The sequence below is a fragment of the Danio rerio genome, chromosome 16 (genome assembly GCF_049306965.1).
Source record: "Danio rerio strain Tuebingen ecotype United States chromosome 16, GRCz12tu, whole genome shotgun sequence".
In the NCBI taxonomy this organism is placed as follows: domain Eukaryota; kingdom Metazoa; phylum Chordata; class Actinopteri; order Cypriniformes; family Danionidae; genus Danio; species Danio rerio.
Window position 1 is genome coordinate 4,500,561 of NC_133191.1, and position 64,440 is coordinate 4,565,000.

General features: G+C 36.0%; 1 protein-coding gene and 2 long non-coding RNA genes across 8 annotated transcripts in view; 2 read left to right on the top strand and 1 right to left on the bottom strand.

Annotated features, from left to right (window-relative positions):
• Nucleotides 1-3,210, top strand: part of LOC141378143 (uncharacterized) — a 3,652-nt gene extending 442 nt beyond the window's left edge. The window contains exons 2-3 of one of the 2 annotated variants that reach the window (XR_012391911.1): nucleotides 489-603; nucleotides 728-2,818. This is a non-coding gene — a long non-coding RNA (uncharacterized lncRNA). Of the gene's footprint in view, nucleotides 1-488; nucleotides 604-727 lie in introns of both variants that reach the window. The other variant, XR_012391912.1, reaches the window with a different exon arrangement.
• Nucleotides 3,211-6,165: 2,955 nt separating this feature from the next.
• vegfaa (vascular endothelial growth factor Aa) lies at nucleotides 6,166-36,560 on the bottom strand. Of its 5 annotated transcripts, XM_068213886.2 has the most exons (9): nucleotides 35,849-36,560; nucleotides 33,438-33,480; nucleotides 28,032-28,076; nucleotides 27,752-27,948; nucleotides 25,103-25,179; nucleotides 23,141-23,173; nucleotides 14,722-14,813; nucleotides 11,939-12,070; nucleotides 7,554-7,690 (listed from the first exon to the last, which is right to left on the bottom strand). In XM_068213886.2, the coding sequence occupies exons 4-8, from the start codon at nucleotides 27,935-27,937 to the stop codon at nucleotides 11,955-11,957; spliced, it is 504 nt and encodes a 167-aa protein (XP_068069987.1). In that variant the 5' UTR covers nucleotides 27,938-27,948; nucleotides 28,032-28,076; nucleotides 33,438-33,480; nucleotides 35,849-36,560; the 3' UTR covers nucleotides 7,554-7,690; nucleotides 11,939-11,954.
• Nucleotides 34,963-56,611, top strand: LOC141378142 (uncharacterized). The gene is made up of 4 exons (XR_012391910.1): nucleotides 34,963-35,227; nucleotides 49,698-49,797; nucleotides 53,969-54,253; nucleotides 54,395-56,611. It is a non-coding gene; the product is annotated as an uncharacterized lncRNA (long non-coding RNA).
• Nucleotides 56,612-64,440: the final 7,829 nt, after the last annotated feature.

A 64,440-nucleotide genomic window follows, 5' to 3' on the forward strand; every position in this document is an offset into this window, starting at 1 on the left:
CTTTTATCTTTGCCATGATGACAGCACATAATATTTGACTATATACTTTTAAGACACTCGTATTCAGCTTAAAGTGACATTTAAAGACTTAACTTGCATAATTAGGCAAGTAATGGTAATTAGGCAAATGGTATGTGATGATATAATATCAATGTATAATGATAGTGTGTTCTGTAGACTATCGAATACAAATATTGCTTAGGGGGGCTAATAATATTGACCTTAAAATGTTTTTTTTATTATTATAAACTTCTTTTATTCTCGCCAAAATAAAGGCCCAATCCCAGTTCTATTCCTTAGCCCAGTCAAATGTAAATGGAAACCTCTTCAGAAAAAAGATAACTATCCAATCAGAAAACAAAACAGAGTGACCAGGTGTAAACAGGCCCTAAGGGGTTCCATGCAGGATAAAAGGACAAGTGATGACAGTGAAAGATGAGCAAGTGCAGCGTTTGACAGTTCCTGTCATCTTCTTCCCTTGACTGCAGGAATGTCCAAACTCGTTACTGAAGGGCCACTTTCCTGGAGAATGTAGCTCCGACTCCAATTAACACACCTGGAGCATCTAGTCAAGGTCTTACTGGTTATAATTAAAGCTTTCAGGTAGTGTTTTCAAAAGTATTACGGTACTGAAATTTTTAAAAGTCTATTTCCCATTAGCATTTGATCGCTATTTAGTATGCTCTTAAACATGGCTGATTTGCGATTGTGTTCCTGTGCTCAACAGAAGTGACTGTGATTGGTCGTGAAGGTCATCAGTTCACCACTTTTCACCGCTATTCACCACTTGCAAACACAGATACATGGACACTGGAGTGTTTGAAAGTCACGACTGTTTGGATCGACTGAACTACATGGCTTTGAAACACTTCATGTCCCTGTATCTAATTGTACATTCCAAATAGGACATATTGCACTCCGAAGGGCACTTCAAAGTGAACACATTCCTGGCTGCCATATTGAAGTGTCATTCCAAACTGAAGGACTCAAAACCGGCCTGGTCCTTTGAAAAGAAAAGTTGTTTCGTGTCATACACTGTACTCAATTCAGAAGGACTCATGTACAATTAGGTACATAAATATTATTTATTTTAAATATTACACAGTTCAAACATTTTTGGCACTGTACACCAACACAATGGATTTGAAATGAGGCAAACAAGATGTGCTTTAACTGCAGACTGTCAGCTTTAGGGTATGTACATCTAAATCAGGTAAATGTTGTAGGAATTGCAACAGTTTGCATATGTGCATCCCACTTGTTAAGGGTCCAAAAGTAACAGGTGGAGGAGTTCAAGTATCTTGGGGTTTTGTTCATGGGTGAGGGAACGTGAGATTGACAAACGGATTGGTGCAGCGGCAGCAGTAATGCGGTTGACGTATTGCTCCGTTGTGGTAAAGCAGGAGTTGAGTCGAAAGGCAAAGCTCTCGATTTACCAATCAATCTACGTTTCTACTCTCACCTATGGTCATGAGCTTTGGGTCACGACCGAAAGGTCAAGATCTCGGATACAAGTGGCTGAAAGGAGTTTCCTTTCAGGGTGGCAGGGCACACCCTTATGGATAGGGTGCGGAGCTCTGTAACACGGGAGGATCTTGGAGTAGAGCCGCTGCTCCTCCACATCAAGAGAAGTCAGCTGAGGTGGCTTGGGAATGGGAGGTGTTTCAGGCATGTCCCACCGGGAGGAGGCCTCTGGAAAGACCCAGGACTTGTTGGAGGGACTATGTCTCTCAGCTAGCCTGGAAACAACTCAGGATCCCCACCGGAGAAGCTGGAGGAAGTGTCTGGAGAGAGAGGGAAGTCTTGGGTTCTCTCCAAAAACTGCTGCGACTAGCCCCCGGAAAAGTGGATGAAAATGAATGAATAAACAAAAATTAAGTTGCCCACAAAAAATCTCTAGAATTTTGTTGTCTTCACTCAATTTAAATAGATAGTTTGAGCAAGCAGCAAAACATGTTTTGAGTAATATAGCCATTTCACATATTTAAATAGGCGGCACGGTGGCGCAGTAGGTAGTGCTGTTGCCTCACAGCAAGAAGGTCGCTGGTTCGAGCCTCGGCTGGGTCAGTTGGCGTTTCTGTGTCTACTGTCCAAAGTGTATAAGTGTGAATGTGTGTATGGATGTTTCCCAAAGATGGGTAGCAACTAGAAGGGCATCGGCTGCATAAAATGTGCTGGATAAGTTGGCGGTTCATTCCGCTGTGGCGACCCCGGATTAATAAAGGGACTAAGCCGACAAGAAAATGAATGAATGAATATATTAAAATGTTTTTTTTTAAAGCCAAGCTTCAATCATGAAACTTACATTTTGAAAAAAAAAGATTTCTGTTGCCAACACAAAGCTTTCCCAGAACTCCGAATGTAGGACACAAGCTGTCCTGTATGGACTATATTTTTATGGTGTTTTGTTGTCCTTTCACTGCAATAAATCATGATACACTTTCTCTATGTGGTAAACAGAAGCTTTGACATTCTGCCAAACTAAAAAATAATGCATTTGTTTTGAACAAATCATTTATAAGTGAAACAACAGAGAATTTCTAGATAGAAAGCTCTCTAAGGATGAGCAGATTGGTTTGAATGCTCGTTTTAGATTGCCGTTAATTCATTTTATTTATGCAGCAAAAGCAAAGGTTGAGGAAATGAAGTACTGTTGATAATCTGCACAGATTTCGAATAAATCACATGGTGTAAGAGGTGCTGTAATCTTTATCAGCAACCTTCATGAGGGTGTTTCATAAGTAAATGGTTCCTGTAAGTATTGTTATCTAATAGACCCAAATGGAATCTGTGCATGCAAATATATACAGTTAAATCTAAATTATTGGCCCTCCTCTGATTTTTTTCTTTTCTTTTTAAAATATTTTCCAGATGATGTTTAACAGATTCAAGAATTTTTCACAGTATTTCCTCTAATATTTTTATTCTAGAGAAAATTTTGTTTGTTTTATTTTGGCTAGAATAAAAGCAGTTTTATTTTCTTTCAAACCCATTTAAGTTCAATATTATTTGGACCCCTTAAGCTATATTTTTTTCTGATTTTTGTCTACAGAACATCATTATACAATAACTTGCCTAAGTACCCTAACTTGCTTCATTATCCTAGTTAAGCCTTTAAATGTCACTTAAGGCTGAATTCTAGAATTTTGTGTTCTGTTATGTTTAGAAATGTGTTGAAAAAAAAAAAACTACTTTCCGTTAAATAAACTTAAAAAAAAAAAAAAAAAAAAAAAAAAAAATATATATATATATATATATATATATATATATATATATATATATATATATATATATATATATACACAAGGGGCTGATAATTCTGACTTCAACAGCATTCATTCAGTTTCTATATTTATTTCAGTAATATTATTAACATTCAAATGTTTATATAATTCATTAACAATAAAGTTTCCAAGGTAATATTTTATGTCTCTCAATATATATATATATATATATATATATATATATATATATATATATATATATATATATATATATATATATATATATATATATATATATATATTAAATGAGAGACTTGCTTTGTTTACCAAATTTGCATTGTAAACATTATTTTTAATTTATTAAAACATTATTATTATTTATTTTTGTTTTTGCTAGTATACTCCCAAAATCCACATAAACAAATCTTGCTACAATCCAACTTGCTCTTTAAGATCTCAAAACTTCTGGTAGCAAAGTCTACTAAAGGAGGCCGAGCCTTCTCATTTATGGCTCCTAAACTCTGGAATAGCCTTTCTGATAATGTCCGAGGCTCAGACGCGAGGCGGGTGTGTGGGCCTCCTGTAGGACACCTTCCTCCTGTCTTAATGAACCAGACATTTTGTCACAGGCTTTATGTTTGTTTCTATGTTGGTTATATAGCTGCTATTTTAATTTATAGCACTTCATTTTCGCATTGACCTTTAATATCTCCTGTTCAAATATGAACAGCAGCTACGCTAATTATTTTCATTTCCATTTCGACCTGGGGATGCCCATAACAAGGCCTCTAGAGACTGTGCAGCGGCATTGATGGGATCCAAGACCTGTAAAAAGATGATGTAAACCATCGAGGACTTTAAGGACAACACATACACTTAATAGATAAATATACTTCTTTAAAGATGTACACATAGACATCACCTATATGCTGAAAAATTAAGGTTAATTGTGTATATAATAACTTATATTTGATTGCAACTTTAACTTAATTTGTTTGTAATGCAATGTGCACCTTTAGTTGAACAAAAATTATTGTAAAAAGCGCCTTACATATAATCTTGAATTGAAAATTTAATACAAGCTTGGAATATATATACTGTATTATTCCAATATAAAGGAAGACACTGTGCTTTTTAGTTGTTTTTGGAGCTCGACATCATAAATAACTACCCATACTGTATGGGAAAGAGAAGCTAATTTTCAAAGAAGAACGAAAATAACAGTGTTAGAATGACATGGGAGTGTTAATGATGGTAATTCTCCACAGAGCTGTGACAGGGGGGGGAAATCAATTAAGCTGGGAGCAAAAAGTCACGTTTTTATGCAATCCCCATGTATTTTTCATCCTACGTCCTAAGCGAAAAGGTTTTGTTTATAGACTGTAAAACCCGACAGTCAACTATATCAAATAAAGTGAGTGTAGTTAACTCAAAATTGACTGAAAGTTAAATCTACTCGTTTGAAAAGAGTTTTGAACTCGGTGTTGAAGGTAATGAGTAGGCCCACACGGAATCTGCACACGCAGAAATCCGCAGATTTTCCACAGAATTCCACAGATTTTTATCCCATTATTAATTCAGTTTATTTACTTGAGTAAATGTGTAAATCTGAATTTATTCAGTTTTTATTCAGTAATTTATTACTTTTTATTTAATATATTAAGGTTTTAGTTATGATACTCCGCTGGATACTCCCAAAATAATTCAGCAGAAATTCACAGATTTTTATCCCATTATTAATTCAGTTTATTTACTTGAGTAAATGTGTAAATCTGAATTTATTCAGTTTTTATTCAGTAATTTATTACTTTTTATTTAATATATTAAGGTTTTAGTTATGATACTCCGCTGGATACTCCCAAAATAATTCAGCAGAAATTCACAGATTTTTACCAAAATTCTCAGCAGAAATAGCAAAAAACATCCGCAGATTCCATCTGGCCCTGGTAATGAGTTAATTTAACACCTCATTACTTAAATTGAGTCATATTAGTTTTTAAATCAAATGGTTTGTAGCGATCAGTCTCCTCAAACGGTTTGAGTTTGACTTACTGGGTTTCACAGTACTCAGTTGGTTTGAGTTCTCTTCATTTATTGGGTTTAAATTGCTTCGTTTACTTGAATGGATTAAGTTCACAGTACTTAAATGGTTTCAAGAGTTTACACTTAGATATTGCTTGATAATAATAGCAGGTTTGGCATGCTGTTCCAGGAGAGAACCCTGAGCTCAGAGATAATTGAGCCCAGGGCTCCGGCCTGGTCAATGAGCATGTAAGGTGGTACGAGATCAGGAAGTTCTTGAGAGCTCCCCCTTTTAAAGGAGAAAAAGGAGGAGATGGGGTGGATGGGGGGATTCTTCTAAAAACGAAGATGAGGGGGTAAAGTTAAGGCCTGTGCACACTGGGACACTTTTTACTCACGTTTTTTGTCAACGTTTAACACCTCGTGGCTAAATAAATGACGCCAATGTGATCAAACCAACGTGCAAAACGGCAGGCGCAAAAGCGTCATTATTAAAGAAACGTCTCATGCTCGTTTGTTTTGATGCGCCACATTTAAACCTTCTCTACCAATCAAATTGGCACTTTTGATCGGTGTGTACAAGCCTTTAGTTGGGCTATTTATAGTGGGTTTGGAATGATCCGATTGGTTTACTAATGATTACAGATGAGAGACCAGTTGCGATCAGTCATGTTACCTGTTTTCTAGAAATTCGTTTGTGAAACTTCACTTGTTGCAAACGGTTTCCCTTAAATGGTTTGACTTTCTAGGAGTTATGCAGTGTAGATCTGGCTTGTCTATGTTTATAAATCATGCATTGTATTTAAAGTGTCTTTATTTGTGCGTGAAATGTTAATTCAATTGTATTCCTTTGTAAAAGTGCCATCATTTAAACTCAGCATGCTCCTCGAACAAAAAAAACCCATCACACTCGCCAAACTGAAATCCATTTCTGCTTTAATACAAAACAATATTATTTAAAAATAAATATGCGGAATAATAATAAACTAAAAACACACACAAAAAAAGATGTTAACAGCACCATTAAATATATTACTCTGAAAACGTGGCACACAAAGAGAATGTTTGTTTGTCATCCCAACACTTCTCCACCGAGCTGATCGCCGATATAAACAAACTAAAAAAGGCGCTTTTCAGGAATGTTTTTGTCTCTCGTTTGTCTGTCTAGAAAAAGCCGTCCACAGTTTTTCAGATTCATGAAACAATAACACGATATAAATAGATCAAATTAAATAGACAGAATACTGCTCTAACAATTTAAATTAGGTGCAGCGAACTACACAAAGGGATATTAGAAATGTATATACAGATATCGTGTGGTAATAAACAGTTCCTAAAGTTGTGTGCAATATTCTCTTTCTTTGGAAAAAAAAATATATTTATGAATACCGCGTACTAACAGAACGACTTCGTTCCTTCACACATTACAAAATACTATAGTCAATTCTATAGTGTCGCTTTTGGAATACACTATAGTAAAGTACTTGATATTATAATATACACTGTGAAAAAGGCTGGGTTCCACACAATTTCTTCATGTTGTCCCAACACAAATCGATTAAGTCAACTTAACTTACAAATTTAAGTGGATCAAAGATAAAACAATTAAGTTGTGCCCAAAATAACTTAAGAATTGTGTTGGTTCAACTCAATTTTAAATAAGTAGTTTGAACAAGCAGCAAAAAAAAAACGTCAGTATAATACACTTTACCACAGTATGGTTCAAAAACACTACTTACTATAGTATTTTTAATGTGGAATGTCAAAAGTCACTGATTTGTGTGTGTGTTTTGTCATATATACATACACGTAATATCCCTTTAGTATTATCACACCAAGTCCTATTGGATGTTAGTCAGTACAGGTGTCTTTTCGACTACGAATTCACCCTAGCAAGTGACATCACAGAAAAAGATAGTTCCGCATTCGTGTTCCGCTCCTGGACCCACTGTTCCGAAGATTCCGGAAAAGAATCTTTAATGTGTCACTTCCTGTCCTTTGATTGACAGTCTGCTACTGTTCGTAAAGAAAGGTCCGGAGGTTGTCGGCTCTCAGTGAAGGCTGAGTCTTTAATTATGCATCCCTCGCTGTGTTTCGTCCAATCACAGGCCTCAGACGTAGTGACACTGCAATATATCCCATTCACACGCGAAAGCAGCGTCTTCGTTGACTTATTTGTAGGTGATAGCAGCGACACACATTGTCATTTAATATATATATTTATATATATAATATTCTTTATATTAATATCTTAAAAATATACAATGGGATGATATCTCCTGCACTTAGTGTTTCGTTCAGGATAGTGTTTGCAGTTCATCCAAGGAATGTTCTTCCTTAGGTTTTGAAAGTGCTGTGCCGTTTAAAAAGTTTTTATTTAAGTTCCTTCCTTCATGCAGAGTTCTGCCCGGCGTTCGCTCGATCATCATCTTGGCTTTTCACATCTGAAAGAGAACAATTGGATTGGTTAGAAATCTGACATGTTGGTATATATTAAGGAGATATTCCTAGAAGGGATACAGCTGCAGTCGGAAGTTATTATTTATGTTAATAATAATCTACCCCTACCCTCAATGTAATGTAAAAATATGAATTACTGATGTACAGTGTGACACAAATTATGCTTTACTTACTGATGTAAGTATCCACCGCTGTATCTCTTTAAGATTTAACACACTTAAGGAAATCCTAGGCATTTATTGATGTGACTCCACCCACTTGACTCCTTGAAGCCAATCAGAGTTAAGGCTGTTTACTCACTCTACTATTTCCCAATGGAATGTTTTTACATTATTAGGGTGTAGAGGTGAGTAGAATTTAATGAGTTATTTCATAAATAATATGAAAACTCTGTATAATTACTGTTTGTGCATTATTTTGGTGGTTGGGTTTGGGTTTAGGGTTGGGGTGGACTTTAATAAAATACAATTAATGGGTAATTTAATAAATAATATAAATAATTCCCATTAGTTTCCGACCACAGCTGTATCTCTTCTAGACTTTGCACAGTTAAGGACATGTTATGCATTTATTGATATGTGACTCCACCCACTTGACTCCTTGTAGCCAATCAGACTTCTTGTAGCCTGTTTAATCACTCTGTGATTTCCGAATGAAATGTTTTACATTATTTAAGGCCTAGAGATCGGGTAGGGATTAATAAAATACAATTTAATGAGTGAGTTATTGAATAATACGAATAATACTCTCTATAATTACTGTTTTTGCATTAATTTGATGGTTGGGTTTAGGGTAGCCTTTAATAAAATACAATTAATGGGTAATTTAATAAATAATATAAATAATTCTCATTAATTTCCGATCGCAGCTGTATCCCTTCTAGACTTTGCACAGTTAAGGAAATCCATTAATTAATATGTGACTCCACCCACTCGACTCCCTTTATAATAATTTAGTCTGCATCTACAGTTATACATGAAATTAATTCTATTCTTTTTGAAATATGGTTAAAGTGAACTTATGGTAAACTAAAATACACGTAAAGGTTTTAATAGTAATATATTTTAGTATACCATAAGTTAACTTTACCCAAATTTCAAAAAGAATAGAAGTAATTTCCTATATAACTGTAAATACAGATTAAATTATTAGCCTTAAAAATATTAAATTCTTTTCATTTACTTAGTTTACATTTTCAAGAGCTAGGAGATTTGTTAAACATAGCCCTTCTTTAAGACATAAAAACGAGTTATACGAAATACTTAAATAAAATTATCATGGTAAAAATGTCCTCTTTAAAATAAATTTAAATGTCATAAGGTGGCTAATACATTTCTTTTCAACTGTAAAACTAGAATAAAGTTGATTTCATTTTGACAGCGATAATGCGCTTGGCAATATTACACGCTGCATAAGGGTTGTTGCTAGAAAGGATACAGCTGCGGCCGTAAGTTAATGAGAATTATTCATATTACTTATTAATTGTATTTTATTTGACATATAAGTCACAGTTTAGTCAATTTAAAGGTCATATTGAAGAACACCTTTGAAAGGAGTTATAGTTTGGGTGGAATCACCGGACAACCAAAAGATGCTTGCATTTCCACTGAATATGACAGTAACACATATAGAGTAACAGTGTTGGGGAAAGTTACTTTTTTAAAAAGTAGTGCATTACAAAATTGAGTTACTCCCCAAAAAAGTAACTAGTTACGTTACTTACTCTTTATGGCAAGTAATGTGTTACGCTACTTTTGAGTTACTTTTTATTACCTGGCTATTTTTTCCTTTCTTTTTTTAATAGAGGAGCTCTGCAATTAACAACACACTGTATAACCCACGTCTACGTTTACCTTTAAAAAACATATAATAAATAATATATTAGGACAATGTTATCTGAGAACATCCTTAACCCAGAGCTATACATGTCATATATACAGATTATTGTAAGTTTAATGCAATGTGTGTACTACTTTTGTGCTATCTGTCTTACGTAAAATCACTGTCCATTAAGACTCTAATCCCCTTTTCTTCGATGCGTTCAAAATGTTGAACACATTCTCTCATTGACGGCGTGATTCATCGTGCCTAATGTATTTTTATTAATTTATTCTAATTAATTTAATTTAAAAAATGTAGCTCGGGTTACATTTTCAAAAAAGTAACTCAAATATTATGACATTTCTTAATAGTAGTTACTTTACTCGTTACTTGGAAAAGTATGATTATTATGTAACTTGTGTTACTTGTAATGCGTTACGCCCAACACTGTAAAGTCTGTTAACACATAAGATCACACACACACACTGGTAGGACATTTGATGAGAAGCAAACCGCATGGACACACTGATATTCACATTTTACTTCAACACTAAAATCCAAAAAATGCTGTGATTTCCGCACTTTGTCAGCAAATTACGGTCTGAACACAAAACAATGAGCAATAAATGATAAGATGATGATCCACTTCACAAACACACACATATGCACTTTCCCTGCTTACTGGAAAACACCAAATCATAGTTCTTGTTGACAAAATACCTCATTAACGTCACGTAAACAGTTCATTATGATATCAAATCCACAATGTTGACACTACACAGCATGTAGTGACGTCTGTTAGTGCAAGGCAGGGATGCGCTAGATTTAGTTGTGTCGTACATTATACCAAACAAACACAAACACACACATACTGTACACACAAAGTCAACCTGAACATGCAGATACATCATTCTGGATACATCCGAAAATGCTCATTTTGTTGAAGTCAAATTTATTAGCCCTATTTTAAGCAACTATTTCTCAAACGATGTTAAACAGATTCAGGAATTTTTCACAGTATTTCCTAAAATGTTTTTATTTCTGGAGAAAGTCTCATTTGGTTTATTTCGGCTAGAATAAAAGCTGTTTTCATTTTTTAAAAGCCATTTTAAGGTCAATATTATTAGCCCCCATAAGCAATATTGTTTTTCGACTGACTGCCGAACAAGCTATTATTATTTCCGATAAACAGAAATAGAGGAAATAAGAGAGAGGGGGGGGGGGGGTAATAATTCAGGGGGGCTTATAATTCTATGTAAACTATGTGCATAATAATAAAAATTAAGTTAAGTGAACTTAATAGTTCTAAGTTGAAACAGAAATACTTTATATTTTTGGAAGAAAAATCAACTTGTCACTTTTAAGGCAATGGGTTTACTTCGATTTTTTGGGGGTAATTGCTTTTTAAAGTGTAGTTGAAACTTGATTAACTTATTAAAATAAGTTCTAGCATCTTGTTATATATATTTTTAAAGTAACAGTCTTATTTCAAACCAGAAAGCAGAAAGTAAGATTATTTATTTGAGTGTCATTTAATTTAATTTTATATTTTATATATATATATACACACACACACATACATATATATATATATATATATATATATATATATATATATATATATATATATATACACACACACACATACATATATATATATATATATATATATATATATATATATATATATATATATATATATATATATATATATATATATATAAATTAATTAATTTTTAATGGTCATGCTTTCTGATTTAAGATATTTGGAGAATATCTATGAATATCTAGAAACATTAAGTAAGACAAAAAAAAACGTTAAGAAAGAAAAACATTGTATTACATCATAGTGTTTAGCTTAAAGTGCAATTTAAAGGCCTTATTATGATAATTAGGTTAATTGTAAAAGTTAATTAGACAAGTCATTGAAAAGTGGTTTGTTCTGTAGCCAATCAGAGAAAAAATTGGAAAAAAGGGAATAAAGGTGGCTAATAATATTATTTTTAATAATATATTATTATTTAATAACCTTAAAAAATGGTTTTAAAAATATGAAGGAAATAAGACTTTCTCCACACAAAAAAAACATTATAAAAATATTGTATAAAAAATGTCCTTGCTCTCTTAAACATCAATATTTTAAAAATTATTTAAAGTTGATATATAATATAACATACCACAATATCAATCAGGAAGAGCATCTTCAAGTAAATGATGCATGCACGACAAAATGCAGCTAAATGCAGACAGAAGGCAAACATTTCTCCATGTATCCAGACCAATGCAGACGCAGCCTATAAGATAATGCAACAAGCGCTGGAATCATGCACGTTTCAGCAAGGAGAAAGGGTTTTCAGAAGAGACCGGAAGACAAGATGCGTGTTGCACATGGTGGCAGTTCATAAACAAACCTGCAAGTTCTTTCGTTTAACTCAAGTTGTCTGGACTTGCATTGCATTTGTGTGAATTTGCAGGAGCATTTACAGGTGAGGGGGTCCTGCACATACAAGCGCTTCCTTCTCTCTGAGCAAGGCTCACAGTGGCTGCAAGAGAAGCAGAAGGAGAGACAGAGAGACAACTAAGCACTAGTGATCTGGGAAGAGCGCTGGACACACACATACACACACACTGCAATAAAAAAAGCATTTCTTACTTAAACTAATTCTAGTCCAAATATCAAAAATTCTCACATTAAAAAAGCATTTTCTGTACTAGTATTAATAACGTCAGAATTAAGTGTGTTTTTTCTGTAAAACACGCTAAATAATCTTGTTTGATTATTTTGCTTACCCTATTGGCAGATTATTTAGCTTGCTTTAATAAAAAACTCTATTTATTTTGATAGATTATCTCTGAAAACAAAACAGTATTTTTACTTGTTCAGAAAATGCTTTATAATTTAATACTTTTTTGATATTTGGACTAGAAACGGGGCAAAAACTCTTAAGTAAGAAAAGCAGTTTCCGCAGTGCACGGCCACACACACTCATGCACCTCACCATCACACACAACCTCACCGCATCAAACGCTACAGATTTAGCTTTTTGTCAGATTTAGCATGAATGGCGGAAGGAAAGCTGGGCTTGTGTGTGATGCGAGCGAAGCATGAACCCGTTCGTCCGTCAAACATTCAGAAATGAGAAATGATGATTAGTGGCAACAGTGAAATCAGAAACACAGACAACACAGACTGCTTTTACAAACACACACGCAGACAGATTCACATATACACCATGGAAAGCATGAAGCAAGAGCAGTGTTTGCAAAAATGGCTTGTTCGACCACAGGTGACACAGTTTAGCAGCACAGTTTTAATAATAATACAAATATATAAACAAAATCTAAAAACCAGTTGCATTTAAAATGATTCGTTGACTTTTAAAAGTCAGTAAAAACGTTGAGTCTGAAAGTGATCGGTTGACTGATTTTTTAAAAGTAAAACCGATGCTTTTAAAGCGATTAGTTGATCGTACATTAAAAAGTGAGTAAACCTGTTGCTTTTAAAGCAAATAGTTGATTTTAAAAGTGAGTAAACTTGTTGCTTTGAAAGGGATTAGTTGATCATACTTTAAAAAAGTGAGTAAACTCATTGCTTTTAAAGGGATTAGTTGATCATACTTTAAAAACGATTGTAAAACCGATGCTTTTAAAGTGATTAGTTGACTACTTTTAAAATGTGAGTAAACGTGTTGCTTTTAAAGTTAATAGTTGACTAAACTTTAAAAACAGCGAGTAAACTTGCTGCTTTAAAGCGATTAATTGATTATACTTTAAAAACGTGAATAAAATCAATGCTTTTAAACTGATTAGTTGGTCAAACTTAAAAAATGTGAGTAAAAACGATGCTTTTAAAGCGATTAGTTGACTATACTTTAAAAACAGTGAGTAAAACCGATGCTTTTAAAGCGATAAGTTGATTATACTTTGAAAAAGTGAGTAAACTTGTTGCTTTTAAAGCGATTAGTTGATCAAACTTTAAAAACGTGAGTAAAAACAATGCTTTTATAGCGATTAGTTGACTATACTTTAAAAAACAGTGCGAAAAAACAATGCTTTTAATGTAGTCAACTAATCGCTTTAAAATCATTGGTTTTACTTACTGTTTTTTAAAGCGAATAGTGGATCATACTTTAAAAAAAGTGAGTAAAACTGAAGCTTTTAAGTCAATAATTGACTTTAGTTTAAAAAGTAAAACCGATGCTTGAAAAGCTGACTTTACTTTAAAAAAGTGAGTAAAACCGATGCTTTTAAAGCGATTAATTGAGTTTATTATTTTTTTAAATAGTAAAACCTGTGGTTTTAAAGTGATTAATTGACTGTACTTTAAAAGAGCTGAGTAAAAGACGATGCTTTTAAAGCTATTAGTTGATCAAACTTTAAAAACGTGAGTAAAAACAATGCTTTTAAAGCGATTAGTTGACTATACTTTAAAAAACAGTGCCTAAAACCAATGCTTTTAATGTAGTCAACTAATCGCTTTAAAAGCATTGGTTTTACTCACTGTTTTTAAAAGCGATTAGTGGATCATACTTTAAAAAAGTGAGTAAAACCGATGGTTTTAAAGTGATTAATTGACTTTAATTTAAAATAGCTGAGTAAAAAACAATGCTTTTAAAAGCGATTAGTTGATTATACTTTTAAAAAGTGAGTAAACTTGTTGCTTTTAAAGTGATTAGTTGACTATAAAATTAAGTAAAACCATTGCTTTAAAAAAAAAAACATTTTATTTTAAAGCATACACCATTTTTTGTTATTTTATGCTAATGAGAAAATCCCATTTAAATTTGGAAGAAATGCCATCAGTAATTCACAAAATAAGACAGAATTATGTAGTAAAGTAATTAAATAAACTGATTAAAATGACTTTCCCCATGATGATTAATATGTATTAACGAACTCAAAGGAAATCATTATTTTGACTGAAGCTCTTCAAACAAAGTCCCATGTGTACAGTAGAGCAGCTGTTGTCAGAAACGCTACAGTAATGCAGGTGTGCAGAGCCTCATCCCAGCTGTACATTAGTTAATGACAGAGACAGTCATGCAGCCACTGTTTATTCACCTTTGGTTGCTTTCCTCTTTGCGGGCCGTGGGCCAACAGTGTGAATATGAGTCAAAATAAATGCAGACTGAGTGAGATTACAAAGAGCAAACAAGCTGGCCATAAATAAAGCCAATGACTGAGAGTAAAGTACTGCTTGAGCGCAGGTGAGCCGAGGCGCTGAGACCGCCTGAATCTCCCTCTCTCGCTCTGTTTGGGTTTTTAACCCTCCTCACTCTGGGCTTTCTGCAAAACAGGAGAATAACGCAGGAATAGGACATCTAAGAGAAGCAGCGCCACGATCTCAAAAGCACTAAGTTGTTACAAAAAAAAATAATGCAAATTTATTTTTGTTTGTCGCTTCCGCCTAATGTTTAAATACTTAGTAAAAAGTTTTATACATATCACAAATTGTTAATATTTGTGTTCTATAAAGGTCTGATCACATTTCTTCTACATTTGAAAGTAAATATTGTCCTTTTTTTCTAAAAAAAAAAAGTTAATTGGTCACACAATAATGCATTTTTAATTAGCTGAGAATGGTGATTGAAAATCTGGGATATTTGACTAAACATAGATTTTTTTATTATTCTCTTTTGTTCACTTAAATGAGGCAAAAACAAATAAAAAACAACACTGACATCATTTTATTTTAAATTTGAAGAAATGCCTTCAGTACTTCACAAAACAAAACAAAGTTTTATTCAAACACATAAGTATTGTAAATCCAGATAAACAGAGAATTTCCAAGCGCACTCTTAATTTTTCCATACTTGTATGTTTGTATATTTTAAATACATACTATTTAGTAATATTAAATAATGCTAGACTAAATAAAGTGAGCTTTTTCGAGCATAAAACACTAAAAATGTGACCAAGAACCACAATAGCAATCATAAGTTTTGAATTTTGGAAAATGGCATTTAAGCACCACCATAAATAAGTTTTGCATTGACAAATTTGTTGGCTGAGACATAAATATTTAAAAATCTGTAATCGGAGTGTTAAAAAATATTGTAAATATTGGGAAAATCTTAACCCAGGCTCACTTGATTAATGTGCCCAGGGCTAGATCTTTGAGAACTGAGAAATATGTACCTGGGCTACGTCTTGCAGTTTTTTCAGTAGTCCACTAGCCTTGTAAAGGTTGACAATCTCAAATAAGTTCCTGGGGCACATTTTCTAATATGTGCCATTTTTCGTAAATTCACCAGAGGCAGGTTTCTGTTACCGTCCTTCACCAGACTACAACCGCTTGTCTCCGCATCCAAAGTCCAACACTAAGTAGCGAGCTACAAAGCTAATCAGTCACACCAGAAAATGTCAATAAGGAGGTAAGCAGTAATTTGTACTACTCTGTAACATTCATCTTACACTCAAAATTCTTCACATACACACATACTTCTTGGTTCTCAAAAATGTAGCCCTGGGCACATATTCCCAATGAGACTGTTGGAAAATCTTCTTTAAAGTTGTCCAAATGTTCTTAGCGATACATAAAACCAATATAAAGTTAAGTCTTCACATGTTTACGGTAGGAAATTTACTAAATATCTTCATGGAGCATCATCTTTACTTAATATTCCAATGACTTTTTGGCATAAAAGTATAAATATTTTGACCCATACAATGTATTTTGGCTATTGTATGTATTTTAGCACAAAATTGATTTGTGTTGGGTCAACATGAAGAAACTGAGTAAACATGTCGGTTTTAGCAAATTTAAGTGGACTGAACCAAAAACAATTAAGTTGTCCCAAAAAAAAAAATTGAAGAATGTGTTGTGTCAGCTCTTTAAAAATAAGCAGCAAAGAAAATATGTCCATAAGGATGTAACCAGTTATCTGTACCACCTCGTAGCATTCATTTTACACACAAAATACATCCATATATGTGTCCACAAGCACATACTTCTCGGTTCTCAAAACTGTAGCCCTGGGCACATATTCCCAATGAGACTGTTGGAAAATCTTCTTCAAAGTTGTCCAAATGTTCTTAGCAATACGAAAAACCAATGTGAAGTTAAGTCTTCACATGTTTAGGGTAGGAAATTTACTAAATATCTTCATGGAGCATCATCTTTACTTAATATTCCAATGACTTTTTGGCATAAAAGTAAAAATATTTTGACCCATACAATGTATTTTGGCTATTGTATGTATTTTAGCACAACATTGATTTGTGTTGGGTCGACATGAAGGAACTGAGTAAACATGTTGGTTTTAGCAAATTTAAGTGGACTGAACCAAAAACAATTAAGTTGTCCCAAAAAAAAACAAAATTTAAGAATGTGTTTTGTCAGCTCTTTTAAAATAAGCAAAATGAGCAAACAACAAAGATTTTGTAGTCCTGGATCACCAAAAATGTAAATATACTATAAAAGCCACCATTTTGAATCCATATAGCTAATATTTATATATACACAAATCGTTAGTATACATATTCATTATTGAGTTTTGCTGAGGTATCTTTGTACCTGTGGATCCTGAAACTGCACTGACTTTAGTGTTGCTTGTTGAAATGTTGCTATTGTGACAACCTTAATGAGCAGTAATTAAATCGAGGAGCAGCGCGTCATGAACAGGCCTCATGAGGAAACACACAGACTCTACAGTCCAGATAAGCAGCTAAAGGGATTGAGTGTGTATATATGTGTGTGTTTGAGGAGCTTAGAGGTGAGGATCGAAGTACAAGCAGCTGAACTTGAGCTTGTGAATCAGCGAACGCTTGCCTACGTGCGGAGAGAGACGCCGCTAAAACCCATGAGGATTTCTCTGAGCCTTTCTGACCCGACTCATCACCTGAACACACACACACACACACACAGCTGCTGCCGGACCCTCCTGAACATAATTCAAGTCTAATTACCATATTTACACAGGAAATATGTATTGCAAAACGGTAAAGTTACTTTTAAAATTAATATTTGACAACATTAAGCCTGTATTCATTTTATAAACAAATAAAAATGTAATAATTACGCATTACTTTTCTTAAAAAGTAACTAACACATTTAGTTACTTAAAATATAAAAGTGACTTGTAATATATTAGCGTTAAAAATTCCTAATCTTACAAATACACATAAAACATACTTTTGTGTTACCTGCCTTAAAAAGTAACTAGTTAGAAATTTAATTACTTTAAAAAAGATGCAATATTGTAATTTAACTCTTTCAAAAGCAACAACGCTGGAAATAGCTAGTCTTATTTTAAGGTGGTACCCTAAAACACAAGATATATATATATATATATTGTCATGATTGCCAGTGATGTATGTTGGGATATGTATGTGGAATGAACCACTAACTACTCCAGCATTAGTTTTATGCAAGAGATGCCCTTCCAGTCGCAACCTAGTTCTGGGAAACACCAATACACACTCATTCACACTCACACACTATGGACAAATCTGCTTACCCAATTCACCTGTACCGCATGTGTTTGGACTGTGGGGGAAAGCGGAGCACCCAGAGAAAACCCACACAAACATGGGGAGAACATGCAAACTCCACATAGAAATGCCAACTGGCCTTGCTGTGACTCAAACCAGAGACCTTTTGGTCCCACTTTATATTAAGTGTCCTTAACTACTATGTACTTACATCAAAAAATAAATACAATGTACTTACTGTGTTCATAAAGTATTTGAGAGCACTTGTGGTGCTCTTGAGTTGGGATAGAGGTTGGGTTAGGGACAGGTTTGGGGGTGTGGGTAGGTTTAAGGGTGGGTTAAGGTGTAAGGGATGGTCAACAGTGTATTTACAAGTGTAATTACAGAAGTTAATTACAGATGTAATTACATACAGGTATTTAATCAAGCATAAGTGCACAGTAAATACATGTTTTTACACAATAAGTACATTGTAACAAACTATTAATTCCTGTGTAAGTACATATTAGTTAAGGCCACTTAATATAAAGTGGGACCGACCTTTTTGCTGTAAAGTGACTGAACCACCATGTGTTCATTTATTTCAACTATTTATACAGGTTAAATTGGTACAAATTGCACTTTAAGGAACACAGACACATAGTTATTGAACCAAACTGAATCAACACTCGACTGACCTCATTCATATTTTAAAAAGCAACTTTATGACTGATTTAAATGTTAAAATACTTGAATATCTTAGTTAATAACACAAAGCCCCTTTCATAAAGCTTAAATTGAATAATGCACATTGCTGTAAAGCACTTTAAAGTCACTTTTTAGTGTGCATATGTGAATTACGGAAAAAACGCACACACATATTAGCATTATATAACCCCATGACATTCACATGTGGCGTCAGATACATTAGCGGTCAATGTATAATCGCACACAAAGCTTAAGACACAATGGAAGTAAAGAAGGTTTGTGAAGCAGCTCTCGGTAACCAACAATAACCTCTGTCCCGGGATCACCTACTGTTTAAAAGGCTAAAAATAAAAGTGGGTTAACGGCACTTGTTACTATGATTAGTACGGGGGAAGCATTAAGGGTCAGTGTTGAGCAAGTGTGAGCATCGGCGGGTGGTCTTCACTTCACAGCTGCCAGAAAAACCCAAACAAATCCCATAAAACCGCCGGTTATTGGCAGGTCAGAGCATCAGTCCACTGAAATGTCACGTCTGATGAGCTCCACACACTACTGCCTCTATGGTAATGATGGCCCTGAAGCGATATTATTTGACATATTACATATATCTACATATTGCTGGCAACATGTTATCCTATTAAGGTAATTATTAAAAAGTATTTTGAAATGAATGTTCAAAGGCACGTCACAGTGGCGCAGTGGGTAGCACGATCGCCTCACAGCAAGAAGGTCGCTGGTTCATACATTATTTTAAAGTTCTCTCTCTGAGTTATAATAAATGGTGACCATTTACAATAACGTTCCATTCATTCATTTTCCTTCAGCTTAGTCCTTTTATTCATCAGGGGTGGCCACAGCGGAATGAACCGCCAACTCTTCCAGCATGTTTTACACAGCGGATGCCTTTTCAGCTGCAACCCAGTACTGGGAAACACCCATAAACACTCATTCACACACATCACGGCCGTTTTAGTTTATTCAGTTCACCTATAGCGCATGTCTTCGGACTTGTGGGGGAAACCGGAGCACCCGGAGGAAACCCACGCCAACACGGTAAGGACATGCAAACTCCACATAGAAATGCCAACTGACCCAGCCGGGACTCAAATGATACAAACAGTATATTCCAGAAGAACTTTAACGGTCCATATCAGTCTTTCATTTAATAGATCTAGCATGATGACTAACGTTTTGATTGCATGTTCGGCAGATTGTCCTCTAAGAGTCTTGTCTTTTTATAGCAGTTGCATGTCTATTTCTGGCAGACGTCTAAACGATATCTCTGAAAGGAAGAGCAGGTTTAGTTTTTGGGTGTTGTGTGGTGAGTAAGTCGCGGTGAGTTTGTGCCTGAGGAGCAGGAGGGATTGGGATGTTGTAACACTGAGTGGATGTTGATTTCACTGTTTGGGTGTGAGAACAGTCAAGCATTTCATTTCGCTTTGTTGTGGTCAAACGGGAGCTGAAGGCGTGTCGAGGTGTGCTCTGGGAGTCACGATGACTTTGATGGACAGTATAACTGAATACATTTGCATCGAAATTCAACATGATAGCATGCTTTTGAATGAACTTCATTTGTGGCATTCAATATGCGCTCACGGTTCACTCTGTTACGTTATTATTTGTTTTACTGAGCATTAATAATTTATTTTTATACTTTTATAATGCCTGGAGCTTTTTATACTTTGTGGCGATAGTAATCCAGTGGAGATAAAGGTGATGGACTGTTACTTGAGCGTGGTTTGGAAATTATATTGAGTTACATTACATTTTTATCACTCTGATTTTCATTTTAATAATGCTGCTGTGTGCTGAGTCATTATTTTATTACTAAAATCAGTGGCAAGAAGGGGTGAAAAGAAAGTAAACCCAGAGTCCTGGGTTACTTTAACATGGTTCTGGTTTTGTTTTAATAATGTTGTTGTCATTTTATTATAGCATTCTTCTTTTTATTGAAGTTTTAAAGAAGAATTTGAAATCAAAATAAGTTGGTTGCTGTTGGTTTTAACAAATTTAAGTTTACTGAACATAAAACAATTCAGTTGTCCCCCCCCCCCCCCCCCAAAAAAAATCTCAAAATATGTTGTTTCAGCTCATTTTAAATAAGTAGTCTAAACAAAACTAAACTGAATTTGCTGACAAATTGTTCACTTTCTTGTTGCCTTTTTAATGAATCGTTGACGAATTTAATACATTTTTGATGCATTTGATGATATTCTGCTGATACTTCCTCAAGGATGTATTTCTTTTTATTTTATTACTAAAGTCAGTGGCAAGAAGGGGTGGACTTCCTGGAGCTTTAGAGTTGGAATTAAATCCAAAGCCTAGAGTCCTGCATTACTTTAGCATTGTTTAGACATAATTTTTAATGACATTTCATTTTTAATACTGAATAATACTGAATTTTAATACCGCATTTATCATTTTAATAATGTTGTTGTTGTCATATTTATTATTATTATTATATCATTTTTGAAACTTTAAGGAAGAATTTGAAATCAAAATAGGTTAAAGGTGTTTATATTTCAGTGTTTTTTAAATAACTGCAAATTTTAAATGTGAATATTTTGTCAAGATGTGATATTCTTCAAGTGATCTCTTAGATTTTTTTAGTAGCTGTAAATCATATTTTGAAAACATTAATATAAAAGAACAAACATTCAAAGTAAATTGAGTAAACTTGTTGGTTTTAACAAATTTAAGTGGATTGAACATAAAACAATTAAGTTGTCCCCCAAAAAAACTCAAAAATTGTGCTGTTTCAGCTCATTTTAATTAAGTAGTTTGAGCAACGTTTAAGTATATCGTTGAGAAAATCTTAACAAAATGTTGGCCTTAACCAAACCAAACTGAATTTGCTGGCAAATTCTTCACTTTCTTTTTTTTTTCCTTCTTTTTTTTTCCTACAATTTTCTTAATTTTTAGAAACTTTAAAGAAGAATTTGAAATTAAAATAAGTTTAAGTAGTTTATATTTTAATGTCTTTCAAATAACTAAGTTTTAAATGGGACTTGTTGGTTTTAACAAATTTAAGTGTATTGAACATGAAACAATTAAGCTGTCCCCCCAAAAAAGGCTCAAAAAAATGTTGTTTCGTGTGCGTGCTCATTTTTAAATAAGTAGTTTGAGCAAACAACAAATGTCAAATTTTTAGTGTATCATTGAGAAAATCTTTGTCTTAACCAAAAAATTTTGGTCTTAACCAAACCAAACTGAATTTGCTGGCAAATTCTTCATTTTCTTTTTTTCTTCTTCTTTTTTTCTTACAATTTTCTTAATTTTTAGAAACTTTAAAGAAGAATTTGAAATTAAAATAAGTTTAAGTGGTTTATATTTTAATGTAGTTCAAATAACTGTACGTTTTAAATGGGAATATTTTGTCAATATTGATGCAATATTCTTCAAGTGATTCTTTTCAGTAGCTGTAAACAATATTTTGAAAACATTATTATTAAAGAGCAAACATTCAAAGTAAATTGAGTAAACTTTAAGGGTATTGAACATGAAACAATTAAGTTGTCCCCCCCAAAAAAGGCTAAAAAAAAGTTTATTTTTAAATAAGTAGTTTGAGCAAACAACAAATGTCAAATTTTTTAGTGTATCATTGAGAAAATCTTAACAAAATTTTGATCTTAACCAAACCAAACTGAGTTTGCAGGCAAATTGTTCACTTTTTTGTTGCGTTTTTGATGAATCCTTAATTAATTTGAGGAATTTTTGATACTTCCACAAGTATGTATTTCTCTTAGCCATTACTTTATTACTAAAGTCAATAGCAAGAAGGGGTAGACTGCCTGGAACTTTAGAGTTGGAATGAAATATAAGTGAATATAAAGTAAACCCCGAGTCCTGTGTGTTTACAAAGTGAACTGCACAGACGCTGTGGACATCTGAGTTCATTTAGAGTGTTTTCATACGAGGCAAAACCGCCTTATAAGTACTAATAGAATAATAAGCAAATGGAATGCGCCATTTATGACAATGCAAGCAGCGTGAGTCTGGAAATGATGAATAAATGCACGCTTGGATTTCTCACCCACATCACCTCAGCTGTCTCACACATTCTCTCCACTCACATACAGACTGCTGAGGCTGAGTCATTTACATTAGATAAACACCAACTCACTGACGAGGCAAGTCATTTTCGTCTAGCTCCTACAGGAATCCACTGCTTATGCTTGGATTGTGATTGGTCAATCTAGGCAAACAGTTAGTGATAAACTGCCTCTTGCTGGTAAGTGTTAGCTGCTAGCACAGTGTCCAGCTGGCTGCTTCTCATTGCCGGTCGATCAGCCCAGTCATTGCACATTTTTAGCTGCGTGTTAAGAAACGCCCTGTGCCATCTACATGTAAATCCATCCACGCGATCAACAAACAAACCCTAAGCAATTCCCAGAATGCCCCGTAGGAAAAATAGAATCTATAATCATAAAATCACCCAAAAAGCTTGACATAGGAAATAATCTTTCATGAGATGAAATGAAAACTCAACTTACTTTTCTTTCTTTGCTTTGACTTCTGCCTTTGGCCTGAAAAAGAAGATGCGACCGAGGATTAATTCACAATAAATAACTCAAAGGATTCATTCACTCAGATTACAAGAATTTTTAAAGGACATTTCAGCAGCAAGACACCTTTTAAGAATGCGTGATGATTAAAAATGATATTGCAATTTGGCAAAAGCTGTGATTCTCATGCACATCTTGTCAGGAAAGCACGGCTCTGTTATAAGTAGTAAATCTCCTAAAGCCAGAGGGTGCTCAAGAAGAGTCAACAGGAAATCAAATAAACGATTTAACTACTTTTTTTTGATTAAACGAGAGTCGACTATGAAATCCTTTCACAAATTTTAGACACACAATTGAAGTTATAAAGTGAGTTTGGAGTAAAAGCGTTATTAAATGTGGTGTTTTCACATACTTTCCGATGTAGTAGCAATACAGAGCCATAGATCACTGAGAAGGCACGCAAACATGAAGAATGGTTATCTTCGATTTCATAATCACACCAATTAAATCATTGTCAGGGAACTATGGCTGTGTAGCAAAAGCTGCTCCATCTGAAAGCAGGTGCTGGAGATTTCCTACTGATTACAGAACCGGCTTTACTGACAAAATGCGCATGAAAATTGCCACTGATTTAGTTTAGTTTATTTGTTTACAGGGTCAATGCACATTAATAAACATTACTGTAAAATGTGCCAGAATTAGCCAAGAATGGCTATTTTTCATCCGTAGACCCTTTACAGAATGTTAAAAAGTCACACCTAAAATAGAAGCACAACATTAAACATTAAATACACATTAGTGTGCCACTAGATTAATTGTGCAGCTCTAATATCATTCCAATATTAGAAAAGCAAATAGCAGATTAAGTCATCAGAATCTGAATTGAAATATCTTTTTATTTATTACATTTATTCCTAAATTAATCTCAGCATGAACCATAAGTTTTGTTAAGTTTGTTGATGCACTTGCAACTGAAATTGAATATTGAGTAGGGAGCGGGCTTTCTTTTTGCACATCATTTAGTCTTAGCAAACTAACAGTAAGAGAGGCAGGGCTAAGAATATTGTGGCTGAAGCCGTCAAAGTGACATCACCAGTTAAGAACCGCCACAAATGTAAGCAAATGGTCAGACATTAGTAATACCATTGTGCTGGAGTTTTACAGCGCAGTTGTAATTGTTCATTTATAATGTGCTTGTAAATATCGTACAATATTGTAAAAACTGCCAGTAATACTGTAAAAATGGCAAGTAATACTGTAAAATTTACAAGCGCAATGTAAATCAACAATTATAATTGCCCTGTAGTTTTACAGCGCAGTTGTAATTGTTCATTTGCAGTGAACTTGTAAATTGACAGCAATACAGTAAATATTGCCAGTAATACTGTAAAATTTACAAGTGCACTGTAAATTAACAATTACAATTGTGCTGTAGTTTTACAGCGCAATTGTAATTGTTAATTTACAGTACACTTGTAAATTTTACCATTAATATTGTAAAAAATTGCCAGTAGTACTGTAAAAATGGCCAGTTATACTTTAATTTAGTCCAATTGTAAATTTTAAATAAAATTGTCCTGTAGTTTTACAGCGCACAATTGCACAAGTGCACTTTAAATTAACAATTATAATTGTGCTGTAGTTTTACAAGACAATTGTTATTGGCTAATGCCCATGCGCTTGTAAATTATGCCAGTCATACTGTAAAAATTGCCAGTAATACTGTAAAGTTTACAAGTTTATTGTGAATTTAATAATTATAATTGTGCTGTAAAACTACAGCACAACTGCAATTGTTAATTTACACTGCACTAGTAAATTTTACAGTATTACCGGCTACCAAAATTGTCAGTAATGCCGACATTTTTTACAGTGTAAAAAATAAGAATGTGCGCTAAAATCAAATAAACAGTGCCTGTTTTGACTTCACATAGACTTTAACAGACATACCTGCATTCACACTTGGTGTGTTCTGTGAAACTCAGCTGAAAATTATGCTGCGATACGCGTTGCTTGACCCGCAGCACCTAGACGGACACACAAAAAAAGCACATTAAGGGTATACTTGCACATTTATGACTGTAATATATGAGATTTCGAAGAGAAGATGATGTTCTAACCACAGTCTAATGAATTTAAGTTAACAGATACTTGAATAAATAGCAAGACCAGGCCTCAGCTGTGGCCAAGAGCAGTTTCAACCACATAAACACAGTGTGCAGCGGTAAACAACATAGCTGACATGCCAGTTCACAGCGCCTCAAGGTCCCCACGTTGGGCGAGCATAGTAGTCATAGGAAGCAGGCCGAAGGCTGTCCTTTTTTTCTATTATTACTATTATTATTATCATCATTACACATCATTATTAGAATTGTTGTTATTACCTTCATTATTATTGATATTACTGTTGCAGTCATCGCAGAATATTTATTTCATCATTAACAACTTTTGTTGTTGATATTAGTCGTATTATTATTATTAATGTATAGTTGACAATATTAACCAACCATTAACTAAGACTTCAAGCTCAATAAGCTACTAATTAACTCCTTATTAATAGTTTGTAAGGTAGTAGTTCAGGGTTTAGGTATTGGTCAGGATTAGGGATGTAGAATTTGATCATACTTTATAAATGCATACAGACAGTTAATATCTTAATAATAGGCAAGGAATAAGTCAGTAATAAAGGGTGTGAATTGTTACTTAAACTGAAGTGTTACCTTATTATTATTATTATTACGTCTATGAATGCTAAGTACTAGGGTTGGGGCGATAGACAATGCCATCATCCATCACCGATGGCCATCAGACACCACGATGCTGAGCCGGCATCGCAAACCACCGTTGCAAATCCTCAATCCGTTGCAATCAACCGTTGCAAATCCGCTCGCGAAAAATACACACTCAGGCCCCGTTTACACTAATAGGTCTTAGTTTTTAAATGGCATTTTAGAATGAAAACTTTCCACATCCACACCATCGTTTAGCATTTCTGAGCAGCCCTCCCTCCACACTACCGCTGAAAAGACGCACATACACTGTCATGCGCTGGAAACAGTGGGTCCAGGCAGTCATGCTTCAATCCTTCACATTCACATTTGTACTCAGTAATTTTAGCGAACAACTCAGATACTGTTGGCTGATTCCTGTTGGTTGTGCACCTTTTTACCAACCAAGTTTGTCGACACCATTATAACAACACAGATCACTCTGCCTATTCACGAGTTTGCAGAAAAAGTGATTGACAGGTGGTAATTATGTGTGTAACTTATCTTTAATTATTTACTGTATGATTTGTTATTGTGTAAAACAAAGACCATGCGGGTGAGGTAGTTGAAACGATAGACTTCAAATAATTAATTCGTTAATAATTAATTAATGATTCATAATTAATTTACCACCGCCTATGACGACATACCATCAACCATCGCGATGTTTCATATTAGACATCGTACGATACCAAATTGGTCGTCATCGCCCAACCCTACTAAGTACTATTTAAATATTACCAATATTATTCAGATTGTCATTGCCGTTTATAAACATTCCTGTTATTTCCATTTCTGTTCTATTGTTGTTTATGTATTCTGTTTAGCAGATGCACTCCTAATAAAAAACACTCATAAGAAAAGGTCACACTTTTTAAAAGTACAATTTTCGCTATTAACAAACCATTAACTTGACTTTTAACTCAATAAACCCTTAAATAGCGGCTTATTAATAGTTATTAGGGTAGTAGTTGGGTTTAGGTATTGGGTATGAGTGAGATTATGCATAATATGTGCTTTTTAAGTATTAATAAACAGCCCCCTGCTAAAAAAATCCAGCTTAAACCAGCCTAGGCTGGTTGGCTGGTTTTAGCTGGTCAACCAGGCTGGTTTTAGAGGGGTTTTGGCCACTTCCAGGCTGGTTTTCAGCCATTTCCAGCCTGGTCTTAGCTGGTCACGCTGGAAAATGACCAGTTAAATCCAGCTAAAACCAGCTTGACTAGCCTGGTTTAAGCTGGACATAGCTGTTTTTGGCTGAGCTCCCAGCCTAGCTAGGCAGGTCAAGCTAGTTTTCTAGCCATGGAGATGACCAGCTAAGACCAGGCTGGAAAATGGCTGTAAACCAGCCTGGAAATTGCCAAAACCGCTCTAAGACCAGGCTGGTCAACGAATTAAAACCAGCCAACCAGCCTGTGCTGGTTTAAGCTGTTTTTTTCAGTAGGGCCAATATCTTAAAAGGCAGGTAATAAACCAATAGTTTTAGTAAGAACTGGTCCCCATACTGAAGTGTTACCAATTGTTATACAATGATTCGCCTAATTACCCTAACCTGCCTAATAAACCCAGTTAAGTCTTTAAATGTCACTTTAAGCTGGATACTAGTGTGTTGACAAATTTCTAGTCAAATATTATGTGCTGTCATCATGGCAAAGATAAAAAAAATAAGTTATTAGAAATGAGTTATTAAAACTATTATGTTTAGCAATGTGTTGAATAAAATCTTCATTTCATTAAACAGAAATTGGGGAAAAAATATACAGGAGGGCTAATAATTCTGACTTCATTTGTGTATATATATATATATGCACATGCTGGATTAAAGCTGTCTCACCTCCATAGTGACGTTTCGTGTCTCTGTCGGGACGCATTCGAGCGCCTCATCATTACAGCATCCTGCACAGCGCATGAGAACCACACAGGACGGGATGTACGTGTGCTCGATCTCATCGGGATACTCCTGGATGATGTCTACCAGCAGCTCTCGGGTCTTGCACGCACTCTTTTTATACACATCCATGAAGGGAATCACTGAGGAGGAAGCAAAGCGAGAGTGTTCAGTTACCGTCACACCGTTCTCCCGTTCAACTAAAGTTCTCTCAATGTTAACTTACCTTTGTGTCATTCCAAACCTGTCTGCTGTTATTAATTATTTTCTTCTGTTAAACACAAAAAGAGAGTTTTACAGCGACTCTTTTCCATGCATGACTGTTCATTCATTATTAACCATGACTGAGTCTGTTACTGCTTCGAAAAGTCTTTACCCTTGTGGAAAAAAATGTGCTGAAAGGGGCAGTTCATCCAAAAATGAACATTTACTATTTACTCGACCTCAAGTGGATATAAACCATTTATGAGCTTCATTTTTATGTTGAACACAACAGAAGATATTTTAAAGGAGGATGAAAACCTGTCGACTTACATAATAGGAAAAGCACATCCAATGGAAGTCAATGGTTATCGTTTTTCAGCGCTCCCTAAAATGTTTTATTTTGTGTTTAACAGAATATAAAGCTTTGAACTCTCATAATATTGCATTAGTGAAATTGAAGACTATTTAATTGCATTAAAAGAGAAAACACTTGATAATATGTCTATGAAACGGCATCATTAAAAAGGTGTAATTACAAATATATTACTCATTTATATAGTATATGTCATATAAGTTTCAAAAGTATGACATTTTACCTTAAAACCTTGGCTTATTCATTCAACTGTTTAGTTTAACTATAATTAAATTAATTTACAGCACAGTTTTTAATAATAATACAAATATATAAATAAAAACTAAAATACAGTTGCATTTAAAATGATTCGTTGACTTTTAAAAGTCAGTAAAAACGTTGAGTCTGAAAATGATCGGTCGACTGATTTTTTTAAAGTAAAACCGATGCTTTTAAAGCGATTAGTTGATCGTACATTAAAAAGTGAGTAAACCCGTTGCTTTTAAAGCAATTAGTTGATTTTAAAAGTGAGTAAACTTGTTGCTTTGAAAGGGATTAGTTGATCATACTTTAAAAAGAGAGTAAAACCGATGCTTTTAAAGCGATTAGTTGACTACTTTTAAAAAAAGAGTAAACGTGTTGCTTTTAAAAGTAAATAGTTGACTAAACTTTAAAAACAGTGAGTAAACTTGCTGCTTTAAAGCGATTAAATGATTATACTTTAAAAACGTGAATAAAATTAATGCTTTTAAAGCGATTAGTTGACTATACTTTGAAAAAGGATGATGTTTTATTCATCCTCTACTTGTTCCAAACACAAAGGAAGCTATATTGATTTTTTTGTTCTTAAGTGAATGTCAAACACTGCTTTTTTACAACATCCTTCTGATTATCTTATTTTGTGTTCAGCAGATGAAAGAAATCCATACAATTTTAGAATTACTTACGGGTGAACAATCTATTTAAACACATTCGCCTACTGTAAGATTTAACATCAATTTAAAAGCTTGATGATGTTTTAAATTAATTACTCACTGTTTTTTCACAAGGGAAAATATATAACACAAGTTCTCTTTTTGTTTCTCAGCCCTTTTTATATCCAACAGTCATGATAAATATGAAAAGAGTGGCGTGAAGATTCATCCTTTGTGTTTTACAATCAAAATAACAGCATACAGGTTTGAATCAACATCATAAAAAAAGATGTGCTGCTTGTTCAAACTACATATTTAAAATAAGCTGAATCAACACAATTCTTGAGTTTTTTTTATAACAATTAGGGCTGCAAAATTTATCATTTCGCAATATGATCATTCGTAATAGTCACATCACAGGATATGCAATGTTGAGTTTGCATCACAATTTATTATTTGCATGTGTTTTTGAAGCCTGTGATTGTATAATGATTTTATAAAGCAGGTATAAGAAATTGTATTATTTGTGACCTTAATTACAAAAACGCACTGCAAATAGCACAGACCACAACGAAAATATTTCAGGGGACGCCAAAAAGTTTATAGATAGCTTATTAAATTTCATGGAGAAGCACTTCCACAGCAGAATCATCCCAATCGATCTAACATAACCTCTTTCCAAATAGAGATACTAAGATTTTAACTCTTTTAAAATAAATGGTATTCATATTGCAATATATATCGCAAAATAAAAAAATATCGCAGTTTTTCCAATATCATGCAGCCCTAATAACAACTATGTTCAATCCACTTTAAAATAACTTCATCAAATGTGTTAGGACAACATGAAGGAATTGTGTTGAACCCAGCAAAATTCACATTAATGCCTCACACAGGGCACACTGGGGACTTCACTATGCCAAGTGCGCAAAAAAAACAGAAGCGTCACACATGTTGAGGCACACACAGCAGCACATGTGCCTCACTTGCACGTCCACCCTAATCTGCACACCTCCTTAAACTGGCTCGCCATCATTCATTCTGACCCCAGAGCCTCCTGACCTGCAGACTGCCAGGGAAAAGCATGACCTCAGGCAGTGCGGCGCCAGGTTTCATGGCAGACACCTGACCTCTACCAGAAGCCCACCCTGCGTGAGCTCCTGCCACCCATGAATCTGTCACAGCCCCAAAGCCATGTGAAAAAACCCCAAGTGCAACCCTATTTATGATGCGGCCAATAACTGCTGGTTTTGCTGATGGCACCAGCTACGTTTCACCCAATGCCCTATCATTTTTCATTTATGGCCATATGTTTGTATCCCATATCTTTATTTAGCAAAGTGCAAACTCTCACGTGGTCTGTTTTGATTCGGTCGCTCTTAAAGGGATAGTTCACACACAATTTGTCATCATTTACTGTCAACATTTACTCTCAAAACCTGTTTCAGGTTCTTTCTGTGGTTGAGCACAAATGAAGATACGCTGTAAAAATACAAAATACAAGTGTTGGAACAACCTTTTAAAAAATTAAGTAGGTTGAACAAAACAATTAAGTTGTCGCCACAAAATAAAATTAAGAATTGTGTTGTTTCAGCTAGGCATGGGCCGGTAATAAGATTCTGAAGGTGTGATAACCTTGGATAAAAATATCACGGTTTCACGGTATTGTGATTACTGCTCTAAAACATTTTATTTTTAAATGTCTGGGAAAACACAGGGTTTCTGCAGGTTTCATCACGTCAAATAATAAGACTTTAATAAGACTTTTTAATACCTTTTTAAGACCATTATTGATGAAATGTCAGACTTTCACAGGGCAAAATGCTGTGAAATATATATTATTTAAATATATTATAAATATTCTGTAATAATCAGTGGATTATTATTAGTTGCCTAATTAAAATTCAGTTATTTCTTAGCCACATATTTTAAATAATGTGTAAAAACAAGCAAATTCTAACTATATACATACATTGTTATTAGCACAACCTTTGCTAATTTTAAAAAGCTATAAAAAAAATTATGCACAACATAAATTAAATGTTTTTAAATGTAATTTTATTTGCTAATGTTCAACAAATTATTGTCAGAATTCTGAGGTCTAAATCAAGGATAATATTTATTTTGAGGGTAACTACCTTTAACTTCTAGATTATTTTAAAATGCTATATAAAAACACATTTTTTTTGTGTCATTTATTTAATCGACACACACAATACTAATCTAAAAGTCTTATAAAAATCTAACCAAAACAGAATATTTTTCACAATTGCAATGTAGCATAAACAATATTAAATTTAAGACTATCAGAATGTCTTAGAGTTTTAAAAGCTTTAATAAACAACATTTATGCATAAAACATGGAGAACTTTTCAACAAAATGTTATTGTAAGGATGTAAGGAAGACAGTTAAACCATATTGCTAAATAGTTTTTTTAGATGGATTTGTTGGTTGTACTGATTGGCTATAGCTTTACATGGACAATTAGTGAAATTTTGACCTGTTTAAAAGTATTTAAGACCCATAACAGCATTTTTCAGTGAATTTTTTAAGGAATTAAATTTAGTTTTTGAAATTTAAGACATTTTTAGACCCTGGAAAAACTAAAACTTTTTTTCCCCCTTTGAGCACAATATAGTTTATTTTGAGAAACTTTTAAAATATTTTGCAGCTGTAAACATGTCAGGCTGCTGTCTTCATTTGTTTCAAAAATACTAGCTGAGTCCCAAATGGAACACTATGCACTCATGCACTATGTACTTATTCACTAACAAACTCAACAGGATAGTATATGTATGTAGTGTCGTCCCAAATGGCACACTTATGGTTTTTTACTAAGCGGAAAATCAAACCGTTTCCCTGATGACGTTTGACGGTCGCCAAATAAGGGAAATAAACGACCAAATTATCAAATAATACCTGCCATGAGTATAACCGCATTCACCATCGGGAGGCGCAACATGTGCGTCCGATAGCTCCGCCCCTTCCGCTACGTAAGCAAACGTGCGGTCGTTGAGTGCGTGAAGTGTCCATCATTACACACTTCATTTTAGCGGCTGAATGAGTGCATCATCCGGGTAATTAAAGTGCACTTATTATTTTTAGAGTTTTCAGTGTGAACACACTACTGGCACTATTTATTCTACAAAATGGCGCAGAATAGTGCATAAGTATGCGATTTGGGACGCAGCTACTGATTTCTTTACAATTTAAAATAGCATCTTTGGGTATTTTTTCTGCTGGCGATACTGTTTTCCTAAAAAGCTGGGAAAAAAGTAAATAAAAATATCTTACGGAGAAAATGTTGGCAGTTTTAAAACCTTGACTCTTCCAAACTGCGTTATACCATAAAAACAGTTATCATCCCATGCCTAGTTTCATCCAATTTTAATTAAGTAGTTTGTACACACAGCAAATGTCAAATTTTTGACAACATATTTATAGATCAATCATAGCTATCAATGGCTATTTTTTTCCCTCAGAATATCTAGTTTGATTAAATGTTGAGAAAATTAGATTTTTTTTGCGTGAACTATCCCTTTACCCAATAAGGTTCGGTCTCTGTTATGATGCAAATGTGCTTTAAACACTAAGCAAAATCCTCAAGCAGATGTTGTGGGAAAGTGAATGCGAATGGAAGCAGATGGGGAATGATGTAAAAATAACAATACGCGTTCACTCAGAAACGTAACAGGGACTCTATACAAACAACCTGGTCCACTGCTAACAAATAATTGTGACCTTGAGGACAAATCAGGAATAAATCATACAGTGTCTCTGTTAATAAACAAACACGGCCATGGTCAATGACTCCACACAAGGTTGCTTGCGGGCAGAATGAATTATTCACTTTGACGATCCTTTGCACGGCCTAATGAGGGTGGGAAATATCTCCTAATCTTGAGTGTCTAAGCAAATATTTATGAATGTTTAGTTTCAGCGTGATATTAGGTGGAGTGAGGGTTGCGTAACAAACGCACACACACACTACAGTGGGCGATTACCTGCCTTTTAAGTGACAGAACTTGAGATAAAAGCGAGAGTGTAATTACAAACACGTCCTCTAGGTGGTGCTGCTCTCTTTTTAGATACTTTTTTCACGTCATGAAAACTTCACATCATCATCTATGAAGAGATTTAAGCACATTTAAGGTGACTTACCATCATTTTTGCTCTTTCCCCCTTCTTTGGGTATGTGGGCAGCCTATCAGGATAGAGAAATGACAATTACATATAACAGAACACACAATAAAAGATATAGATTATTATTTATAATAATGTAATTATCTTTGGCATATTGCATTAACTATTACTTTCTTTTTTCACTTAAACTATACTATAACGTTCAGAAGTTATTAGATGCTTCATGGTTTACTAGGAAATGTGCACTGGATTACTGACTCTAAATACTCCCGTTGGCCAAAATAATAATCGAAGAAGGCACTACAGGATATTTCCTCTGGCAATGTTAGTTTTCTATGGTTTTAATTAACAAACTCGCAGTTTTGTCAGGTAATAAACAACAGATTCCTCTAGCTTGAGGAACTGCATGTTCTTCAATAAAATTAGCATCTGTTAATGGGCTAAAAACAAGAAAGAAGTGAGATGTCAGTTTACGAATGTGTGAAACTTGAGCATTTAGGGGTACAACAGCTTGTTTCTAATGCAGTGCTATCACTTGCACAGTTTTATGTATGTATAGCTTATCATATGAGCACTGTAGCCTGTGTGACACTGGACCACAAAACCCAGCCTGATCTCACGAGGAAACATAAGTATATTACGTTTTGTCAGTCTGATCTTACGAGGAAATGCAACACATGCATGCCCATACTCAGTCCTGGAGGGTCGGTCTCCTACATGTTTATGTTTCAACCCCAATTAAACACACCTGAACCAGCTAATCAAGCTCTTTTTAGGTATGCTAACACTTTCAGGTAAGCGTGTTGAAGGAAGTTGGAGCTAAACTATGCAGGATACCGACCCTCCAGGATCAAGTTATGACATCCATGGCTTAAAACATGGATCAAAATGATAATTTCCCCCCCCTTTTTTATCAAAAATCATTACAATATTAAGTAATTAATCTTGTTCCATGAAGACATTAGCAAATGTGGTACCATGAATATATACAAACTGCATTTTTTATTAGTAATATAGCAATGTCGATTGCTAAAACTTTATTTGTAAGACTTTAAAGATGATTTTCTCAATATTTGTATTACTTTTTAATCTTAAATTTCAGTATCTGAGCCAAATATTGTCCTAACAAAGTGTACATCAATGAAAACTCATTCAGCTTTAAGATAATGCATAAATCTCAGTTTCCAAAAATTGACACGTATGGTTTTGTTGTCCTGGGTGGTCCTATATTAGTATTTTAATGCATATTTAACTCAAACACACATACAGCAGTCATTATACTTATTTCACATCATTTTATGTCATGGTGGTACATTTAAAGAAAACCTTAAAAGGGCTTTTAAAATCATTAATGCAAATAAATAGTTTATTTTACAACAGAGAAACCTTCTATAATCTTCATAAGGGACCTTATTTGTCATTCAAAGAGGCTCCAGAGAGCCAATCATCTTCCAGCAATCCTTCAGACTATTCTTCTTTCCCGCCTACAGATTAGTCTCGCCATGGTGTGTGTGTGTGTGACCGGTTGCTGGTTGCTCGCGTTACTGCAGGTGGTGGACTGGCGCAACAACTCTCGGTGTTGCGTGAGAATCTCCCCGGTTTGCCTCTCTGACCATCTGCTACATATATAAGCAGACGTTTCTTGTTCTCTTATTTTCTGCATTTAACATTGAGACAACCACGACTGCCCGCCGAGGTAAAAATTTACCTCAGGCGAATGTGTTTCTTGACAGCAGACATGCACTCTCGTGCCACTATTCAAGTAAATGAATTAATTAGGCGGGAGACAAAGAAAAGCAGGATTTCAGGTAATATCTTGTTGTTATTCTCGTCAAGAGAGCATTGTGTGACAGCATCTTAAGTCTTAAAGCATCGCGAGCACAAGTGAAACGCCGAAAGTCGTTTTGTATCTCTATTGATGGCATTACTAGTAAGAAATAACCTCCTGGTTGATTCAGCACCCGGATGACGCGTTACTGCACGTAACATCTCACATATAGTGATATCTCACCAAATCCTTCGCTTAAGTGAGATTAAACCTTAGGATAGCAGCAGTCCCATACTATTGTTAGCCTATAAATATTCCTGTCAAAGCAGACAGCGCAACAGAAGGACCATCTCTGATTTAAGTGAAAACTTATGGTTAATATCCACATTATGAGTAACATGTTGTGCAATAGGAAGGCTTTAAAGGTCATCCATAGATGACAATAAAAAGATACAAGCTTGCTTTCTATTATAAGTAACATTAGGCTAATCGTTTTGAAACAAAGTAAGTAAATGTAAACTTTATGTAACTTATTGTAGCATATAAATGGTGTGGGCTATTGCATTTCGTCTTTAAGACGATCTCACGTTACACATTAATAATAAACAACCCCAATGCACATGAATTTCTCTCATTTCATACTGACCCCCTGAACCCTTACCTTTACAGCAGACAGATGGAGGAGAGCCGCGAGAAATAACTGTATCAAATAAACAACCAAGTTCATGATTGTAATTCCAGTGGAGTGTTGCGGTGAGTCTCTGGCTCTCAAAACAATTAAGAAAGCGAAGCTGCTGGGTATGAATGAACCGAGTGTGATATCGTGGGTCAAAGTAACACATCCATTCTGCCCTTCAGATCCGAAGCACCTGCGTCGAATCCGCTAAAATTAACTTCTGGACCGCCACCCGCTCCTCCAGAGAAAAAAAAAGGATATAAATAAGAATAACAATAATAATTATAATATAAAGAAAAGTGGAAATCCACACTATCTTGGTCCTCTGCGTAATTTAAAATTAAAATCCACAGTATAACGGAAAGCCGACGTTTAATGAATCTGAATCCAAAACGTCAGAGGCAAAACAAACAAAAAGTTTCGTCCACTTCCAAGCGCAGCCTCCAGTGTGCACGCGCGTCTATAGGGCCAGAGGACGGCTTCTGCGCATATGATTATCATCAAGAGCAAAGGCTTGCTGTAAAGTGATCCAGTGGCAATCCTTGGTTTGACCGCTGCACACGCGTCCGTTTTTTCCTCGTCTTATTTCCGTGACTGTTTTGGCTCGCGCTGGTTCGTACTGCCGTGGATGTTAACACGCGTACGGGAAGGTCTTATCACTTTTGCGCTCGCTCAGTCTATCAGCGCTTCTGCCGCTCAGCGCTGCAGGTCTTGAATCTACACAAGGCGGCCTGAGCCTGATTGGCCAGTGGGAGGTGACGTAGATGATGATGCTCTGTGAAGGGTTTGACTCTCCTCGTCAGGACTTATTTTACAATGTGCATGAAGAGACTTTATTTCACTCATTCTAAAGTTGCACTCACGTTAAACAGCTTTGGAATAATATTATTTTTTAATTATCGTCCTTATTTAAACATGATTTAAATTTGTCTATAACAGATATATTTCTGTTTTTCTCGGGTAAAGATCATGCTCTTGATCTTATTGTTAATTTTTTGTTACATTGTAATTTTTTTATACACAAAAATAAGTTCCTAAAAACAATACTTATTTAATACTTTCCTTTTTAAAATTTCGTACAATATTGAATCTCTTGAGCTTATTGATAATAAGAATAATACGTTTCTTAAAGCTTATGATAATCTTTATTCTTAATGATTGAGGCTTTGTAAAGTTTTTTTTCTTTCTTAATTTGTTTGTTATTGTATTTTTTCTTCAATGCAGTGATGTTATTATTCTTGTATTCAATAAAAGTCAGGACTTATTTTATGAAGATATGAAATAACCTACGCATAATTCCCATTGCATGTGGGCTATTCATCTTCATATACAGCACAAAATAGATGTACATTTACAAAATCTTTTGGATTGGATGAAATCCTCAGGATGTCTCAGACAGTCTGCATCTTTTTCCAATTTGAGTCTTTTATTATTAACAATATAAAATATTAAACATGAAGAGCTCAGATGCCAAAGCCTCTAAATGCCATCTGAATTTTCTTCTATAATGAGCATTTCTCGCAAACTGCTGTGTAGGTTCAGTAATTTCACATTTATAGTATTTAATAGGTTATTTTCTTTCAGTTGTTTGCTTTTAAAGTGAAATAACTAAAAATAAACAAGAGATGAGAGAAAAATTACAGATGTAACTATATTTTGGCTAGAATACATTTTAATGCATTTTATTTCGGCTAGAATAAAAGCAGTTCTTATTTTTTTAAATCCATTTTACGGTCAAAATTATGAGCCCCTTTAAACTGTTTTTTTTTTTTCAGATTGCTTACAAAACAAACCATCGATATACAATAAATTGCCTAATTACCCTAACCTGCCTAGTTAACCTAAATAACCTAGTTAAGCCTTTAAATGTCTCTTTAAGCTTTATAGAAGTGTCTTGAAAAATATCTAGTCAAATACTATTTACTGTCACCATGGCAAAGATAAAATTAATCAGTTATTAGAAATGAGTTATTAAAACTATTATGTTTAGAAATTTGTTGAAGAAATCTTTTCTCCGTTAAACAGAAATTGGGGGTTAATTAGGTTAACTAAGAAGGTTAGAGTAATTAGGCAATGTTCAATGTTTAACGATGGTTTGTTCTGTAGAGTATCATAAAATATATAGCTTAAATGGGCTAATCATTTTGACCTTAAAAATGATTTAAAAAAACTTTCTCCAGAAGAAAAAATATTATCAGACATACTGTGAAAATTTCCTTGCTCTGTAAAATATAATTTGGAAAATATATATATAAAAAAAAAAGAAATTCAAAGGGGGGGCTAATAATTCTGACTTTATACAGAGTTGAAGTCAGAATTATAAGCCCCCCTGAATTATTAGTGCCCTTGTTTATTTTTTCCCCCAATTTCTGTTTAACGGAGGGAAGATTGTTTTAACACATTTCTAAACATGATAGTTTTAATAACTCATTTCCAATAACTGATTTATTTTATCTTTGTCATGATGACAGTAAATAATATTTTACTAGATATTTTTCAAGACACTTCTATACAGCTTAAAGTGACATTTAAAGGCTTAACTAGGTTAATTAGGTGAACTAGGCAGGTTAGGGTAATTAGGCGAGTTATTGTATGATAATAGTTTGTTAGTGTATGTAGACTATCAAAACAAAAATTAGCTTAAAGGGGCTAATACTTTTGTCCCAAAAATGTTTTTTTTTTTAATTGAAAACTGCTTTTATTGTAGCCGAAATAAAATAAATAAGACTTTCTCCAGAAGATAACAATATTATCAGACATACTGTGAAAATTTCTTTGCTCTGTTAAAAATCATTTGGGAAATATTTAAAAAAGAAAAAAAAATCAAAGGGGGGAGAATAATTCTGACTTCAACTGTATATATATATATATATGTATATATATCAGTACATATAGGGTTTGGAAATGAATTGGCGACATTTTACTATAAGGTGTCATGCACTAATGCATCTGTCAATAATAAAAATGGTTATAAATATGATGACAAATGTATTGTTCAGTAAATAATATCAACAAACTCATTTTTTATTTTAATTATGTCCAAGTGATTGTGCAGGGAATGTTAAACAACAATACCATGCTTATGAAGGATGTTTAATTGTCATTTCATGTTGACTAATAGTTAACTAGTGCTAACAAGTATCCTATTAAAACATAACAAACAAGACCTTTGGTGTGGGTGAAAGAGTACAGAAACATACACACATACTGCGGTCAGCATTTGAAGGGCATCAAAAACTTTTATCAAAGTTGTGCTAAAACTATTCAACAACACTCATTCTTGTCTTAGGACAGTTTTAAAAATATTGACCACTATATATAGCTCTTTCCTAAGCGATGATTGTAGAGTTACAAAAAACATTGGCTAACTGTAAAGGCGTCACGCTGGAATCTCTGTGATAAACATATAAAATATCTCAATAATATTGACAGACTTCTAAAATTACACATTCATGCTCATGAACAACGCCCAGATTACATGTGAACTCATAAATATCTGTGTAAACATGAAATCGTTTTTCATTTACACACACAAATGTGCCTGTCTGTCATGTCCTCAGCGGTCACAGATACCTGTCCTTGGCAGTCCTGCATATTTGAAACCTGCAGGGAAAGAAAAAAAAATCAATCCCAGAGTACGGGGATGAATGACAATCTGAGCTGATGTTTACTCCCTCGCGGGCATGTAGGAAGTGGCAGGGGGTAAAACTGGGGCTTCCAAGTTCCCATGAGTGCAAGCTGCTGAGAAAATCTAATTCAGTCAGATGGCATACGTGAAGACTCAGGGATGGCGCCCCGGCAGAAAGACGGGAGGTTTAGACAGAGCTTCATTTCCCTTCAAAATCACCATGACCTCTTTCTCACACACACATACACTGTATTTTATACTGTAAAAACGCTTAGAGAGGCTCGACGCTATACCTAAAAAATTTTTTTTTAATTAAGAGGATATCAGGGTTGACCTCATAAACCACCTCAACATTAGCTATGTTTCCATCCAAAAATGCGAATAAACTTTATGCGCAAAACTGTATTATCGCATAAAAGTTGTGCGAATGAAGCATCGTTTCCATCCAACGACTCAAATTGAACAAAATCGTCACTTCCTGATTAACTGGCGCCAAATATCAACAGTAAAAACTGCATTTGCTGCAGTAAGAGAAGCTGCATCAATCTTTTCTAGATGAACGCGCCTCAGAAGACAATCCTGACAAGCAGTGAGCGCGCAGTGGCGTTTAAAGGTGTCAGACGCGGAGCACAGGCGCTCTTGATTCTGGAGGTCATTAATAATATAATAACATTAATACTGAAACGGTAAGGCGTTTTATAATGACCAAAACAACATTTCAGATGTTTTATAATGTGCTCAGCCTGACGTTTTACCCATTTACATACATTTTAAGCATCACATGATCTCTTTTAACAAAATCACATGACCTTTTTTAATGCGCATGCTGGAGTTTGTGCGGTAAAAGTGTTTCCATCGCAGTTTATGCGCATCTTTTCTTATCGAATAAAAAGTTTATCCTACCCAGTTAGGCGCATACGTTTTTTTATGCGCATTTTCAAAATTGATGCGCATCATGACGTTTCCATCAACTGTTTTTTTTTGCAAAATGCGCATAAAATAGGTGGATGGAAACATAGCTACTGTAACACCTACAGTAGGTCATACCTATGTCATTATACAAATTTGTGTTCTTATAAACCACATAAACAAGCACACACACACACACACACACACACTTGTACATATAATTTACGGGGACTGTAGGCTTAATGTATTTTATACTGTAAAAAAACACTTATTAAATGACTTTACACTACCCCAACTCCTAAACCCCTCCCTCACAGGAAACACTTTTGAAGCAGATTTTGAATGTGAAAAAAACCTGTGTAAGTACTACAAGGGCTTATATTATGTCCTCATAAACCACTTTAAGACGTTGTCCTAAAAATATGTAATGAGGCAGCTCAATAATATGCAATAAAAGCCATGTTTTCTATCTTAAAAGGTGTTTTTGTCCTAACCACCTCCAACTCATTTATTCATTCATTTTCTTGTCGGCTTAGTCCCTTTATTAATCCGGGGTTGCCACAGCGGAATGAACCGCCAACTTGTCCAGCAAGTTTTTACACAGCAGATGCCCTTCTAGCTACAACCCATCTCTTGGGAACATCCACACACACATATACACTACGGACAATTTAGCCTACCCAATTCCCCTGTACCGCATGTCTTTGGACTGTGGGGGAAACCGGAGCACCCGGAGGAAACCCACGCGAAGGCAGGGAGAACATGCAAACTCCACACAGAAACGCCAACTGAGCCGAGGTTCGACCCAGCGACCTTCTTGCTGTGAGGCAACAGCACTACCTACTGCACCACTGCCTCGCCACCTATGACAATGATCAGCCTCAGGTACTGATTATGTGCTGTATTCAGTGTTAATTGCTACCAATGTGAGTTTAAATACAATTTTTATGTAAGATGCATTGCCATACAGCTGAAAGCAGCAGCAGATAGTTCACCTTAGATCTTGAATGTAAGTTGACAAGCAGAAAATGTAAGTGATTCAGTGCGAACCACCTAAGCAGTCACCCAGTAGCCTATTAATAATGGTTTAATATGTATTAATTTTTTTTTTCTCATAACCATCTCCAACTGCAATGTGCAAAATTCCTATTTTAGAAATGCTTTCTATTTCTACAATGTCACCGCTGAACAACAGCATAAACTACTATGACAATGATTAACCTCAGGTACTGATTATGTGCTTTATTCAGTGTTAATTGCTACCAATGTGACTTTAAATACCATTTTATGTAGCATGTATTGCCATACAACTGAAAGCAGCAGCAGATAGTTCACTTCAGATCTTGAATATAAGTTGACTAGCAGAAGATATGAGTGATTCAGTGTTAAACCAACAACAGCAGTCACCCAGTAGCCTATTAATAATGGTTTAATATGTACTAACTTGTTTTTCTCGTAACCATCTTTAACTGTAATGTGCAAAATTCCTATTTTAGAAATGCTTTCTATTTCTACAATGTCACCGCTGAACAACAGCATAAACTACTATGACAGTGATTAAACTCAGGTACTGATTATGTGCTTTACTCAGTGTTAATTGCTACCAATGTGACTTTAAATACCATTTTACGTACATAAAACTGAAAGCAGCAGTAGATATTTCACCTTAGATCGTAAAAACAAAATATCAGACAGTTCGAGAATGGAAGTGATTAAGTGCAAACCAACAACAGCAGTCACCCAGTAGCCTGTTATTAATGGTTTAATATGCATTATTTTGCTTTTCTCATAACCATCTCCAACTGCAATGTGCAAAATTCCTATTTTAGAAATGCTTTCTATTTCTACAATGTCACCGCTGAACAACAGCATAAACTACTATGACAATGATTAACCTCAGGTACTGATTATGTGCTTTATTTAGTGTTAATTGCTACCAATGTGACTTTAAATACCATTTTATGTAGCATGTATTGCCATACAACTGAAAGCAGCAGCAGATAGTTCACTTCAGATCTTGAATATAAGTTGTCTAGCAGAAGATATGAGTGATTCAGTGTAAAACCAACAACAGCAGTCACCCAGTAGCCTATTAATAATGGTTTAATATGTACTAACTTGTTTTTCTCGTAACCATCTTTAACTGTAATGTGCAAAATTCCTATTTTAGAAATGCTTTCTATTTCTACAATGTCACCGCTGAACAACAGCATAAACTACTATGACAATGATCAGCCTCAGGAACTGATTATGTGCTTTACTCAGTGTTAATTGCTACCAATGTGACTTTAAATACCATTTTACGTACATAAAACTGAAAGCAGCAGTAGATATTCCACCTTAGATCGTAAAAACAAAATATCAGACAGTTCGAGAATGGAAGTGATTAAGTGCAAACCAACAACAGCAGTCACCCAGTAGCCTATTATTAATGGTTTAATATGCATTATTTTGCTTTTCTCAAAACCATCTCCAACTGTGATGTGCAAAATTCCTATTTTAGAAATGCTTTCTATTTCTACAATGTCACCGCTGAACAACAGCATAAACTACTATGACAATGATTAACCTCAGGTACTGATTATGTGCTTTACTCAGTGTTAATTGCTACCAATGTGACTTTAAATACCATTTTATGTAGCATGTATTGCCATACAACTGAAAGCAGCAGCAGATAGTTCACTTCAGATCTTGAATATAAGTTGTCTAGCAGAAAATGAAAGTGATTCAGTGCAAAACCAACAACAGCAGTCACCCAGTAGCCTATTAATAATGGTTTAATATGTACTAACTTGTTTTTCTCGTAACCATCTTTAACTGTAATGTGCAAAATTCCTATTTTAGAAATGCTTTCTATTTCTACAATGTCACCGCTGAACAACAGCATAAACTACTATGACAATGATTAACCTCAGGTACTGATTATGTGCTTTATTCAGTGTTAATTGCTACCAATGTGACTTTAAATACCATTTTACGTACATAAAACTGAAAGCAGCAGTAGATATTTCACCTTAGATTGTGAAAATAAAATAACAGTCGGTTTGAGATTGGAAGTGATTAAGTGCAAACCAACAACATCAGTCACTCAGTAGCCTGTTATTAATGGTTTAATATGTATTAATGCCTTTACTATTTCGTTAGGAGTGCAGTGACTGGTATTTTAACGTACTATGGTGTTGCATCGTGTTTGGTGCAGAGAGACAAATTGCTTGTCACTGGAATCTTCACGTAATGTTAGAACTAGGTCAGAGCCATGTCATTACACAATTTTGTGTCCTCATAAACCACATAAGTACACACACAAAGAGAAAAGAATCATTCCCCATGTTCCCTGACACAGAGACGGGTCACGGCCTTTTCTCCCACTGCGCTGCAATTCAGGCACTTTACCCTGTTACTATGGTTACCAGCCACCACTTCAAATCTCCTTCTCTTTATACCCCGTCCTCATCCTCGCTAACTTTACCCCTCAAGTGACAGGCGCGTTTCTCACCGTGGAACTTTTAGGGTAGTTGAAAACATGTGTTAAACTTGTACAAAAGATGTGTGATTTGGCACAATAACAGCGCTGGGTATTCATTGATTAAAGTCAACCTGAAGCAAAACAGATTTCGTATAATGAATTAGCTTTTAGTAAAACTTTAAAGGCACAGTTCACCCTCAAGAAAATGTCAGGATCTACTCACTTGTTCTTGTTACTTTCATCTGTTGAACACAAAAGAAGACATTTTGAAGAATGCTGGTGCTCATTGACTTCCATAGAATTTTTTACACCGATTATTGAAGTCAAGGAGTGCAAGCATTCTTCTAAATATCTTCTTTTAGTGTTCAACAGAAGAAGAAAATTCATAATGGTTTAAAATCCATACACAAAGGAGGAGTAAAGCCATTTTATGTGTGAACTATCCCTTTAATTGTTTGAGGGGGGTTATTGACTCATCTAAAGAGTGATCCCCCTGCTGAAAAATCCAGCTTAAACCAGCCTAGGCTGGTTGGCTGGTTTTAGCTGGTCGACCAGGCTGGTTTTAGAGGGGTTTTGGCCACTTCCAGGCTGGTTTCCAGCCATTTCCAGCCTGGTCTTAGCTGGTCAGGCTGGAAAATGACCAGCCAAATCCAGCTAAAACCAGCTTGACCAGCCTGGTTTAAGCTGGATATAGCTGGTTTTGACTGGACTCCCAGCTTGGCTAGGCTGGTCAAGCTGGTTTTAGCTGGTCATCTCCCAGCCTGACCAGCTAAGACCAGGCTGGAAATGGCTGGAAACCAGCCTGGAAATGGCCAAAACCCCTCTAAAACCAGCCTGGTTGACCAGCTAAAACCAGCCAACCAGCTTAGGCTGGTTTAAGCTGGATTTTTCAGCAGGGCCAACAAAAAACAATATGCTTCCAATGTGTTGGATGATGTTTGTTTGTTTTTTGAAGTCATGCTTTGAGAAAAGTGAAAAGGCTTGTGCTTGTGTATCATTTGTGAGCAGAGCGGGTTCATTCTACATTGTCCATTGATTTGGTTTCACCCATAGAGGGCACTGTGTAGACAAGAAAATGTCAAAATGTATTTGATAATAGACATTAATAAAAGTGTTTAATAATAAGAGCAAATAGGAGATATTCTAAATCTTTATGTTAAATGATCTTGATGTGCCTCATGGTAAAAATAATCACCTGAATGATTTCCCAATCTAATGTTTGAATTAAAGTATTGGTTTTATCTGTACTGAATTCGCAGTTATGGCTAGATATATTTCCACAGTAGTTTAAACTCGGTTAAAGTGTACAGAATCTGTTTAAAGTCACTCCAGATTAGTTTGGATTAAGGTTGCGTCTTTAACTGTGCCGTTCAAGGACGTTAATCTTACTGTCCTTAAACCACTGCTTAGTTTGGTGGTGTGATTCCACCAAACCAAAATGTTTTAAGAAAGCTTTTTCTCCCAGTCCCCATTAAAAGTATTCAGTCTTTTAATTTCACCAGTGTTGGTTGTTACTGTTTACAATTTACTGTAAATAAATTACTTATCTACTGAAAAAGCAACTATAAGGGAATACTTTAAATTTTTAGGGACATTTAATTAATATACTTGTGTTAAAAGCTGAAAATAAATTAATTCAACACTATAAATGAATTCAGATAAGCAGAATAATTATATGCTTTTTAAAAAGAATGATTTAATTTTCAAAATAATTATATTTTAAGAAAGACGGTTACATTTCATGTAGACTGCACATGCTTAAAAATATTAAGAAATAAAAAGAAAGTCGGAAATTAAATGAATAAATTATATATATTCATTCATTCATTTATTTTCTTTTCGGCTTAGTCCCTTTAGGAAACTAGGGTTGCCTCAGCGGAATGAACTGCCAATTTATCCAGCATATGTTTTACACAGCGGATGCCCTTCCAGCTGCGACACATTACTCGGAAAAATCCATACACACTCATACGCTAGGGACAATTTAGCTTACTCAATTCCCCTGTAGCGCATGTTTTTGGACTTGTGGACACAAACACAGGGAGAACATGCAAACTCTACACAGAAACGCCAACTGACCCTGATATATATTATTATTATTATTATTTTAGAACTTTTAAATATTACTTTTTTATAATAAAATTAAAAGGCCATGTTGAAGAATGTTTAATTTATATTGCCTAGAGATTTATACAGATTTAATTTATTAAATAGATTATTAAGTAATTAAGTATTTAAAATAAAATTTTAATTATGCAGTAATTCATTCATTCATTTTCTTGTCGGCTTAGTCCCTTTATTAATCTGGGGTCGCCACAGCGGAATGAACCGCCAACTTATCCAGCAAGTTTTCCCACTGCCTCGACTATGCAGTAATTAATTATGTAATTAGTAACTGATTACATAAATAAAGTAACTTACTCAAAACTGGATGGCAGAAAATGAGCTTTTCCCCCTTTAAAGCCTTCATAGGAGCCTTTTGGATCAGTTTCCTACATGTTTCCATAGTCCATTTCATTTCATGAGGTGTGTTCTGTAGACATGTTCTCCTAATTTTTAATTCTTGTGGAAATATTAGTAATTTCGGTCACACTTTACAGTATGGTTTCATTAGTTAACATGAATTAATGTACTGACTGACATGAACTAAGAATGAACAATATTTACACACCATTTATTAATCATAATTCAACGTTTACTAATGCATCATTAAAATCCAAAGTCATTCTTGTTAACATTAGTTAATGCTTTGTGAGTTAACAAACTAACGTTATTTTCATTAACTAATGAATAAATGCTTGTAGAGTTCATAGTTTGCTCATGCAGAAGATACATCAACTAATGGAAACATATAGTAAAGTGTTACCGAAATTTCTAGTAAAATTCTTAAACAATTACAACAAACAACTTAATGTCATTTACTTTATTTCAGCCGTAAAGTGTCATTGCTTGTCCTCATTACTCTCTGTTCACAGAATAAAAGAAAAGAAATGAAGCCATAAGCAGGGGACTTTTACACACAAATGCTGCTGTTTTGGGGGGTTATTTTACTTCTGAAATGAACACTGCAGAGTTTATAAAGTTGTTATTGTTAAAAGCAATGGACATATTTATTTGCTAACGTAAGCTTTTGTTTGTTAACTTTACTTAACATTAGAAAGCCATTAACATTTTATTTTCCAACATGCATTAAATGATTAAAATCAAAAGATATCTAAAAGTATTACCACTCCATGATGCGAGTTAACATGAACACAAATGAGTAAAGATTCCAACACATATTTAGTTTAATTGGACAGTTCATGCAAAATTATACATTCTGTCATAACCTACTCTTAATTCCTCCAAATCTGTCTTTCTTTCTTCCTTCTGATGAATACAAAATGTATTCTGAAGTAAGCTAGATACCTGTAACCATTGAACTCAATTAGTTTTTCCTACAGAACCATGAAAGTCAATGGTTACAGGTTCTTAGCTTTCTCCAAAATATCTTCATTAGCGTTCAACAGAAGAAAGAATCTCATCAATGTTTGAAACCACATGAGGCTGAGTTAATAGCTAGCTGTTTTTCATTTTGGGGTGAACTATCCTTTTAAATAATAATACTTTATTGTGAAATGATCACCATTTTTTACTGTGGTGTGCGTGTGTATCTGTCTTAAGTGCACTGAGATCTTCACTCCATCAAGGTCTGTCCCCCAGGTTTATCTGTCACCTTGTCCACTAGTCTAACTCTGAGTGTATTATTATGTCTGTGTAAAAGGCCCCTGATAGTTTGTTACTCGAAGCGGAGGCCACACTTACTGTAGATAATTCACACCATGAGTATCTCCAAGCTTTCCTCTCACAGCTGCACATAAAAATCCAACCTGTAAAATATTGTGCCTGGCAGACATCCAAACCTGTGCACTGGATGCACCCAATGCACCATCTCCTGATCCTGCCGAACTGAGGTTAACCAATGCTTTAAAGGTCCCGTGAAATTCAAATACAACTTTTAGATGTTAGTTTCAAGGATATTTATTGTCTAGTGTGCTCCAAAACAGTGACAAAATTCAGGTTTAGAAAATATAAAACCAATATAAACATATAGGGCTCTATTTTGACGGTCCATGCGCAGAGCGCAAAACGCAGGGCGCAAACGCTTTCAGGGCGTGTCAGAACGCGTTTTTGCTAATTTAAGGACGGGAAATCTGCCTTGCGCCGTGGTGCATGGGCTAAAAGGGTTGAGTTTATTTTCTTAATGAGTTATAGGTGTGTTTTGAGAATAAACCAATCAGAGTCTCATCTCCCATTCCCTTTAAGAGTCAGCTGCGTCGCGCCAAGAGCACATTCGCTATTTACAGGACGCAAAGTAAGTCTAAGTGGAAAAAATGAGCATTTCACAAGCAAACAGTAAACAGCTTTTAACAGAAAACTGTTAAACAGAGCATCTACTGCGTGAGAATGAGAGATAATGGATTACTTTCACTTTCGCTCTTGGATAGGGAAACCTTTAGCACAGACATCAATTAGTCTATAAATAATTAATTTCATTTGTTAAGCGCAAAGATTTGTTTCAAAACTGTTTCTAAATTCAGTTCTAATTTCCAGCAAACGAATAAATAATCAATAATGACCAAGTGTGGTCAAAATACTGAGTTATTTCCAAATACACCTGCCATGCCCCATATGGTCTAAAACCTGACAGCTGGGCAAATCTAAGCTTGTTTTAATAAAACAAATATAAATATGTATATAATAAATAATACTGCTAATAATAATAACATTATACAAAAGCAAATTGTTATGAATGAACTGAAAAAGCCTCCCGAGATGAAGAAGACATAAAAGCAGTGATTTTTCATATTTATAGGCTAGAAAATAATGTTTTGTAATATTTTAATCCTTTATATTTATATCCTATATCTATTCTTATTATATCCTATATATATATATCCTTAATATTTACATTTTTTCATATGTAAAGATATTTGCCTATTGCTCTCTTGTGTGTATTAAGCAGTGTGTAAGCGAGTCGCAACTCTGCGCTGGAGTTTAGACCGGGTTTGTTTTGGTCTAATAAAAAATCTATTATAGTTTCTCAAAATAGCAACGCGCCAGCGGTCCGCCTCAGAACCCCTTCCTTTTTACACCAGAACGCCTATATGCGCACAAATGAGCGCTAATGCATTTGCTATTTAAACAGCGTAGCGCAACGCCTTAAAACGACTCTTGCGCCAAGCTGAAACTACCAAAGGACTATTGCGCCGCGTCTTGCGCCACACTGCGCCGGGTGTATGATAGGGCCCATAAAGTTTGTCACTTGGTCTAAATGGATCAAGGATTTTTTTCACGTCACCTCATACTTTAGTTTTACATAAAACTTGACCAATCAAATGCTCTCTAGTATCTGGCATGCCCCGCCCCCTTCAAGAAACTTCTCATTTGATGTGCTTGAGCTCAACTTCTCTTGCTGGCAAAGCTGTTAAAAAAAAAAAAAAAAAAAAAAAACATTGGCTGGTTTTTTTAAAGGGGAGGAGCTACTCTATGCCCCACCCTTTCTTCATGTTTCAGTTGAGATCATACCTGCCAACACTACCATTTTTCCTGGGAGTCTCCTGTATTTCAGACCCATCTCCCGCCACCCTCCCGTTTTGTTATTTCTGCTGGAAAACTCATGTAATTACAAAATAAATACATGAATAAAAAGTCAGCATCATATTACCAATAGTAAACTCACACCCTTGATCTGATGGAGAAGACCATGGTGAACAATGCAAATTTACCATTTGTTGGTGCACAGAAGTGTTTTTGGTTACTTTTCTGAATTTTTTTTTTTTTAATGACAGGACCCTTTCTTTTGGAGTAGGAGAGAGCTCCAGGATTTCCTCTAAAATGTTTTAATTTGTGTTCTGACTGAAGTTCTCATGGGATTCACACCACATGAGGGTGAGTAATTAATACCATCATTTAACATTTTTTTGCGTGAACTAACCCTTTAGCTATCAACCAACCCACACAAACCCTGCTCCTTAATCCTAAAGGCCAGTCAGAGTTCTTTAAGACGTCTCACATGCTTTCTGTGAAAATATTTAGTCTGGGCCCCATGTCCAAGGGAGTCACAATGATAACATGAGCTGCTGCAGATCAAGACAGAGCTTGCTAGCGCATTGCATAATAACACTGAGAGCTACACTGAGGATGACAGGGTCGGCGAGGAACTGAGGGATGCTGGATTGGGGAAGTTCCTTAAATGACGTGAACAGGGAGACGTGGTGAACTCCTGCTGCGGCATTCCTCATCGAGATTTAATTGAAGAACAACATGCAGGTTCATCCACAGTGTTTAAGCCTCCCTAGCTTTTGCTTAAGAACATTTAAACATAACAGAGAAACCTAATGAGTCCCGTCAGCATCAACCCCCACACTAAACACACGCACAGGCCTGCTTGAATACATTGTTGAGATGCAGATGTTGCATGAATACACAGATGTAACACACACGCACTCAAAAAATTATGTTTGCTGTTTGTTGAAACTGCTTAATTAAAATGAGTTGAAACAACACAATTCTTGTGCTCTGGTTTCCACCACAGTACAAAGACATGCGCTAAGTGAATCGGGTAAACTACACTAGCCCCTTTCACACAGTGATACCGGTAAATATCTGTAAAATTTCCATAACGACTTTACCGGTATATTCAAAAAAGCGCTGTTCACACAGGCGAGGACGTTACGGAAATTGTCCGGAAAAGAGCATTCACACATCCATTCCAAAATACCGATAAATTCTGACATCATTCACCACAAATGAGCTTTAAACGGCTGCGCTTGTATTTGTAAACATTTGACTAAATTACAAACTCTGTGGATGATCAATATTGTGAACAACTTTCGCAGGATCACTTTCGCATGTCGAGATGTTCATAATATGTGCGTGTGCAGGCGCTCACAGGCTGTTTCACAGGCACACGCAAAGCTTGAAGGTAAACAAACAACGGCTTATCATAAGCATCTCATCGATGATTATTTACACAGTTGGCATTAAGAAGAACATATAAACGTGATCTGACTAACTTCTAGCAGCTAAATGTGTCTGGAAAAATATTCAAAGGCTTTTATTCTCATGAACTGTGCGGACGTAAACGCGTCTGACTGTTGTGATTGGCTAAAGCAGACGTCTCACGTCAGCACGTTCTAGACGTGCACGCGCTTATTACGGCAATCTTCCTTCTGCATTCACACAGCGCAGCATTCCGGCAAATTGCCGGTAATGTTACAACTTCTCTTTCCGGAAAATAGCCAGAACAAATTTACCGGTATTTTCAAAAAGGACCTGTTCACACATACAAGCTTTCCGGAAAATTGCCGGCAATTTTCCGGAAAGGTCTGTATGTGTGAAAGGGGCTATTGGCTATAGTGTATTTGTTTGTGTATGCAAAAGTGTATGGGTGTTTCTAAAAGGTCGCAGATTTCTTCGTTATAAAGACAGTTGATTTGGCATTTTACAAATCCGTCGTTCCAACGAACATTCGCAAACTTGTACGCTTGCAACTACACCTCTGGAGCATAATTAGAAGCAGGGCTGGAGTGGGACTCTTTTTCAGCCCTGGAGTTTCAAGCCTTAGACCGGCCCACCTCAGTTCACCACTGACTATATTAAAATAAGGTCATTTCCAATTCAGTTTCTAATTACACTATCACGTCTTTTTTTGAGAAAACAGCTGTTTTAGAACTTCAAATGTTCTTAACAATAAAAATGAAAAAAAAAATGTTACTCAGACGAGGACCGAACCCGGGTTAGCAGCATTATAACCTAACGTGCTAACCACTGTACCACACTAGCTATACATTGATTGGTGATTTATTTAGTTATCTCATCATTCACCTGCAGGCTGCATCTTGCTCACGAGGTTAAGAGAAAATAGATAAAAAGAGCAGAGCTGCGGTAAAATAATGAATAAGAAGGCTGTGGTCAAGTAAATAAATTATTTTTAAAAAGTGTGACTGCTGAGAGCAACAGATTCTGGAGCTAGTGACACCGGCGCTCGTGGCCAAAAAACGGACCGGCCCACCGGGAACTCTCCCGGTCCTCCCGATTAGCCAATCCGGGCCTGATTAGAAGCATAGTTCCTGGTTGGATCATTCTCACTTATGCCCTTTTCATTTAGAACATTCTAACATTTAAACTTGAAATTATTAAAAAAAAAAAAAAAAAGCGATTTAAGCGAATTAAAGCGATCCCTCCTAGGTGCAATTTGCTTTTAAAGTATTTTTACAGTTCATTCATTCATTTATTTTCTTGTCGGCTTAGTCCCTTTATAAATTCAGGGTCGCCACAGTGGAATGAACCGCCAACTTATCCAGCAAGTTTATATGCAGCGGATGCCCTTCCAGCCACGACCAATCTCTGGGAAACATCCACACACACACACACACACACACACACACACACTCATACACTACAGACAATTAAGCCTACCCAATTCACCTGTACCGCATGTCTTTGGACTGTGGGGGAAACCAGAGCACCCGGAGGAAACTTACGCGAAGGCAGGGACAATATGCAAACTCCACACAGAAACACCAACTGAGCCGAGGTTCGAATCAGCGACCCAGTGACCTTCTTGCTGTGAGGTGACGGCACTACCTACTGCACCACTGCCTCGCCATTTTTGCAGTTCAGTTTCAGCAATCTTCATATTGACAGTTGCGTTTCCTTCATAGTGCACTTTGAAATTGCTTATGTTATTTTGAACACAGCCGTGACTCACGACGAAAGCTATAGGTGACCTATTATTATTATTTTTTTTTTTAAAGATTTATTTTTGGCAGAGCAGAGCAGCTACAGTTTTGGGAAACACTCATCACCACATCGTTATATTCCCAAACAATGCATCATACTGTGATAGTTCAGCCACAAGTAATGTTGTTGTTTGGGAAACGCACCCCAGTACTGTTCTATTGGAGAAAGAAAACAGCCGATGAAACTCAGACAGTCATAAAATGGCCTCCACAGGTTCCAGACCTGAATATGTAATGTAATGTAATGTAATGTAATGTGTATTTATATAGCGCATTTATTGTGTATGGCCATACACCCAAAGCGCTTTACAATCATGAGGGGGGTCTCTCCACACAACCACCGGTGTGCAGCATCCACTTGGATGATGCGACGGCAGCCACAGGACAACGGCGCCAGTGCGCTCACCACACACCAGCTATTGGTGGAGTGGAGGGACAGTGATAGAGCCAATTCGGTGGAAGGGGATGATTGAGAGGCCATGATCGTAAGGGCCGATACAGGGACTTTGGCCAGGACACCGGGGTTACACCCCTGCTCCTTCACGAGAAGTGCCATGGGATTTTTAATGACCACAGAAAGTCAGGACCTCGGTTTAACATCTCATCCGAAAGACGGCGCCCACTGACAGTTTTAGTGTCCCCTTCACTTTTACTGGGGCATTAGGACTCACGCAGACCACAGGTTGAGCGCCCCCTGCTGGCCTCACTAACACCACTTCCAACAGCAACCTGGTGTTCCCTAGTGGTCTCCCATCCAGGTACTGACCAGGCTCAGCCCTGCTTAGCTTCAGTGAGTAACCGGTCTTGGGCTGCAGGGTGACATGGCTGTGGCTTGTGGAATATTACAAAGGCTGTGTGAGATCACCTGAACAGAAAAAAGATATGACTCTCTAAATCTAAAGATGAACTCTGAAAAGTGCTTAAAAAAAGCCAAATATTAAACAGGACATTATTTCTGAATATACCAGGAAAACTAGACCAAAACAGATCAAGCTCAGCTTGGTGCCAAGGGAAGCCAAATTAAACGAAGACTCTTGCTTGAAGAAGAAATGTTGTGCTGTTTTTGTACATATTTCCTATATTTTCTGTTTGTTTCAATAAACACACTGATTGATTATATATTGTGCAAACATCTTTGGCCAACAAAGCTGGTATAGTGCTTTAATACTTTTGCATAGTAGCTAGGAAGCATTATGCTGTTGAAGTAGGGAACATCGCAGAAAGCTTTTGCTTCTGCTTGTGTGTTTACTGAAGGTGCATTGAGTAGGGATTAAACCAGTGCAAATGTGCTAATGTGTGAACATTTTTGTGTGCAGGATTGGGGAAAACTGCTTAGAAATGTTGGAAAACAAAGATGTGATTCTTGAATCCCGTGGCCAGCCGAGAGATTTGTCGAGTGGTGAGGAGTTGACGCAAGTTCAGGCTGTTGAGAACTCTTCATAGTTCAAGTTGAGCAGCTTTGGAAAAAGTCCTAGACAGAAGTGAGGCGGGAATAAAATCAGGCCCAGATCGGTGAAATGACGGGACTGTTAACGTTTCAGATCCTACTGCACGTGCTGATTTACACTTGTTTAAGAAGGTTGCAAGTTGAGTTGAAACAGGTGAAGTGAAATTGATTTGTTGAAGTAAATATTATGTAGAAATCTTAATATGATAAAAATATTAGGTTTTCTTTATAGAGATTGTTCATTTAATCATTTTCTTGTCGGCTTACTCCCTTTATTAATCCGGGGTCGCCACAGCGGAATGAACCGCCAACTTATCCAGCAAGTTTTTACGCAGCGGATGCCCTTCCAGCCGCAACCCATCTCTGGGAAACATCTAGACACACATTCACACACACACACTCATACACTATGGACAATTTAGCCTACCCAAATCAACTGTACACGTCTTTGGACTGTGGGGGAAACCGGAGCACCTTCTTGCTGTGAGGCGACAGCACTACCTACTGCGCCACTGCCTCGCCCTATAGAGATTGTGAAATTAGAAAACTATCTAAAAACAAGGCATGCGGTACATTGGTAACACTAGTGTCTTTGCTGCACATGTAAGCAAAATAGTTTTTTTTTTGGGACAACTTAATTGTTTTATGTTCAATCCACTTTAAATTTGTAAAAACTAATAAGCTAAATTCAAGTCTTGACATTAAAAACCAGCAAATGCGGGTACATTTCTGCATCTTGCTTATATACACTATGAACAGCAGCTACGCTAATTATTCTCTCTATCCTCTATTTCCACCTGGGAATACTCTTCCACCTGGGGATACTCATCCCGAGGTCCTCAGATTATGCGGAGTCACTGATTGGATCCAAGACCAGCGACGAGATGATCCCAAGGTGTCCATATCCGGGACCAGGCCGTATCCTGAGCTGCTGCTGCGCTGATGGTCGTGGGGAGTGGAGAACATGAGACTGATTCCAGCGACGCTTCAGGGACAGACAAGTCTTCGCTGAGGCCAGCTTCCAGCCTCCACCGTGGTGACTGAAGCTCAGCACAAGGCTTTTGGCCAGCGGAAAAATTAAAATGGTCGTGCCCAGCTGAGTCTGGTTCCCTCAAGGTTTTTTTTCTTCACTCTCCTATCGGTGAAGTTTTTTTTCCCTCTCCGCTGTCGCCACTGCCTCGCATGGTTCAGGATTGGTAGAGCTACGCATCGATGAATTTGCTCTTCAGTGTTTAACTCTCAGTAACGACTTTAAACCACACTGAACTGAGCTAAGCTGAACTTAAACACTAAAAACTGTACTACCCTGATCCAGTTATTATGAACATTTATTTGAAGCTGCTTTGACACAATCTACATTGTAAAAGCGCTATACAAATAAAGCTAAATTGAATTGAATTTCAACTGTGGTGGGTCAGACAGACACTTTTAGACTAGCCACGTTGGCTGGTTGAAGATAATTTTTAAATTGAAGTTTTCTTAAAAAGCAGAGTTCAACAATAAGGATGGCCCGGGTCCAGCACGAGAGATGACTAAAATAACTGTGTTCACGTGAGCAAAAGAAAGCAGATGAATATGAATGAGAGGATGATCATGCGCAGGGTGAGATACAGGGGTCCGTGTACGTTTTGTTCATTTGTTTTCCATTTTCATACGGAATAAAGGAAATGGAGAAAACGGACGTTTTTCCGTTTTTCTTTTGCTCACGAGAAATTGGTGCTGCTCGGAAATGGCTTTCTTTGCTCAGCATCAGGTTCAGCAGCAAGAAGCTTGGCAGTGAACTATGACCTTATTTTAATGACAAATGTCTAAGAATAATGCTAATTTACCTTTTTATTTAATTTATACATACGCAATGAATGTAAGCCTGCTAACTGTGTGTGGTTCAAATGATAGAATATGTAAACTTAGTTTATATATAATTAAATAAAAATAAATAAAAGCCTGCGTGTAAGGCTTTTATTTTGAGGGCGACGTCACAAGCTCAAATTTGGTTGAACAGTTAGAGGAAAGTGGGCGTTTCCGCACCGCCTACATGTGTAAAATGAATTTTAAAGTCGTTTATCCATTTTCCAACCCTAAACCAAAAAACGAAAATCTAAAAATCTTGTTTTTTTGTTTTCTCGTGAGCAAAAGAAAAACGGCCGTTTTCTCCATTACCTTTATTCCATTTGAAAATGGAAAACAAATGAACAAAACGTACACAGACCCACAGGCGATCCTCACTCTCTGACGAGGGTTTCAGTGTCACGTGCACATCTGATGCGATTCTTGTTCACTGATAGTCCTGCTGCTTTCAAGAGCTCCAGATTCTTTTTAAATGTCTATTTGTTAGCAGCAGCAGTTGCTTGTATGGTTTAATCATTTTTCTCTACAATAACATAGCTTTAATATGAGATTAACTCTCCATTTTGTATAGTAGCCTGGACAGACTACTGTGCACAATCCTTTTTTAAATGTCTTTTTTTTTTTGGAGAGAAATTTTGTTGAATAAAAAGTACATGTAAACAGCTTTATAACTTGTTTTGACACATGATTAAAAATAATGGGCTAAGCAGTATTTAATTATTTATCAATTTTTGGTAATACTTAGGGTTAAGCCCTGAAAAGTCTTGTAAAATAAAAACTAATTGTAATGCGACGATAAAACCACAACCCATTTGCTCAAGCTCATTGAGCAAAGGCATACACAACACAGAAAGAGTGAAATGAATGCGGAGGCATGTGGACATAACACAGAATCTAAATCGAGTCATTTTAGCATGCCAAAGTCAAATTTGTGCATACAAAATATATTTTTATTCCAACAACAAAATTGTGGCTAGTAAAAATGGTGAGTGGCTAGTAATTTTGGACAACTACTAGCCACATGGGCTGGTGATTAAAAAGTTAAGGTCAAGCCCTGGCAAAATGTATAGATTAATAGATTTTTTCATGATTAAATTAAGATTAAACACGCCACATTTCACAGCACTTACATTTGGAAAGGGCAAGTGCATTTTTTTAAGAGTGAAACAATATAGTAAGTTGGGGAATTATAATCATACACCTCCCAAAGTTACTAATTAAGAAAATACTTATTTAAAATGAATTGAAACAACACAATTTTGTGAGTTTTTTGGGGGACAACGTAATTATGTTAGGTTCAATCAATTTAATATTGATAAAAACATTAATTTAACTTAATCGATGTGTGTTGGGACAGCATGAAGGGATTGTGTGAAACCCAGCAGTTTTAGACTCCAGTTAAAATGCAGGATCTAACATTACCAAGTTCAGCAAGTGCCCTCTTTGATTTTAAACTAACACCAAGTCATATGTATACAAACACAGTGTCTGTATATGCTATAAAGTGGAGACCTAAACAGAGCAAATGTAATGAAGACACCTAACAGCTGCACCGTTACTTATGTGTGTTACTTATTAGTAATACATTCACATATCACGTGTTCCCTGGTGTACTCCTCTGCAGTATGTTTTCTTAATGGCCACATAAAGCAGCGCAAAATAATTGAGAGCAAATGTGCTTCCTTCGTATGGCTTGAAACGTTTAACCGTGATCGCAGCTTTAGGATAATATGAAATACAACAACAAAAATTAATCATATATATTGCTCTCACGGTGTGGATATTTAATAAATGCTGATTTTATTAAGCTAGGACAGAGCTAATAGCTGGTGGGAGTGATTTAGGTTCATCTCCAACATATGTAACAGAAATCCAAAGGAATTTGGTTCATAAAACTAAAAAAGTCCTGTTGACCCCCTTGTATAAGGTCTAACAGCAGTCATAAATTCAGTACTGTAAGCCAGATCAGGGCAAGTTCCCAGCGGTCCAAGCCAAGAGCGCAGATGCTTTCACTGTATATATCAATTGCACAATGGTGCCCAGACATGCCTCTTCCTTCCTTCCCACCACACCACATGAAAACCACAAAATATTATGCAATTCTGAGTGTGCCTCACACTGGTGAGTGGGCTTGACAAACCACCCGTAAAAAATACACTCTGACACATTTAAACCGACACAGGAACCAGTATCCACATTTGACCAGACACTTTCCTCCAATCACTCCAAATCTCTAGATAAAAACATTGTGCATTTCTGAGTGTGCCTCATACAGGTGAGTGGGCTTCACAAACCACCTGTAGAAACACTCTCTCCGCAAACTTGTATGGAAACCAGTGGTGTTTTGTGAATGAAGGAAATCTGACACGGCAGCTTCATATCAATGGCTAAAGATTGATTTTAATGTGTTTACTGTCTGGAGCTTATTGCTTCACAATGAAAATTTCAAGATGCAAAATTTAAAAAGAACTTTTATTATGTATAAATTTGTGCTAGAACTAACTGAGCATCAGCTTTAATAATTCCTCACACACGCAAAAGAAGGATCACCTCCCAAAAATGTTTACTGTATGTTGGAAAAAAAATCCATTTCAGTGTATTAAAATATATTTTATAATGTGTTCCGGTAAAATATGGATGAAATTTTAATAATCTGTTAGTTACAATTATATATAAAAACGGAGATTTACAATCATAAATGTATTTTAATAAAAGGAATATATCTTATGTGCACAACATCACCAATATACACTCACCGGCTTTATTAGGTACACCTGTCCAACTGCTCGTTACGCAAATTTGTAATCAGCCAATCACATGGCAGCAACTCAATGAACTAAGGCACCTAGACATGGTCAAGACGATCTACTGCAGTTTAAACTGAGCATCAGAATGGGGAAGAAAGGTGATTAAAGTGACTTTGAGTGTGGCATGTTTGTTGGAGCCAGACGGGCTGGTCTGAGTATTTCAGAAACTGCTGATCTACTGGGATTTTCACACACAACCACCTCTAGGGTTTACAGAGAATCATCTGAAAAAGAAAATATCTAGTGAGCGGCAGTTCTGTGGGCGCAAATGCCTTGTTGATGCCATGGCCAGACTGGTGCGAATTGATAGAAAGGCAACAGTAACTCAAATAAGCACTCGTTACAACCGAGGTCGGCAGAAGAGCATCTCTGAACACACAACACGTCCATACTTGAGGCGGATGGGCTACAGCAGCAGAAGACCACACCGGGTGCCGCTCCTGTCAGCTAAGAACAGGAAACTGAGGCTACAATTGGCAGAGGCTCACAATAGAAGATTGTAAAAACGTTGCCTGGTCTGGTGAGTCTACATTTTTCTTGGCACACTTTGTGCACATTAGTACCAATTGAGCATCGTGTCAACGTCACAGCCTACTTGAGTATTGTTGCTGACCATGTCCATCCCTTTATGACCACAGTGTACATCTTCTGATGGCTGTGTACCTAACAAAGAGACTGTTGAGTGTACACAAACGCAAAAGTGCACATTTATAATAAATAAATGAAGCTCATCACAGAAATGTAATAAGTGAAAATGTGTTTCTTTCTCCGTAATTGTTCAAAACAATGTAATATAAACCACAGCACATCAAAACAGGGTTTTTTAAAGTGCATGCAAAACCTTTGGCTCTTCAATCAATCACAGACATGTGACAATTTCTCATTTAGCAAGGTCCTGTTGATATGCTGTCAGTGAACTTTTGCCCGATAACAACAGACCACACAGTTGTGGAATACTATGGACACTATCTAGAAATATGAATTATTTAATCATAATAAAAAAAAAACAGAAGACAAAACAACAGCAGATTCGATAGAGCAGCCCAGACACAACAGGATAACAAATACAAAAGACTATTTCCTCCCTTTACTGTCCCTTTACATTTTCAGCTGTACCTTGATATTGAATTTCATAGTGAAGTGCACTGTAAAGAAATGATTCAGCATTTTACTTTTTTCAAGATGATTTTGTGAATTGAGTCAACAAATATTTTTGTGATGCATTTCATGAACTGACCCCCATGACAAACTAATTGAATAGCCTTGCTGTATAACCTGTGCATGCATGCTTCTGTTTGATTTGTGAAGCTTCTAACAAGAAACAGAAAGAAGTGCAATAACAATAATGTAAAGACTGGACATCAGCAACAAAAAAAGAGGAGGGAAAGGTGTTTTTGCTGTCAGAACAAACTTGCAATTCAATTGTAGGTTGCAGCTTACCAGCTGGCAGCCACTAGTGTAAATAAATGGTACTGAAATGCAGTCAGTAATTTACTGGCTCTACTCTATTCATTATGGTTTTGTAATCCCTCCTGTTATAGTCTCAGAAGAGTTTTAACTGGAGAGTTTACCCCCAAATTGACAACTCTGGCACCATTTACTCACCCTCACAATATAAGGGGTGGTCCACTATGATATCATATTTTAAACTTTAATTCATGTGTAATGTAGCTGTGAGAACATGAACAACATCTTTGAATGTAAGATGCTCAAAGTTCAATGCAAAGCGAGACACTGGCTTTTACAGTGTTAGCTTAGCAAAGCCTACAGCGAACGAACTTTGGGGACTACAAAAAAATTCACCTGGGCTAGAGAGATCACAAGGGCTTACCGTTACGTGCATTTGCCTTGCACATATATCATTTAATTTTAATTATGTTCCAGAGAATTCTAATAAATATATAGCTAGCATTTGACAAAGAACAGCTTCCAGAATCTCTCTCAGTTCATTGCTGGACTCTGCTAAAACTCCTCAACGGAGCAGCTCCAACAAACAGAAGATGTGGATTGTGAGCCACAACCTGTAAGTATTTTCTGTGAAATGCATAGTGTCTAGCGTTAACGGTAGGGGTGTCATGATTTCGATTTTTAATCGAAATCGATCGAAATTTATGCTCAATTTCGATTATCGAATCAAAAAATAGAATTGTTGATGCTGCTACGCCCCCATGTCACGTCAGCTTGGCTTGCCGAGCGAGAAAAAACAAGCTTGTTGAAGTGCTTGTTAAACTGCAGATGCAGGAGACCCGTCGACAGAGCTTAAACCCTCTCCTCTTTCAATGAAGTCGCCGGTGTTTAAGCATTTTGGATTTCCAGTGAGTTATGTTGACAACATTCGTGTTGTCGACAAAAAAAAAACACAGTTTTGCAAGCTCTGCTATGTACATATTACGTACGGTTCGTCCGATAGACAACACCGGCATCGCGATCCTCCGCCCCCGTTGCAAATCCGCTCGCGAAAAGTACACACTCAGGCCCTGTTTACACTGTCTTTGTTTTTAAATGGCATTTTAGAACGACAACGCTTTGACATCCACAGTGGCGTGTGGCATTTCTAAGCAGCCCTCCTACCTCTCTACCTCTTAAAATGCACATCACGTGACCACACAGACACAGACGCACGCACAGCCATGCGCTCGAGACAGCAGGTCCAGGCAGTCAGTGGACTGCTTCAATCTTTCACTCACTTGTACTTGGTCATTTAAGCGAACACCTCAGATACTGTTGGCTGGTTCCTGTTGGTTCTGGTCTTTTTTACCGATGCCATTATAACGACACAGATCACTGCCTATTCACGAGTCCCGCAGAAAAAGTGATTGACAGGTGGTAATTATGTGTGTATCTTGCCTTTATTCATTTACTGTATGATTTGTTTATGGGTAAAACAAAGACCATGCAGGTCAGGTAGTTTAAACGGTAGGCTACAAATAATTAATTGGTCATTAATTAATTAATTATTCATAATCGAAAATCGAATCGTGTCTTTAGAATCGAAAATGTAATCGAATCAAGGATTTGGAGGATCGTGACACCCTTAGTTAACGGTATGTTGTAGCGAGGACGTGAACAAGGATGTAAACATTGTGAAATGCTGTTTGGCACCACTAACAATGTAGAAGTGTAGAATTTAAAGTGTAGAAGCGCCCATACTCTAAATGCTAATATTGCCCACAATACGTTTGACGTGAATTTGATTTGATTTAACTCCAAACTCAGGTTAAAATTGTAAATAAGCTACAAACAGGGTGGATGAGACCAACCGTCAAGTAGAGAGGCTTTGGAAAAGTTTCTTGAATGACTATGAACTAATATCTAGCCTACTGGAAAATATTAAAATCAGGTTTTCCGTGTTATATTTAATCTCTAACAACATTGTGATCTCTTAACAAGATATGTTTGGACATTAACTTCTGAATGCACAGTTATCCAAAGACCCAAGGAGATTTCTCTGCATGAAAGACCTGTGAATATGAGCTTTTCCTGCTGCTGCTTCTCCAATAAGGTAGGCAATTATATATAAAAGAAATGTGGATGATTGACAGGGCTCGTAACTAAGCAACATAATGATCTGTTAACAAGTAAGTAGTATGTCGCAAAGCTTGCAACCATACTTTTAGGGAGTAGTATAAGTATGCAAATTAGGATGCAGCATTTTATCATTACTACATCCGCTTTTTTGTCATGAATTCTCTCACTGGGCATCATGGGATAGCACAGCGTGTATAGGATGCGCACTTCAGAATCTCGCCAGAAGTAGTGGGTCATCCGGGTACTTATGCATACTGATTTTCGAATTCTATGAATTTGGACATACTGCTCGGCTCACATGCTGATTTTAGCGTACTATATAGTATGGAAGTATGTAGTTTTGGACGCAGCCTATGCCAAAGGTTCCCAGATGGTATACTATTTCCGGTAAAAATTTAAAGTGTAGAAGTGTCCATACTCTAAATGCTAATATTGCCCACAATGCATTTGATGTGAATTTGATTTGATTTAACTCCAAACTCAGGTTAAAATTGTAAATAAGCTACAAACAGGGTGGATGAGACCAACCGTCAAGTAGAGAGGCTTTGGAAAAGTTTCTTGAATGACTTTAAACTAATATCTAGCCTACTGGAAAATATTAAAATCAGGTTTTCCGTATTATATTTAATCTCTAACAACAATGTGATCTCTTAACAAGATATGTTTGGACATTAACTTCTGAATGCACAGTTATCCAAAGACCCAAGGAGATTTCTCTGCATGAAAGACCTGTGAATAGGAGCTTTTCCTGCTGCTGCTTCTCCAATAAGGTAGGCAATTATATATAAAAGAAATGTGGATGATTGACAGGGCTCGTAACTAAGCAACATAATGATCTGTTAACAAGTAAGTAGTATGTCGCAAAGCTTGCAAACATACTTTTAGGGAGTAGTATAAGTATGCAAATTCACATTTTCATCATTTGGCACCTTTAAAAGATCAACAGTAATAAAAAGACTGAACTGGATTGAATTAATTCCTGGATAAATCACTTTATCTCAGTTACGCTTGTCATTAGCCTTGAGTACAGCACATTCGTCATACTGTATCTGTGGATCCAAGATCTCATTTTAGTTTCACAGAGCGCTCGTCCTTCAACCTGTGATCCTGATGAACGTGATGACAATCCAATGCACAAAGAAAATCCCATGCAGTCTAACGCCACAGCAAATCATAACGCTGCCAATGACAAAAACCAGCTGACAGACTTAAGGCATTCCTCCCTCTCTGACCCAGAAGAGCACTGACTTGAAAGCTAGGTTAATGTTTGCACGCCACACTTAGCATGATGTCTTTAGCTTAGCACGTGACATCCTTTAGGAAAACACAGGTGGGACAACAAAGCCACGAAATGTAGCATTGTGCCGTTGGTTTAAACACACAAGCGCTAGTCACTTGTCACCTGGATTTGCAGGAGATAAGCTGAGGTTTTCTTGAATCAATAAAAGCCTTTGCGGGTTTTGTGGGATGCTAGCAGATCACTTGTCAGCTTGCATTTAACTTAACAGCAGGAAGGGCAATGTTGGGATAGGATTTAAGGAATAAGGGAAAATAAAAGGAGATAAGGAAGTGTTTTCCTAGCACTCCATCAGACTCTGTTCACGTTTCAATTGTCACTTTCCACAGAGCGGCTCTTCATCCATTAAACTAGCATTGGGTGACTTTTGCGAATACTTTGGAACTGATTAATTCCTTTGCTTATTCTGGAAATAATCCATTTTAAAACAGCGCACTTTAGTGTGAACTGAATGAAACATTTTAAAGTGCTTAAATGCGTGTTATTTGAAATTAAATCACATTTGTAATCATAAAGTTGCAATTTAAGGGCGTCACAGGAGCGCAGTGGGTAACACGATGGCTTCACAGTAAGAAGGTTGCTGGTTTGAGCCTCGGCTGGGTCAGTTGGCCAGTCTTACCCCAGACATGCTCAATAATGTCCTTGCCTGGTGACTGGGCTGGCCAATCCTAGAACACTATGACCTTTGCTTTCAGGAACTTCGATTTGGAGGCTGAAGTATGAGAAGGAGCGCTATCCTGTTGAAGAATTTACCCTCTCCTGTGGTTTGTAATGTAATGGGCAGCACAAATGTCTTGATACCTCAGGCTGTTGATGACCTCTGGCTGGTTTCTCAGCAGATTTAAGGGCTGTAGTCTGTGA

Excerpts from the sequence above, each read along its gene's own strand:
- vegfaa (XM_009292018.5), bottom strand. The coding sequence starts at position 35,914 with ATGAACTTGGTTGTTTATTTGATACAGTTATTTCTCGCGGCTCTCCTC. Across the intron at positions 14,814-23,140 it reads GTCAAAGCAAAGAAAGAAAA|AAAGCCCAGAGTGAGGAGGG; the intron begins GTAAGTTGAGTT and ends CCTGTTTTGCAG. Across the intron at positions 12,071-14,721 it reads GGCTCACCTGCGCTCAAGCA|CCACTGTGAGCCTTGCTCAG; the intron begins GTACTTTACTCT and ends CTTCTCTTGCAG.